The sequence below is a fragment of the Arachis hypogaea genome, chromosome 1 (assembly GCF_003086295.3).
Source record: "Arachis hypogaea cultivar Tifrunner chromosome 1, arahy.Tifrunner.gnm2.J5K5, whole genome shotgun sequence".
NCBI lineage: Eukaryota > Viridiplantae > Streptophyta > Magnoliopsida > Fabales > Fabaceae > Arachis > Arachis hypogaea.
Genome location: NC_092036.1, coordinates 25,461,932 through 25,534,020, shown reverse-complemented (window position 1 = coordinate 25,534,020; position 72,089 = coordinate 25,461,932). Strand labels below are relative to the sequence as shown.

The 72,089-nt window shown below is 34.9% G+C and overlaps 2 protein-coding genes, 1 long non-coding RNA gene and 1 other non-coding gene across 5 annotated transcripts; 1 reads left to right on the top strand and 3 right to left on the bottom strand.

The window, feature by feature from the left end:
• Positions 1 to 18,638: 18,638 nt before the first annotated feature.
• Positions 18,639 to 21,658, top strand: LOC112800960 (uncharacterized). 2 transcript variants are annotated; one of them, XM_025843429.3, is made up of 5 exons: positions 18,639 to 18,822; positions 18,943 to 19,035; positions 19,129 to 19,815; positions 20,286 to 20,645; positions 21,098 to 21,658. In XM_025843429.3, the coding sequence occupies exons 2-5, from the start codon at positions 18,994 to 18,996 to the stop codon at positions 21,170 to 21,172; spliced, it is 1,164 nt and encodes a 387-aa protein (XP_025699214.1). In that variant the 5' UTR covers positions 18,639 to 18,822; positions 18,943 to 18,993; the 3' UTR covers positions 21,173 to 21,658. The 2 variants fall into 2 exon arrangements, with proteins under 2 accessions (XP_025699214.1, XP_025699221.1); XM_025843436.3 differs by having other exon boundaries at positions 18,702 to 18,822; positions 18,952 to 19,035.
• Positions 21,659 to 34,840: 13,182 nt separating this feature from the next.
• LOC112707734 (uncharacterized) lies at positions 34,841 to 36,292 on the bottom strand. Its single transcript, XR_003811606.2, has 2 exons — positions 36,219 to 36,292; positions 34,841 to 34,971 (listed from the first exon to the last, which is right to left on the bottom strand). It is a non-coding gene; the product is annotated as an uncharacterized lncRNA (long non-coding RNA).
• A 1,429-nt stretch (positions 36,293 to 37,721) lies between these two features.
• On the bottom strand, positions 37,722 to 40,977 carry LOC112707664 (uncharacterized). The gene is made up of 3 exons (XM_025759567.1): positions 38,393 to 40,977; positions 38,202 to 38,301; positions 37,722 to 38,108 (listed from the first exon to the last, which is right to left on the bottom strand). The coding sequence occupies exons 1-3, from the start codon at positions 40,975 to 40,977 to the stop codon at positions 37,722 to 37,724; spliced, it is 3,072 nt and encodes a 1,023-aa protein (XP_025615352.1).
• Positions 40,978 to 53,521: 12,544 nt separating this feature from the next.
• LOC112713822 (small nucleolar RNA R71) lies at positions 53,522 to 53,625 on the bottom strand. The gene has a single exon (XR_003158787.1). It is a non-coding gene; the product is annotated as a small nucleolar RNA R71 (small nucleolar RNA).
• Positions 53,626 to 72,089: the final 18,464 nt, after the last annotated feature.

The window sequence follows — 72,089 nt, the reverse complement described above, 5'->3', positions numbered from 1 at the left end:
TTACAATGTAAAGAAATAATGAAAAAGCAGTATATAACATATAAGATTATAAAAAATGATATTAATTAAAACTTACACATTCAACGGAGGTTGTGGCTCCGTCTTCCTTGGGGAAGATTCCTCCGCGGCTTGCTTTTCGGGTTCCCCAGGGCAGCTGGAAGAAACAGAAGAGAGTTCAGAAATAAGAACACATTGAATTCATTTTTGAATGCAACTGAACCACAACTAAACCATGCAATGAACCGAAATTATCAAGATTTGTACAAGCAGTAATGCTTACACATCAACAGGTGCTTCTTGTTCCGATTGCGGTGCCCGTGCTTCTTTGCAGGGCTGCTGTTCCATTTTCAGAGGGCTGCTGCATTACACAGAAAATAATTCAATAATGACCCAAATTATTATCCTATACCATTAAAATTAATAAAAATAATTTTATGTTTAACTTACTCATTATCAGAAGGGATATAGACATAGTCATCTTTCAGTAACTCTTCCTTAAGAGAACTCGAAAGAGATACCGCAATAGGATCTTTAAGGTGTAACACCCTACCATACACAGTCTTATGCTTAAGTCATAATTCAGAGGTGGCAAGGTATTACGACCTCTAAAATAAAAATTTAGTACGTATAGTAGTATGAATAATTGATTATAACTAGGAGCCTTTGTAGAAAAAAGGGGTAAACAAAAACCGCAACTCGAAGGCGTAACACTCCGATCGATAACGTAACGAACAAGGATAACCAACGCGTGATTATATATATATAAAGGAGTGTCAAAAACAGGAATATCAAGACTCAAGATCCGGCTGCGAAGATAACCGGTCCGAGCATAACATTATATACATATGATAAAAATAAGGAAAACCCCAAAGAAACCCAAAGGGACACCAATACATAAAACCTATTCTCCAAAATTCTCCCATAAGAGGAGTCATCACAGTTTGTATTATTTAATGGAGATAAAAGTATCTAAACAAAACATATAAACCAAAACATAGCCCCGAGAACAAAGGATCTTCGCAAGTATAGAAGTCTCCAGCATGCCTCAGCGGGAAACCTCACGTCCTGCATCTGAAAACCACAAAATCCGCATGGGTAAGAACCAGAGGTCCCCAGCATGGTAACAGCTTCCACATATATAATACATAATAATGGAGGAAAGCCGAAGGCAATCCTAGAACTTCCTCCAGGTAATATCCAAGCTTATAAACAAGCTAAACCATACAAGGCAACTGACTAAAGATTCTTCAATCTAACTAATACTTCCCTTGCCAATTCCTTCAGACCTCCCAACCACCAGCAGGAGTATAAAATAGCAAACACAGTTATATCAAGCAAGGAATATACAAATAGGAGCAGTTAAGGCATTTAGACAATTAGCAAGTAATATGCAGTCAAATAGGCAATCTCAAGCAATTCACATAGTATGCATATGATGAATGCCTGTCCCTAGTGGCTGATGATATCATCTGTCGGTTATAGAGCCAACCCGACATGTCCTGGTAGCTAACCATTGGACTGTCCCTCTGTCACGCATCCCCAACTCGAGTTATACTCATTATAAACTTGATCATAATCATGATCTATATCCATCACCCTCACTGGTGAATATTTACGGGGGCGAGCTCATCCGGGTCTTTCACAGTGCCCGGCCACACTTATGACATAGGGTCAACAGAGTATCAAGTCTCAACCTGGAGCACGTGGTGGCTAGCCACTGCTACTACCCAAGGAAACTCGTATCTCAGATAGTGGAAGTGCAAATCACAATTATCAATAATTCAGCATAAACATGCATGAATTCTCATCCATGGATCAACATCCATATCAGCCATTCCGGCTCACGGTTAAATCCATAACCAGCCAATATTCATAGCATACATAGCCATTCCGGCTCACGGTTAAATCCATAACCAGCCAATTCATAAACAATTACGGCCCTTCGGCCAATGGCATAACAAGCACTTCCACCACCATCCTCCACATCTCACATAATCATCAATAATCCTCATTGATTATTCATTTTCCCTTGCTTCACTCGCAAGTTACCACATTCACTAGCCTTTCTTCTCATAGCTAGACATATCATAATGATTTAAGATATAAGTGGTGAGATCGGAGACTTAGAAGTATGAGATTTGACTTTTATAACTCAAAAATCAACTTTGGGATGAAAACAGGTCCACGCGTACGCGCACGCGTGGATGGCCTCAAAAACTCATCGACGCGCAAGCGTCATGCACGCTAACGCGTGGATTAAAAATTTGCCAATCGGCGCGTACGCGTCAACCACGCGTACGCGTGGGTGTTCTCGTGCCCCAGGCACAACACTGGCACAGTTCTGGCATAACTCTCTGGAAAATGGCTGGGCATTGGGTGCAGCACAATCGGCGTGCCCGCGCACATCACGCGTACGCGCGTATGGCATTTTCGGGAAGAACGGCGCGCACGCGCCAAGTGCGCCCACGCGCAAGGGGTCATTCTGCTAAAAAGTTTCTAAGTTAAAAGCTGCAGAATTCACCAATTTAAACCCCAATCTTCCAACGGACATAACTTTCTCATTTTAAATCATTTTTCACCCGTTCTTCGAACGGCACGGACACCCCGGATCCAATTTCATTTCTAAAAAGATTTGGTACAAAACAGAGATCCGTAGTCCAAGTTATGTCCCACCAAGGTATGCCCAAAAACCATATTTTTCATAAAAACCACAAAGTGCCATTTTTAAAACAAGCCATTTCCAACTCTTTTCAAAATCAATCAAAACATGCCATTTTCATCCCTTTTCTTTGAAATCAATCTAAATATATCAAATTCCACATCAAGCCTCCTCAACTCACACATTGACACATTACCACAATTTACAAAATCACTATCTCATCATTTTAACCCACTTCACCCAAGTGGCTCAAACTCAACATATTGACATATCATATACTATCCCTCATGCCAATTCTCAACAACACCAATTCCAATAAATCATTATTGTACACAATCAACATCATACACACCATCAACATGGTTCAACCCACAATTCAACCATAACCAATCATCAAGCATATATCACAACATGCATATTTCTCATACATCATACCACCAAGGCATCAATAATCATCATCACATATATGACCACATCATATATCTCAATCATTCAACAACATCAACCATTCAATGCCTATCTTAGGGCCTCTAGCCTAAGTATTTCCTACCACATTACATATTAGATACGGGAAACCGAAACCATACCTTAGCCGATTTTCCCAAGCTCACCCGGAGCACTTCCAAACCACTTATCCACAAGCTCTCAAGGCCTCAATACCTCCAAGAATAGATTTTTCACCACCAAGCCCTTTCCAAGCTTTTCAAAATCACCAATCAGGCTCCAATATCCACACATACACAACCTAAGCCACAACCATCATACCCATACACAACATCTCAAAACCCAAACATCATAAAACAACAAAATTACACTAAGGTTAAGAACCTTACCACACCCAAGGTCCAAGGAGACAAGATTAACCTTCTCCTTCAAGAGAGTTGGGTCCTATAACATCAAAGAACCCAAAATCTCAACATTTCACCCATGAAACTCGAAAATAAGGGCTGAGATTTCGAACAGCAACACGTGGCTTACCTCAAGATTGGTTGTATGGGTTTTGTAGAGCTCTCCGCAGTGAACGCGTGGCCGCAAACGGGGCGGCAATCGGAGCTCTAGATCAAAAGTTATGATGGTTTGAAGATCAACCAAGGGAGAGAACTTGAGAGAGTGTTCTTCCTCCCTTTCTCTCTAATTTCAGCTTGTGTGTGTAACAAATGAGGAGAGAGAGTGCTGAAAACTAGGGTTTTGGTTAAGTTATGTTGGGCCAAGGGCCCACTTTGGATCCAATTGGCCCGGTTTGGCCCGTTCGGTCCAATCTTGGTCCGAATTCTATAAAATTGGTACCAAAATTCTCGTCTCAATCTCCTCTATCACATTTAGCCATAAAAATCACATTTTAGGCTTTCCAGAATAAATTCTCATTTATGGGTTAATTAGCCGTTAATTAACCGGGTTTTACATTCTACCCACCTAATTGGGAATTTTGCCCACAAAATTCAAATGCAATTACCTGAGAATAAATGCGGGTAATCCGTTCGCATCTCCGACTCAAGTTCCCAAGTGTGTTCCTCAACACCGCCTCGACTCCATGCCACTTTGACTAATGAAACCTCTTTTCCACGCAACCGTTTGATACTAGTATCATCAATTCTGACTGGAGCCACTGGAAGCGTCAAATCTTCCCTCAACTGAACCGACTCAGGTTCCAACACATGGCTAGCATCAGGAGTGTACTTCCGAAGCTGCGACACGTGAAACACGTCGTGCAGGTTCGAAAGATGAGATGGTAGAGCCATCCGATACGCCACCGGTCCAATCCTCTCTAGGATCTGAAATGGACCAATGTATCGAGGATTCAACTTCTTTTCCTTAATCGCCCTACCTACTCCCGTAGTCGGAGTAACCTTAAGGAAAACATGATCTCCTTCCTCAAATTCTAAGGGCTTTCGCCTCTGATCGGCGTAACTCTTTTGACGACTCTGCGCCGTAAGCATCCTATCACGGATTTTCTTGACTTGTTCAGTAGTCTCAGCTATCATTTCCGGCCCCAACAAGCTTTTCTCTCCAGCTTCATACCAACATAGTGGAGATTGACATTTCCTCCCATACAAGGCCTCATACGGAGCCATTCCAATGCTCGCATGATAGCTATTATTGTATGCAAACTCCACTAATGGCATATACCGATCCCAACTCACCGGTTGGTCCAAAACACAAGCTCTCAACATATCTTCTAGTGTTTGGATCGTCCTCTCAAATTGACCATCTGTTTGAGGATGGTAAGCCGTGCTCAAGCTTAATCGGGTTCCAAAAGCTTTCTGAAATGTACCCCAAAACCTTGAAGTGAAACGAGGATCTCTATCAGAGATTATAGTAGCAGGTACACCATAAAGTCTCACAATCTCCTTTATGTATAACCGTGCTAGCTCCTCAAGGGTGTAAGTCATCCGAATGGGCAAAAAGTGAGCTGACTTCGTCAGTCAGTCCACAATCACCCAAATAGCATCAAAACCAGTCCTAGTCCTTGGTAATCCAGACACAAAGTCCATTGCAATACTTTCCCACTTCCATTGTGGAATCTCTAAAGGTTGCAACATCCCGGAAGGTCTTTGATGTTCAATCTTTACCTTTTGACAAGTTAAGCACTTTGAAACATATTCCGCCACATCATTCTTCATACTCGGCCACCAAAACATCGCCTTTAAATCATGGTACATCTTAGTACTTCCCGGGTGAATGGAGAATCCACTTTTGTGTGCCTCCTTTAAAATATCTTGCCTCAAAGTGCCAACATCCGGCACAATGATCCTACCCTTGAATCTCCATAACCCATCTTTTTCTTCCGACACTTTCCACCGTTTTCCTTGCTCAATAGCCGGTAACACCTTCCATAACGCTTCATCATTTTGATGAGCCTTTAGGAGTTCGGACTTAAAATCACTTGAGATCTCTAATCGGCTCAAACACAAGGTTCCGGATACTTCTCGAGCACCAATTTTTAGACTCTCGAATCCCTTGAGCAACTTCTCCTCTTAAAACATCATCCAAGCCGCATATAACGACTTCCGACTTAACGCATCCGCCACTACGTTCGCCTTCCCCGGATGGTAATGCAACTCAAAGTCGTAGTCCTTCAACAATTCCATCCACCTTCTCTGCCTCATATTGAGCTCTTTCTGATCAAAGAGATACTTCAAGCTCTTATGATCAGAGAAAACTTGGAACTTAACCCCATAGAGGTAATGCCTCCACACCTTCAAGGCAAACACAACCGCAGTGAGTTCCAAATCGTGCGTAGGGTAACTAACTTCATGAGGTCTCAACTGTCGTGAGGCATACGCCACCACATTACGATGCTGCATCAGCACGCACCCTAGACCCTTCAATGAGGCATCACAATACACCTCAAATGGCTCATTCGGCTCGGGTAACACTAACACAGGTGCAGTGGTCAACTTTTTCTTCAATGTCTGAAAGCTCTCCTCGCACTCAGGAGTCCAAACAAATGGAGTGTCTTTGCGGGTTAACTTTGTCATTGGCAAAGCTATCTGTGAAAAGCCTTTGATAAACCTTCGGTAATAGCCAGCTAAACCCAGAAAACTCCTTACCTCTGTTACGGTGGTTGGTTGCTTCCAATCCATCACAGCCTCCACCTTAGTTGGATCTACGGCTATTCCCTTCTTACTCACCACGTGACCCAAAAACTTCACCTCACTCTTCCAAAACTCGCACTTAGACAGTTTTGCATAAAGTTTCTTCTCCTTTAGAATCTGCAACACGGTCCTCAAGTGTTCCGCATGCTCTTCTTCAGTCTTGGAATAAATCAGTATGTCATCAATGAAGACAACAACGAATTTATCCAGAAACGGACGGAAAACTCTATTCATGTAATCCATGAATACCGCAGGAGCATTCGCCAACCTAAAAGACATTACAGTGTACTCGTAATGACCATAACGAGTCCTGAAAGCGGTCTTAGGGATATCCTCACCCCTCACCCTTATCTGGTGATAACCGGATCGCCAATCGATCTTGGAGAAAACTCCGGCTCCTTGTAACTGATCCATGAGATCATCAATTCTCGGCAATGGGTACTTATTCTTTATTGTAACCTTGTTCAGTTGCCTGTAATCCACACAGAGCCGCATACTCCCATCCTTCTTCTTCACCAGTAACACTGGAGCACCCACGGAGAGACACTTGGTCGTATAAAATTCTTTCCCAACAGATCCTCTAACTGAGACTTTAGCTCGTTCATCTCTAACGGTGACATCCTATAAGGAGCACTTGAGATTGGTCCCGCCCCGGATACCAACTCAATAGCAAACTCAACCTCTCGGTTAGGTGGAAACTCATCAATATCATCAGGAAACACTTCCGGAAACTCACACACAACCGGAATCTGTTCCAACCTTTGATCGTCACCCGAAACACCCACGGCTAACAACATTATACCCTGACATTCGGTTCCGGAACAATTCACCATCATCGAATTCAAGTAATAATTATTTACCACGACTGGCCCTTCTGTATCTTCCGGCATAAAGTACACCGACTTTGTAGAACAATCAAGCAGGACATGGTTCTTAGATAACCAGTCCAATTCCAAGATAAGATCAAGACCGATCATCGGTAAGCAGACTAAGTTATGAACAAAATCACGCTGCTTGAACCTAAAGGAAACTTTCGGGCATCCTAGCCTAGGTACCATGGCTTCATGGGTAGCATTGTACACTCTTAGATCATATCCTAAAGTTACAATCTTCAATCCTAACTCATGGGCTTTCTCAAATGCAATGAATGAATGTGATGCTCCCGAATCAAATAAAGCATTTAAGGTTTGACCAGCTATTTCACAGTTACCTCTAATGAGTGTCTCAGATCCCTCAGCTCCTACAGCTGAAGTGGTGAACACCCGACCAGTCTGTTGTGCTTTTCCAGCACCTTGTTTCTGCCTCTCAGGACAATTTGCGGCCTTATGCCCCGCCTTTCCACAAGTGTAGCACAAACCCCATCCGGCCTTGCATGGTGCTCCCGGATGGTGACTCCCACATCTAGTACAAGCTTGATCATTCTGAGGCTGCTTCCCAAACTTCCTCCCTTGGGAGTTGTTGTTGTTGTTGGGCCTCCTAAAAGAGCTTCCTCTCTTGAAAAACGAACCTCTAGGTGCAAAGCTCTTCCCTCGGTTCTGTGGGAATGATCCCTTTTGACTCCCTTTCTCAGCAGTTGCCCTTTTCACACACTCCTCAGCAACCCTACACTTGTTTACCAGCTCGGAGAAGGTCCTAATCTCCATTGGTCCCACTGAACTGAAAATATCACTCCGGATTCCTCCTTCATACTTAACACACTTCCATTCCTCATATTCCACCGGAGTCCCTTGGCACATACGAGAGAACCTGAACAGCTCCTCAAACTTGTCAGTATACTCTGATATGGACATGGTACCCTGCTTCAGCTGTAACAATTCAAGTTCCTTAGCCGTCCTAGCAGAAGTCGGAAAGTACTTCTTATAGAACTCTTCTTGGAAGACATTCCAAGTGATATAGTCATCACCCTGCTGCAGAAGACGTCGGATACCTTGCCACCAATGCGACGCTTCACCGATAAGCATATAGGTAGCAAACTCGACACGCTGCCCTTCAGGTACCACTTGTGCTTGCAGTGCTCGCTCTATAGCCTGAAACCATGTATCAACCTCAGTCGGACTAGTAGTTCCCTTGAACTTAGGTGGATTAACCTTCAAAAAGTTTGCCAGTGTCATCGGGCCCTGAACTCCACCTCCATCATTACCATGGTTGTTCATCTGTTGGCCAAGAGCCTCAGCAGTGGCTTGCATCGCAGCAGCCATGTTCTCCAACGCAGTCATAAAGTTCACCGGGTCATTAGGGTTATTCTCCGGTGCACGAGTATTCGTACGACCTCTCGCACTACCTCTACCGCGTCCACGAGGCGCCATCTGGTTCCTATACATACCAAACAATCGATATTAAGTTGATCAGTCTCAATATCGGAAGTCTAGTACTTCAAAGTCCCAAATGCATGCTCATGAACGTTTATGCCAATTATATCAAGCAGATATACTAATAGCACATAACACACACACACACACACACAGAGAATGCACAGAAGCATAATCAGTCCATCCCTCAGGCTCTACATGAACGAACTGCTCTGATACCATAATGTAACACCCTACCATACACAGTCTTATGCTTAAGTCATAATTCAGAGATGGCAAGGTATTACGACCTCTAAAATAAAAATTTAGTACGTATAGTAGTATGAATAATTGATTATAACTAGGAGCCTTTGTAGAAAAAAGGGGTAAACAAAAACCGCAACTCGAAGGCGTAACACTCCGATCGATAACGTAACGAACAAGGATAACCAACGCGTGATTATATATATATAAAGGAGTGTCAAAAACAGGAATATCAAGACTCAAGATCTGGCTGCGAAGATAACCGGTCCGAGGATAACATTATATACATATGATAAAAATAAGGAAAACCCCAAGGAAACCCAAAGGGACACCAATACATAAAACCTATTCTCCAAAATTCTCCCATAAGAGGAGTCATCACAGTTTGTATTATTTAATGGAGATAAAAGTATCTAAACAAAACATATAAACCAAAACATAGCCCCGAGAACAAAGGATCTTCGCAAGTATAGAAGTCTCCAGCATGCCTCAGCGGGAAACCTCACGTCCTGCATCTGAAAACCACAAAATCCGCATGGGTGAGAACCAGAGGTCCCCAGCATGGTAACAGCTTCCACATATATAATACATAATAATGGAGGAAAGCCGAAGGCAATCCTAGAACTTCCTCCAGGTAATATCCAAGCTTATAAACAAGCTAAACCATACAAGGCAACTGACTAAAGATTCTTCAATCTAACTAATACTTCCCTTGCCAATTCCTTCAGACCTCCCAACCACCAGCAGGAGTATAAAATAGCAAACACAGTTATATCAAGCAAGGAATATACAAATAGGAGCAGTTAAGGCATTTAGACAATTAGCAAGTAATATGCAGTCAAATAAGCAATCTCAAGCAATTCACATAGTATGCATATGATGAATGCCTGTCCCTAGTGGCTGATGATATCATCTGTCAATTATAGAGCCAACCCGACATGTCCTGGTAGCTAACCATTGGACTGTCCCTCTGTCACGCATCCCCAACTCGAGTTATACTCATTATAAACTTGATCATAATCATGATCTATATCCATCACCCTCACTGGTGAATATTTACGGGGGCGAGCTCATCCGGGTCTTTCACAGTGCCCGGCCACACTTATGACATAGGGTCAACAGAGTATCAAGTCTCAACCTGGAGCACGTGGTGGCTAGCCACTGCTACTACCCAAGGAAACTCGTATCTCAGATAATGGAAGTGCAAATCACAATTATCAATAATTCAGCATAAACATGCATGAATTCTCATCCATGGATCAACATCCATATCAGCCATTTCGGCTCACGGTTAAATCCATAACCAGCCAATATTCATAGCATACATAGCCATTCCGGCTCACGGTTAAATCCATAACCAGCCAATTCATAAACAATTACGGCCCTTCGGCCAATGGCAAAACAAGCACTTCCACCACCATCCTCCACATCTCACATAATCATCAATGATCCTCATTGATTATTCATTTTCCCTTGCTTCACTCACAAGTTACCACATTCACTAGCCTTTCTTCTCATAGCTAGACATATCATAATGATTTAAGATATAAGTGGTGAGATCGGAGACTTAGAAGTATGAGATTTGACTTTTATAACTCAAAAATCAACTTTGGGATGAAAACAGGTCCACGCGTACGCGCACTCCACGCGCACGCGTGGATGGCCTCAAAAACCCATCGACGCGCAAGCGTCATGCACACTAACGCGTGGATTAAAAATTTGCCAATCGGCGCGTACGCGTCAACCACGCGTACACGTGGGTGTTCTCGTGCCCCAGGCACAACACTGGCACAGTTCTGGCATAACTCTCTGGAAAATGGCTGGGCATTGGGTGCAGCACAATCGGCGCGCCCGCGCACATCACGCGTACGCGCGTATGGCATTTTCGGGAAGAACGGCGCGCACGCACCAAGTGCGCCCACGCGCAAGGGGTCATTCTGCTAAAAATTTTCTAAGTTAAAAGCTGCAGAATTCACCAATTTAAACCCCAATCTTCCAACGGACATAACTTTCTCATTTTAAATCATTTTTCACCCGTTCTTCGAACGGCACGGACACCCCGGATCCAATTTCATTTCTAAAAAGATTTGGTACAAAACAGAGATCTGTAGTCCAAGTTATGTCCCACCAAGGTATGCCCAAAAACCATATTTTTCATAAAAACCACAAAGTGCCATTTTTAAAACAAGCCATTTCCAACTCTTTTCAAAATCAATCAAAACATGCCATTTTCATCCCTTTTCTTTGAAATCAATCTAAATATATCAAATTCCACATCAAGCCTCCTCAACTCACACATTGACACATTACCACAATTTACAAAATCACTATCTCATCATTTTAACCCACTTCACCCAAGTGGCTCAAACTCAACATATTGACATATCATATACTATCCCTCATGCCAATTCTCAACAACACTAATTCCAATAAATCATTATTGTACACAATCAACATCATACACACCATCAACATGGTTCAACCCACAATTCAACCATAACCAATCATCAAGCATATATCAAAACATGCATATTTCTCATACATCATACCACCAAGGCATCAATAATCATCATCACATATATGACCACATCATATATCTCAATCATTCAACAACATCAACCATTCAATGCCTATCTTAGGGCCTCTAGCCTAAGTATTTCCTACCACATTACATATTAGATACGGGAAACCGAAACCATACCTTAGCCGATTTTCCCAAGCTCACCCGGAGCACTTCCAAACCACTTATCCACAAGCTCTCAAGGCCTCAATACCTCCAAGAACAGATTTTTCACCACCAAGCCCTTTCCAAGCTTTTCAAAATCACCAATCAGGCTCCAATATCCACACATACACAACCTAAGCCACAACCATCATACCCATACACAACATCTCAAAACCCAAACATCATAAAATAACAAAATTACACTAGGGTTAAGAACCTTACCACACCCAAGGTCCAAGGAGACAAGATTAACCTTCTCCTTCAAGAGAGTTGGGTCCTATAACATCAAAGAACCCAAAATCTCAACATTTCACCCATGAAACTCGAAAATAAGGGCTGAGATTTCGAACAGCAACACGTGGCTTACCTCAAGATTGGTTGTATGGGTTTTGTAGAGCTCTCCGCGGTGAACGCGTGGCCGTAAACGGGGCGGCAATCGGAGCTCTAGATCAAAAGTTATGATGGTTTGAAGATCAACCAAGGGAGAGAACTTGAGAGAGTGTTCTTCCTCCCTTTCTCTCTAATTTCAGCTTGTGTGTGTAACAAATGAGGAGAGAGAGTGCTGAAAACTAGGGTTTTGGTTAAGTTATGTTGGGCCAAGGGCCCACTTTGGGTCCAATTGGCCCGGTTTGGCCCGTTCGGTCCAATCTTGGTCCGAATTCTATAAAATTGGTACCAAAATTCTCGTCTCAATCTCCTCTATCACATTTAGCCATAAAAATCACATTTTAGGCTTTCCAGAATAAATTCTCATTTATGGGTTAATTAGCCGTTAATTAACCGGGTTTTACATAAGGAATGTAAAGTAGGAAGAAGTTAATGTTGAATAATTAGAATAGGTTTTGAGAAACCAAAATTTGCACATTAAAAAACTCACATTTCCAAAGGCTGAGAACGAGTTTCTTCTTGAACCTCAATTATTTGTAGGTCAGAATCAGGTATAGTTCTACTGACATTTAAACACGATTTCTGTGTGATTAATTAGATAAAATTTATTATCTAAATCTAAAAGAGCAACATAAATATTTTTAATTTACACTAGTGGAGTTTTAAAACTCTTCTTTTAATAGATTTTCTTTCTTCAAAAAACTTTTACCGAAGTTTATGGGTTATTTTTTCTAATAAAAAAAAGATACCAAATTAAAATCAGCAACCAAAATTAAAAGCGGAGGTCTAGAAAGACATAAAATTCATTTCTGGAACCCACTGAACGGAAAGTAAAGCCTGCAATGAACGAATTTACCTGGTATTGTCCGGAGCATTCACAAACGGTGTAGAGCTCGCTTGAGTCTGTAAGATAGATTCACTACCAAGATTTACAGTCGGTAGTCTAAGGAAGATAAATAAATATTACTCAATGAATCCAGAGAAATGAAGAGGTTCTAGCAAATGTTAGCAAACAAAGAAAAAGAACTCAATATAGAAACCAAATCTTACGTCTCAGAGAAATCATTTCGTGCCTCTGTGGAGTCAAACATATCTAGAGCAACGTTTGCTGTCTGAGATCTTTCATTTCTTCTCTTTGATCTCTTTTCTCTTAACATCTCCAACGCATGTCTTCTTTCTGCAGCGCTGTCCTTTTCTTATTCAGTTTTGAAAATTCATAAAATAAGTATCAATGAACCTAAAATGAAAGCATGAATAACCAAAAATATGATTCGAGAAACTTACTCCTTTTCAGATTCAATTTTGCTCTCTAAAACTATGGAAACAAGCTTTCCTGATTTGGTTTGTTTTTTGGCCACCCTCCCCGGTTGTTTTCTTTTTACAATGGGTGTTTTTTCAATTTCTTTTTTTCTGTAACACAGACAAACACATCGAATTTATACCGAAGAAAAATATCAGTAAGAAAAATATTTCTAATGCAAAAGAACTCAACTAAAGACACTAACAATCAAGTGAATGAAAATGAGCAACACTACTGAACCGAATATAATTCATGTGCTGAATAAAATGTGATGCACATTCAATCATCAAGAACAACATTTTCTGCATGCAAAAGGACAAGTGAAGACACTAACAATCAAGTGAACGATAATTACAAAGCCCACTGAACTAACGCAATTCATGTGCTGGATAAAACGTGATACACATTCAAATATTAAGAGAAAACATTTCTGCATGCAATGAACTCAACTAAACAATTGGCAATCAAATGAATCAACTTTACCAACTCCACTGAACAATATTATATTTGTAATTTATTTAAGAAGCATACATAAACAATTTTCAGCAAAGAAAAGCAAAACTAAACCAGTTCAATCATACAATCACATAAATGAACCTCACTCGATACTTACTAGCTTTTAGATTGGCTTGTGCTCTCTGAATCCGTTGGCACAGGCTTCCTTTTTTACTTTTTTTTGTAACCACCTTCTGTGGTTGTTTTCTTTTCTTTGTTACTGTTTTTTCAATTTCTTCTTCTCTGCAATACATAAGAACAAGCGCATAAGAATAATTTTAACCAAATATGAGTAAAACGAAACCTATATGAACATCAAACTTACTAGTTTTTGGATTTACTTCTACTTTCTGAATCTGTGGGACTACTTTTAGTTTCTCTTATTGTTTCTGAATTCATCTCAACAATCTTTTATTTTTTAACCAGCCCCTATTGTCTTGTTCTCCTGGCTAGCGGTGTTTTGTCGGATTTGGATTCAGATTCAGATTTGGAAAATGTCTTCTTCCGAAGAATAATCCAGATCAACAATTTTCTTTTCTTCTTTCTTCTCTTTTCTTTTCTCTTTCCCCTTCAAAAAAGTTTGTTTCTTCTCCACTTTCTTTCTTTTTGTTTTTTCCTCCTTTATTTGCTTTTTATACAGAAGTTCCCAAAATACAAACTTATTTAGTTAGCAGAGTATTTTAAAAGCATTTGAAACGAGCAAATACAGTAACAATCAGGTGAATCAAAATGAGCAAAAACACTGAACTGAACACCATTCATGTGATAAATAATACGTGATAATCATTCAATCAACAAGAAAAATATTTCTACAACTAAGAATTAGGTGAATCAGAATTACAAAACCCACTGAGCTTAACACTCACGTGGTGAATAAAATATGATAAACATTTAATCATAAAAAAACATTTTGCATGCACTAGGATTCAAATGAACACACCAACAATCAATTGAATTAAAATTAGAAATTCCACTGGATAGAAAGAAAATAAGAACACATTTCTGAATAAGTCGATCTACTAAATGAAGCAACTCAATCCAATAAACTTAAAATGCAACTAGGAGAAATTTTAGGGGGAAATTTTTTATTAATTTACTATTATGTCTGTTAGTTGATTCTTGAGTAATCCGGTCAAGCATCATCTTCTTTGTCCAATGGGCCACCCACGGTGGTGGGGGAGCATCAGGTCCATCCAAGCGAGGGACTTGGTTTCATAGAAATAAATAAGCATCAAACAAAAACACAGCCGTCAACGAACTATTTCTTTCCCTTTCTTTTGTTCTCGATTCGCTTCCTCAAGAAGCTAAGCACATGATTTGCCCAATCCTACCGTCGGATGTTGTCCACATAAAAGATAGGCGGCTTATGGATCGGGGAGGCCATGCTTACTGTTGTCGGCAGCAGGAAGCACTTCTGTATGAAGACGACAAAAGTCTTTCAAAAATTTTGCCAGTTTTTCTCCCCTTCAACACTCATATCCAGGACAGACTTTGTCAAAGACACCAATGTAACACATTTGAGGCTATCAAATATTGCCTTGTCTACCTCATTCAATTTGCCATACTCAACCTTTTAAGGAAAATGATTCTCTATAATATTTTAATCGCAAGAAATCAGCCAAAAAGCCTCAGTTTAATTTTCTGTAACCAAATGAACCAAAATCAAAGGAACCAATGAAACGAAAATAAGCAGAAAGTGGAAAGTGTATTACCGTCGTGGTTTATGCCCAATGTAGCTGCTATCTTGCAAGATGTTATGTATATTTTTCCATGGAGAATTTTTAAGTACCCACGGTATTCATTATAGCAATCAATCAATTCTCTCAAGAGGGCGTGAGAGACGTTCATTTCCGGGATGTGTCAGGGCACCAAATCCTATTTCTTCAACTATATCTTTCTTTTCCTGACTTAAATTCTTGAACACTGTTGCTATTGCCTTTGTTTGGCATATGCAATCGTGAGTTTTTTGCAAGGTTTCGAAACAGAATGTCACGATATATTTATAATATAAAATAGATTTTATTTGAATGAAAGCAGATAAATGTATTTAATGTGCTTACGTTGTAGCACGGCTTCTTCTTCTTTGTCACCATTGTCTTCTTCATTTTTGCTGTAAGGACAAAAAAATTTGATCAATACTTCGTTCAATACACCGACAAGCACAAGCATGCATATCTTAATCAAGTGAATAAAAATGTTCCCAGCCCACTAAACTGAACTCACTTGATGCACTGAATAAAACATGATAAATTATGAAATAGCTAGAAAAGCATTTCTGCATGCAAAAGAAGCTACCTGAACAAACTAACAACTATGTGAATCAAAATTATCAACTCCACTGAAAAGTAATAAACATTCAATCATCAAGAAAATCATTCATGCATGCAAAAGGACCAAACTGAACACAATAACAATCAAGTGAATGAAAATGGCCAACCCCACCGAACCGAATGGCATTCATGCATTGAATAAAACATGATAAATTATGAAACACCTAGAAAAATATTTCTGCATGCAAAAGAAGCTACTTGAACACACTAACAACCAGCTGAATAAAAAATTATCAACTCCATTGAAAAGTGATAAACATTCAATCATCAAAAAAATTATTCATGCATGCAAAAGGATCAAACTGAACACACTAACAATCAAGTGAATGAAAATGGCCCACCTTACTGAACCAAACGCCATTCATATGTTGAATAAAATGTAATAGACATTGAATCAGCAACAAAATCATTTTTGCATACAAAAGGACCCAATTGAACACACTAACATTCAAGTGAATAAAAATGACCAACTCCACTGAACTGAACACCATTCATATTGTGAGTAAAACGTGATAAGCATTCAATCAGCAATAAAAGTATTTTTGAATGGAAAATGACTCAACTGAACACACTAACAATCAAGTGAATGAAAATAACCAACTCCATTGAACCGAACGCCATCCATATGCTGAATAAAACGTAATAGACATTCAATGATCATGAAAAATAGTTCTACATGCAAAACGACTCAACTGGATACACTAACAATCAAGTGAATGAAAATGAGTAACTCCATTGAACCGAGCAACATGCATGTACTGAATGAAACATTATAAACATTCATTCATCAAAGAAGTCAAGTGAACATACTAACAATCAACTGAATCAAAAATAGCAACTCCACTTAACTAAATGAAAATAAGAACACATTTCATTCAAGCCCTAGTTACGCTGTAAAAATGGAATCAGAATGCGTTGATCTACTAAACGAAGCAACTCTATCCAGTAAACCTAAAATGCAACTAGGAGAAACACGAGATTGTAATATTTAAAATGAACAGTAGTTTTTCTCATACCTTCCTCAGTCTCTGTAACTGTGGTGGTTCGTTTTTGCTTTTTCCTTGCGAAATCTTTTCGCATTCTTCTCCAGTAGTAATTTTCGCAGAGAACGTGAGTGAAGTTCGAGTGTTTTAAAGTTCGTGTGTTTTGGGCACGTGTATTTCACGTTTCATTTAATGGTATTTAATTTTTTTGGTATTGAACCAATTTAAATAGACTTGAATACAAAATTACATGATGTGTAGCATGACTGTATCAAATGTAAAAATTAATTCCTTAACACTATTCTATAATTTATTTAAAAATTGAGCTCTTTTATAGATCTTAAAAAGATAGCATTAGTCATTTTTTCCGTCCTATATATATATATATAATATATATATATATATATATATATATATATATATATATATATATATATATATATATATATATATATATATTTTTGTAGGATCCGAAAAATATTTCAACTAAGAGAATTTTTTTGGAGAACAAAATTAATTGTCTAATATATTATGTTTGATTTATTAGAATTTAAATTTAATTGTTTAATAAATTTTTTAATTTTAGGTTTGTCATTTTTTGATTTACATTATCTTCTTTGAGCATAATTCATACAACATTTTCAAAAGATTAATATTATATCAATACGACTTAGATAACCAATAAAATTGAATGTTTATTCTATCAATGATTATAAATATTAATTTAAGAGATTCACTCAAATAAAGACGTTTAAAATATTTTTTTAAATATTTTTTAGTAATTAAAATTTAGAACATATAATCAACTAAATCATGTTATTTTTGTCAAAATTAAGCCAGACAAATTAATTTGTTCGAAAATATGGTGAATCAAATTTTGAACTGATCAAAATTTAATTTTTTTTTATAGAAAATGACTATAATACTCTTATTATAAAAAATGACTCAAATATTTTATTTAAGATATTTATAATATTATAATATTAGATTGTATTTAGGACGTTTATAATATTATATATAAAATATTTTTTGCTAACCATTATATTTATGTAATTTATCCAAAAAAATTATGTGAAACAATATGTATATAGACAAATACAGCATAAATATTTACTTATGAAGTGTTTTTGTTTTTGTTTTTCTTTCTTCTTGTTACACTTATATATCCTCACTCCATCAATATATTAATCGATTTTTTTAGGAAAATAAAAATATAGAATTTAAAAAGTAAATATTAAGGATGGAATAATAAACATACTCAACTTTTCAGAAAATGTTATATATAATCAACATATATTACATAACTATACATTCAAATATTTCATATATATAACTTCCTCTTGTTGATTGAGTTGTGTCAATGTATTTATCAAGGATTTCTGTTGTTTTATACTAGCATATGTATTTATGTGGCAAATGAAAGAGAAGATTTAGCTAGAAGCCAAAGAACCCACTATTTGACCAAATACTCTCTACACTAGTGAAGACAGAGGAGCGCCCACCATTCAAACAATAAGAAAAATGAAAGAGAAGTAACAATCCTAGAAAATGGGATATGACGCATTCACACGTGGGTTTTATAGCCAAACGGGTATGAAGCGTGTTTGTCATACATGACTCATAACTCCTACGGTCACACACACACTCTTTCTCTCTATAAAAAAAGGTTTGCAAATTTGTTGCAACTTGTTCCCATTCCTTGAAAGAAACAAGAAACAACACCACCTTAACCACTCTCTTCATTATCATCTTCGCCTTCTTCTATATATTACTGTTACTTTTCGATCTAGTTAAGGTAACAACATCATCTTACACTTATTTCTTCACACTGGTACTCCACTTCAGTCTCCATCTTGGGATCTATTGAAACCGCAGCTATATATATATATATATTCTGAATTTATTTCCTCCTTAGCTTTTTCAGTGTGACTCCAATTAATTTCTAAGGAAGCAAAGATTATTAAAGATGATGCAAATCTCCTCCACCAACAAGTACTTGCCTGAATTTGTAAGCATCTTTTATTTTGGGTCAATGTTTTCATTTGTTGCATAAATCTGATGAAAATTTCTGACCCTTTAATTTGATTTGAGCTCTTCATAGGGAATGGATGAGTCGGTTTTCTTCCATAACCAATACCCAATGATGGATTCATCAACAATCACATCATCTCCATCACCATGGCCGCAGATTCTTGATGATATTGACTTCAACCAAATCCAAGAGTCCTTCTCTTCAGCTTCATCCCCAAAGAGCTACACCTCAAACAAGCGCTTCAACTCTTCTTCCGCTGCCGGAACCACCATGCCACAAAGCTCTTTCTCACCAATTGAAAGACCAACTAAGCAACAAAAAAATGCTTATAGCCATGGGATTAGTACTAATACCACTACTACTACCAGCAATGAATTCATGGTTCCCAAAGCTTCTTCCTCTTCTTCTTCCCAAATCATCTCGTTCGAGCAGCACTCGAACGCTTCTTCTTCGGTTGCTTCCTATAACCACCATCATCAGCAACTCTACAATAATAACCCTTCTTCAGATCAGGGTAACCATGTTTTGAGGCCCAAGACTGAGAGTGTGTGCAGTGAGAATTTGGATTTTGCCACTGTGGTTTCTCATGCTGATTACCTGAGTGGTTATGATAAGGCCAATAAAGGTTCCGCGGCGGCGGCCACCACCAGAAACCCAACTCAGGCCCAAGATCACGTCATTGCCGAAAGAAAACGAAGGGAGAAGCTCAGCCAGAGGTTCATTGCACTTTCCGCCATTGTTCCTGGACTCAAGAAGGTACTATTTTTATCTTTGCCTTAAATTGCACAAGTATCGCCTTTATTTGTTTGGAAGTACTAGTTTTACATACGAATACGAATATAGAACCATTGATAATTAATAGCATGATACATGAGAGTTGTTTCTACTACTAAAACGTTTAGAAACCATTTTTAATAATGTTCGTAGTTTTTAATTTCAAATAAAAATAAAATTTCAGCAAGGAATAAACTAGATTTCATCTTCTATAATTGAAATTTGGTGCATAAAATATATGTTATTAGGTCACCTCAAAATCTTTGTGAAATGACCAACTGATGAAGATTCGCAACAATAAGTCAAGAACCAAAGTCATGATCAATAATCTAGAATGAATTTCATAACAACTCACTTAGCTTTACTTAAACCGTGTAATTAACCATAAAATTACATGTATATAACATAATATATTTGAACATTTTTTTAATTATTCAATGGGTTTCATGCAGATGGACAAGGCTTCTGTATTGGGAGATGCTATCAAATATCTGAAGCAACTGCAAGAAAAAGTGAAGATTCTAGAAGAGCAAGTTGCTGAAAAAACCGTCGAATCCGCAATTTTTGTGAAGAGATCCATCCTCTTCGCAGAAGACAATGGATCTTCTTCGGAGGAGAACCCGGATCAGAAAATCCCGGAGATAGAAGCAAGAATTTCAGGCAAAGACGTTCTCATTAGAATCCACTGTGACAAACACAGTGGAATAGTGCCAAAAATAATCAACGAGATTGAGAAGCATGATCTCAGTGTTCAAAGTAGTAGCTTCTTGCCCTTTGGCAACAACTCACTTGACATCACCATTGTTGCTCAGGTAAATATAAATTTCAACTTCAGCTTAATTAATTTATTGTAGATGAATAATAATGTTCATTCATTAAATCAACTTCAAATTACAATTAGTTAGTTAATCACAAATAAGTAGAAATAATACCACAACTTTTGACTCAAAATATATAATTGTTCAATTTGGATATTTTTTTTACAACTTTAGATATTTTGAGGGTAAAAATTAAAATAGTAAGTAATATTTATTATTTTAATTTTTTTTATAGAAGTTCATAAAAATATTTCAAAAAATAAAAGAGACTCATATTTTTTATTCATAATTACATATTTAGAAATTTTAATGGAAAATAAAAAAATTGTAAAACAAAATCAGGCCTTAAATTAAAGAGCTTGAATTTTAATTATCATGATTTAATCTCTTGGATATATTTTCCCCTCCATTATAAATTTTCACCCATTAATTATTTTTTGTTACAGATGAAGAAGGAATGTACATTGACAGCAAAAGATATAATAAAAGGCTTAAATCAGACTTTGAAGCAGCTGAGTTGATATTGATGACTACACCAAAAATAATGAATAATAATAATAAGCTAAATAATTAATTTCACAGTAACAATTTTTTTCATCGCAGTGCTTTCTTTTTCTTCTGTGATATGTTGACTATTCTGGTGTACCTTAATTATTTCTCCATACACAGTTTACTTGGATCAGTGCTGAGTTCAACAGAGATAAAAGGCCAATGTGGTTTTTTTTTTGCGTAGTTGATATGTATAGAGGAATACTATATGGTAGGCTACGTTAATATACGCCCCACCACAATGGCATTTTCAATGTTCATATCTTAGCAACTTTATCTTTTTTTTTTTTTATGAGGGAATTTTTTAGAGGATTTGACTATTGTGATAGACCTCTTTATTCCCTCTTCCACGTTGTGAATTATAATTATAGAGCAGGCTGTGTTTTTGTATTGGTCCCATTTGTGTCGGTTTGTGCCTCTGTCACTTTTGTATAAAATTACTTTCAATATTGATTGGATATTGGGTACTCTAGAACCATTTAAAAAGATAAATTCCGTTCCAAAAAGATATCATGATTAAATTTTTGTTGACTATGTTTTAAAAAAAAAACGTTAAATTTTTATTGATGGCTCAGCCGTCGTAAAATTAACTCATCGAAAGAAAAAATTTTTCCAGCAAATTACCAAAGCTTCATAGTTTAGCTACGGTTTATGGTCGTTGGTAACTTATCATTTATGATGAGCCGTCAATAAAGCTGAGTGCGATGGACTAATTTATAGTATTGTTAATTTGTTATATATATATATATATATATATATATATATATAGGGGTGGATCTCCAGTACTTCAGGAGAACAATGAAACAATACATTGTTTGTTTATCCCAATCACTCTTTGTAACCATGAAAACGAGTGAGATTAAAGGGTCCGAGCAAAACTTAGCATTATAACATTGAGTCCCTTTTCCACTATCAGAAATTCCCATGGATCCTTTCCATGCCATTTTCTGATGAGCAGGATCCTCTTTTAGAGGCAAGCTCAGAGCATACTTTTATGGCACTGGATTGAGGAAGAAGGAAATAACACTAGCTAAGCTTTCAGAGAGAGAACGAGAATTTTAGAACAATTTGTAAGATAGAGGAAAAGTGGATATATTACAATGTTCATTCAAGTCTGCCTACAACTGGGGATGAGCACCTCATTTTATAGAGGTCTCTAGATAGAACTGATATCTCACGAAATCTAAACAAGCCTATCTTACAATGCCAACTAGAGGATAAGGATAAGCCTTATCTTCTAACTTTTCTGAGACATGTGACAAAAGTCACTTTATTCTAGCACACTTAATAATTATACATAGTGGGGCCACTGCTTTAATAAAGGGACGGTTTGAAATAGTCTTCTGGAAGGGTCCCATCTCCATCTGAAAAGGATGAATCAGAAGCTAGATTGGCAGTCCCTAAATTCATATCCGGGTCCTGTAGGTAGAGAAACGGGTCTTCAGTGTTTCCTTCATTTGGATCTTGGGCATCTTGCAGGTATGGGTCATATGGGTCTGATTTTGGGCCTTCAACATCATCAGCTATTCCTGCATCAACTCTGGTTGGGCTTGGTGGTAAAGCATACACCCTTCCATCTAGATCTTCAGAATTCAGATCTTCTTCAGAATTTCTGTTTGGAACATGTGTAGACGTGCTGGGTTGGTCTCTTGGTGCATAAAAAGAGTACTGTCCAAATCGATTGATTATTCCTGAAGTTATGAATCTGGACTGAAACTCCTGGAGGGTTATTGGTGGGACCTCTGATTGAAACGGGAGTCCCTCAATTACATCTTTTTCTCCAAATAGTCCAGGCTGCCAAAGTTTGCAAAGGTATTTAGTCAAGGCATTTAGGACTGTCTTTTCATCTGTAGGCCATATGGTAGAATACCCAACAATATCAACTTTGTTCATGGTATGTGCATTCACAGTATGTGCTTTACATTCTGTGAAATAATCTCTCTGAAGGGTGATAAAACAACAGAATTTCCGCTTTGCATCCCTAAAAAAGGCAAAAACTGCCCTTTATAGGTCAGGCCAGTGGGTTTGATATGTAATCCATGAGTTCTGAAGAATGCATCAAATCCAAACAAAACATCTTTGTCTGGAAGGTAGCTTCCCAATACTCTGAGCCAGGTGATCTGGCCTGCAAATATCTCCAATCCAATGGGCTGTTTAGAGATAAGATTGATGGTGAAGACTTCACTGTTGGCTGCTGTGAATGTCTTTGAAATAGGTGCCCACATTTCCTTTGGCAAAACATGTGGCCTTAAGACAGTGGCGCAAGATCCAGTATCTAACAATGCAACAGCCTTTGTGGGTTTGTCATAGATGGATGTCTTGATTTTTAGATCAAAATGGGGACGAGGAGTGCCATCAATCTGCTTCATTCCTAAGGATCCAAGATATCCAAGTTCTTCTTCTGGAAAATTTGATCCTTTAGGAATCTTTGTAGTAATGGAGGCTATGGGTGGTGCCAAGGAGGATATAGAAAAGATTGACCTTTTTGGTGGAAAGTCTTCTTCTGAATAAGAGTCTTGGAAAACATATTCAGTTTCCCCGTCTTTAACTTCTTGTTCTTCAAGTACTGATTCAAGGTCTTCTCCATCTTCAATGGAAGCTGCATCCATTAAGGATTGAAGCATCTTTATCTCCTTTGTCTTGTGGGGACATGACTTAGCAAAATGTCCTTACTTTCCACAGATGAAACATCTGTTTGACTTAGTCTGAGGTTTTCTTCTCTTGAAATAATGGTACTTTTGTTTCCTCCTTCCCCTTCTAAAAGCCCTTTGGTGGAATGCCTTGGTAGGCGATTGCCAATGGTTCTTTTTCTTGGTCTTACATTCACATGTGCTTGGCTCCTTGCATTTGATCTTCAAATAGGATTTGCTACATGCTCCTTTGAGTTTGCTCGAATTCTTGCTGAGCTGTTTGAACATTTGCTGCTGTTTGCACAATTTGTCAAGAGCGGGTAGAGCTAATTGGTATATTTCTCCAATGGTAGTGGTAGCCACTTCTTTGCGAAGAGCCATCATCATTCGGTGTAGCTCTGGTTGGAGTTCATCTGGCAAGGATGCGATAAAGACTTGTTTGACTGGCATGTTCTCATCAGGGAAGTTGATTAGCCCTTTGGCAATGTGTTCTCCTGGTTGAAAAAACCCATCTTCAAAAACCATTCCAAGAAATTTAATTCTTTTCTTGGCAATAGAGCTCTTTTTTGCTGATAGCATGATTCCCCGATCTTTGATGATTTGAGTGAATTGGGCCAGAAGTGCCTTGTGGGTTTCATTGTCTTTTGAGAACAGTAATATATCATCAATATAAATAAGTGTAGAGTGTAATATGGGCTCAAAGATTTTTGTCATGGCTTTTTGGAAAAGAGACGGGGCTACTTTGAGTCCAAATGGCATTATTGTCCATTGATATTGGGCTTCGGGGATACAGAATGCTGTCTTGTATCTATCCTCAGGGTGGAGCCCAATTTGCCAAAAACCTGCTTTTAGATCGAACTTGCTGAATATTTTTGCTCCACTTAACCTCTGTGTAGTAACTGAGATTTTTGGTAAGGGAAACTTGTCATCTTGTAAGAAGACATTAAGTGGCTTATAATCAATAACAAGTCTCTTCTTCCCCCTGTTCTGCTCAGCCCTTTTTTCAACATAGAATGCTTGACATGCCCAATTGGATTTGGTTGGTTCAATGAGTCCTTGAACAAGGAGAGCTGCACATTCAGCTCTTGCCAGTTTCAGATCTTCAGGGTTCATTCCTAAATGCGTGGCTTTTGTTGGATTGATGTCTTCATTCTTCTTGAAAGGGAGACGGACATAGAATTCTGAATTTTTCCACAAAGGTGCAGGGTGGTTGAATTGGTCATGACTGTCGCAACAAGCACTGATGAGTAATTGTTGAATATAATTCTTTGACAATAAGATTAAGTATGATGTATAGAGTGTTCATAGATCGGATTCATCTGTATATATATCTGCAGTATTAATTTAAATCAGATTTAAAAATTGTGCATATGAATCTGATTTACAAGATTATTGGATCGGATTAGATCAGATCAAATTTGCACAGTAATAAAATCGGATTGCGGATTTTATCTAGATATCCGTATATCTACAAATTTATAAAAATAAATAAATAAATAAATATTTTTTTATGTTTTATTTTAACTAATAATTATTATATATATATGTAGTATTATTTTATTTTTATTATTTAAGAAAAGTATGTTTAATATTATTTTAAAAATAAATATATTTAAAGGAATAGAAAAAGAAATTTTATTAATTTTTTTAAATAAAAATAAATTTTTAAAAAATATTTTTATATTTTATAGATATATTCAATATTCGATCCGCAAATATGCGGATGTGATCGAATTCAAATTAAAAAATTACGAATATTAAATTTGATTTGATTCGATAATTTAAATATGGATTGAATCGAAATTTTAGTTATATCTTATCTGATCTAATTCGCGTTCGCTCCTAAGTTAATGTACGATCTTTCATTACTTTATAAAATACTCTTGTTTGCATATCAATCTATCTCACAACTAATACAATCTATATTAACTAGGGACGTCATGATCAAGTTATGTTGATGATAAAGATAGATAATGTTTTGCTCAACAGGTATCAAACATTATTTTTTATTTGTTTATACCAAAAATACTAGTATGAAACAATATCATTGAATGTCAATAAATGTAAACTTTGATCTACTTGGAAGAAACTGCATACGTGTATATATTTTTAATTAACTACAAGATCAGCAAAAGATCTCATTATGGTTTGATAATGAAGTGTTTCTTTTATTAAATTGAAAGAGAACAATAATAATAATAATGTGATGACATGGGCCCCACGATTCGCTTGCAATGTCAACAATCAACAATGATAATCCGCCTGTTTTACAAATAAACTTATTATATATATATATAAGTTTTTTAAAAATTTTAGTATTTACTTTATTTTTAAATTTTTTTATTTTTTTAAAGCTTATTTCAATAATTAAACCCGTTGTTGGAGTTAACAGAAATGAAGACATATCAATTATGTAAAGTGCTTCTCAACATAAATTTGACCTATTACCCTATGTCAATTTTACAGATAATTGAAAACATATTAAATAAAATGTTTGTGGATAAAATTAAAAATAAATGTTATGGTTGGAGATGAAAAGAAACAAAAACTCCAGCAACTATTTTTGTGAATAAAATTTTTATTATGATGAATACTTTTTTCTGTTAAAACTAATGAATACAACAATTTTTTAATTAAAAATAAATATTAAATGATAAAAAATAGCTAAGTGTCATATATTCTTATGAATAATTATATAAAAATATTTTTAAAGGAATGTGACCTATTTCTATATAGTAAAAGTATAGTACGTTTAATCATTTAATTTACTATGTAAGTATGTTTTGACTTTTGAGAGTATCCTTAATATGGTTTTTATTTAAAAAAAAAATTACCAGTTATAAATTTCAGTTTGTATAATTACTAAATGAGAATTCTTAACATGTTTTGAGAGTATTCTTCTGGATGAATTTTAATTTTATTATTTATTTTAATTTTTTCTACATTTTGGTAAATTTTAATTATATTTCTAAACTTATATATAATGTAGTTTAGGAATCATGTATCGTGATACACGTCAACTTAGAATTAACACTTAAGTATCTACGTTATTAAAGACACTTTTAAAATCTATCCAAGTTATATAACCATAAATGCCCTTGTTAGAAAACTAATTTAAATATTTACTCGTATATATATATAATTATGGTTTTCCTATTTACTTTTTTTAACACCTCCAATTAAATGATTAAGAAGCAAATGCACGTGGTCATATAGGCAAGATATATCACTTCCAAGTTCCAAGACAGTTGTCACGATTGCAATTATCACTAAATTTAAGCTTAATTTTCTTCATTAAATTTAATTTAATCACTTTTATATACACTTATATGATCAGATAAATGCACGTGGTGAATTCTACCAAAAATGCACGTGGCTATAAGAAAAATACTGCAAGACAGTTGTCACGATCAAAAGGTATAGCTTTATCAAAAAGTGGAAGTGATTTTATTTTCACTAATTATTTTTTATTTAATGAATAAATTAAAATGGTATAATACATTGATGAGTTAAAATAGATGTATTTTACAAATGTGATACATAACATAAATCGGTACTCACGGTTTCATAACAAAAAATAATTATTTATGATTTTATAAATTATAATTTTTTAATTAATAAATTAAAATTATTATGACTCACGTTTTCTTATTTCTTTTATCCTATTTGAAATTGTGATTCATAATTTTTGTTTATTTTTTTTATTTTTGTCTTATTTAAAATTGTTATTCACAATTTTTTTTTATTTCATATCACTGTATTACATAAAAATATTATAATATTAACAAAAAATACCAATAATAATCCAATGTAAAAAAATTAATCTCTTATTTTGTGTATTATATTTTCTATTCTTTTGCAAAATCTTTTTCTTAATTCATTTTTAAAATATCATTCATTTTCTAATTTTATTTTTAAATTTTTAATTAAATTTATCTTTTAAAAATTTTAAATTAGTCACATTAATTTTTCTGTCATTTTTATTATTATCAATATCAAAATTTGTTGATATAATAACTTTAGTAACACCAATAAATTTATGCATTAAAATTTTTTAATTTAAAATTAATTTGATCTAATTTTATAAACTTATCATATTAACAACTAATTAAGACTATCAAATATATATTATAGTATCATTTAATGTATAATATTAACAAACTTTAATGTCATGAATAGCAAAAATGACAAAATGACTAATATAATTAATTTAAAATTTTTAAAAAATAAATTTAAATAATTTTTTTAAAAAAATTAATTTAAAAAATAAATCATTTTTCATTAGTAAAAGTAATCATTTACTCAATTATATGAATTATTACAAAAAAAAAAGACGGAATCTGGATAAGCAAATAGATAGGAGACAAATTATATTAAATAATAAGTATACAGGCCAGAGGTGAGCCCTACTAAAAGAGTTGGTAACAACATTAAATTTTGGTAGATTTTCAAATTTTTCTTTATTCATTTAGTTTGATGAAAATCCAATATGAACATTTAGGATCCAATCCCCGAATAGCTGCGGCAACGTCCCTTTCATTATAAACAAGTGAACTAAATATAGAGTAATCAATACTCAAGCAAATCCTTCTCAAATTGAATTTCTAGAATCATCAAGTTAAAACAATATTTTTATCAGAAGCCCTAAATTAATTAGTTGAGATAGATCGAATAAGATCGTAATAATAATATTTTTAAATTATGTTCATTCAATTTTAATATTTTTCTCGTTTAAAATTAAATATCTTTTAAGATTTTAGTAGGCCTATAAAAAATAATTAAAATTACGCACTATATGTAAGAAACAATTATATTATTTTGATATAAATTTAAAACTCTTTCATAGTAATTTATGAAATGACCATAAGTTAACAGGGACGGCTTTTAGAATTGATCGGACCTAAATCAATTAAAAAAACTAGTTCAACGGATAAAGAATGTCTCACTTATAAACATCATAGAGACTATATGATAACTATAGGACATAATACAATCCCTTATACATTAGATCAACCAAAAAATGAGGCTGATTGTTTTACATATAAAAAAAATATTGGTGTTACATATGAAATGGATGTATATAAAATATTTATACTGCTATGATATTCATGCAAAATGCAGGCTATGATTTGATTTTATCTTGTTTTTTTAATTTTAATCCTACAAAATATAGGTTACAATTAGCGTTTTAATATTTATAAAACATACGACCAAAACGTAAGTTGTATTTTACTTTTTTTTTTCGAATTTCATTTTGTAATATTAATTTTTTTATTATAAAATTTGTAAAACCCAAGTTACGTTTTGTAAAGTGTGGGTTACATTTTGATTAAATAAAATATTTTAATTTGAGAATCTTACTTATAAATATCATTGTCATTCATTTCTCTTCCGTATTTGTAATTTTTTTGTGACAATTAGTAGTGTCAAAAAAATTTGGGTGAGGTGAGGTTGAGATTATGAAAGGTATTGTAAATTTGCGAGTATATTATAATAGTGAGATCATACCAAACACACACGAGGAAATGATTTTTATTTGTGAATATCTGTTTTCTTTCGTTATTCCATGCACCATGAGTTTTGTAGAGTTATAAAATGGTCTTTGTGAAAACATATAAAGTCATATTTCAAAGAGGGTGAGTAACATTTTATATAGGAATCCTGTACAAGTATTTGGTGGGATACAGTTTCAAATAATGTCCATCATTGATAACGCATATATGTAGAAGATGTTCTATATTCATCAACAAACCCAATTTTACGTGCTGATGATAGAGTTGTACTTTGAGTTTGAACAATATTTAGGGCCGGACGTGGTTGGCGAGGAGGTGAATATTGATGAACTCGGAGATATAGATTGAGAAGAAGATAACAACGATAGTGAAGAGGAATTTGAAACCAACTACAAAGTCGATGATGAAAACGATGACAAAAACAAGGCAGGCGACTCGGCGGTGCAAAATAAAGCAGATGCAGTTGTCAACCAACACCCTTTTGGTATTTCGTCTTTTATGCGAACTCTGGATCTCATATCCATGCATGCTTCGGAATTTCCTGAGTATACGAATTTGGATAAGTTATGTTTATTAATTGAAGTTACCATTATCGTTTCTTTGTTTAGCCTTGACCGACTAACGGTGGTTCGCATTTCATAGGTGAAGGCAATGCTGCAGTAGAAGATGGTGAGTTTAGTATTGGAATGGAATTTGGTTCTAAAAAGTCGGTGATCTCTACAATCAAAAGATACACTATTTCTAGATGAGTTGATTACACTGTGTATGAGTCAGAGCCGCAGACATTCTACGCAAAATGCAAGGGATGTGGTACATGATGCGATTTGCTTATCCGAGCTAGCTTGATTCGGAAGAAAGGTTATTGGAAGATCAGGAGATACAATAGCAAACACACGTGCACCATGGGGATGATTTCACAAGATCATGCCAAGTTGGACTCAGACATAATTGCAGATGCTATCAGAAAGTTGGTTGAAGTAGACCCATTGATAAAAGTAAAATCTATTATTGCAGAAGTTCAATCCAGGTTCAACTACATTGTAAGTTACTGCAAGGCTTGGTTCGCAAAGCAAAATTTTGTTGCAAACTTTTTTGGGGTTGGAAGTGCGATAAGTTCTAGGGTTAAGGTTGGAGGCGCCACCAAGCTGCTTTGGGGGCTAGGGATGGAGGCGCGACCAAGCTGCTCTGGGGTTAGGGTTACATTGGAGGCGCGATGAAGAAGCAGGGTTAGGGTTGAAGGCAGGATATGATGAAGAGTGATGAAAAACGTGTAAGTGTTAGTGTTAATAGTGAAGTGTTTTTGCTCAATATATTAGACATACTCTATTGGCATACTTTACAATGGTCACCGTATGATTGCTCTATTAGTACGCTTCATAAAAAATATGGTTAAATCTCTAACCAATTGTCACCCTCATAAAATCATGGCCATTGACCCTTTTGGTCATGCTTTTGAAGCGTGACAAGAAAACGTATGGCCTAATCTCTAATCAATCACCACCCTCATCAAAGCATGGCCACTGACCACTTTTGACTACACTTTTGAAGCGTAGCATGAAAAAAGTGTGGCGACAAATATTTTTTCTTGTAGTGAAAATTCAACTAACGTGATATAATTCTTTCCACCATTTTTTTAGACATTTTGAATAAACTTAAGTAGTACAAGAGAAAATTATTAAAAACTAACTTGACTTAAACAAGCTTCTTAGAGTTAAAGAGACATTTTTTCTTCTAACATTTTAGTCTCCTTTCCATTTTCTTGATGACCGATGCCCAAGTCTCCACATTCTTGAGATTTACCCTTAAAAGATTACCCGAATAGCAGATGGGAAGCTCAACCTTATTACATCCCCAGAATGCAACATGGTTGGTCGGTGGCCCCCTTCTCACAATTCATATCAATGATCACTGATTTTTGAATCTGATCTTCAATCCCATCATAAGTTCAAACTCCTTCAATAATCTCCTATAGTTCATCACTAATATCAGATCACATGACTTTATTGCATCCTACCTCCAAAGTCTTTGTATCTTTTTGTTCAAGACTTCTCTAACTAAGACAAAGAAAAAAAGGTGGCAATGAGTCTCCTTACCTCAGGCCACGATCCAACCTAAAAGGTTTTATAGGCACCCCATTTACCAGAATCGACATCGAGGCTATCGAAGAACACACCCCAATCCACGATATCTACTTCTTCTCCAAATCCATTTTCTAAAGAACAAAGTTCTCAAAGCTCCATCTTATCCTATTGTAGGCCTTTTAAAAGTCAAATTTAATAAGCCATGTTCGATACTTCCTCTTTTTCACCCAAAAAGATAGTTTCACACGCTATTAAAGTTCCATAAAAAATAATTTTTTTTTCCTCTCACAAATGTTGACTAAACATTCTCCACTAGCTTTCACATAAGAACCCGCAATCTATTTGCTAGTAACTTCAATTTCACCTTATATAAGTAACCCAACATGCTTATAGGTTTGTAATTCTTCAAATCCTCTATCCTTCCTAATGCTCTTGAAATTGAGGTCATTTGGTCTTGCCGCTCTAGGACCACAATCCAACTTGTACTTTTAATCTCTTCATAATCGGGGGTCTTTTTTAACTAAGTTTCTTTCGAACTAGCTATTGAATTTACAAGAGTAACATCAAAACCAATTTTAAGCTGCTATTCTTTTGAGTATAGCTCCCTGAAGAACCTCCTAATTTTCCTTTTCACCTTCTTAGGCCCTTTAAACTTTCTATCACTGATCTGAAGCTCCTCAATAACCCTTTTACTTTTTTGGACTTCACAATAACATGGAAGAATTTTGTTTTTGTCGATGCTATCCACAAACTTTGAACACAGCAACTTCTTACAACTCTCTCCTAACATACCAACCTTCCTCCATTGACCTAAGGATCATTCTTCTTGCTAACGAGCATTCATCTACTTTTTCATCTTTTGTTAACTTGTCAATTTTCTCAATCTTTATCTCTAACATTTCAATTTTATGCTCATTCACCCCAAATTTGCCTTTGTTCTAAATCGTTAGTGGCTTCCTTAGGCTCTTCAATATTTTCATAAAAATTTATCTCCTCAAATATTGGTCATTCATATGTACCACTTTCACAAAGTTATCATGAGTTAACCACGTGCATCTGATGTCCTAAAATGTTTAGGACCTTTATCAATATCATCAGTGTGCATTACCAGCAGGCAGTGGTTCAAAAATTTTCTAAGCAGACCCTTTAAGTTGAGGCTACCATAAGCTTTCAAACACTTCGGATCCACAAAATTCTGTCAATATAAACACCGAATTTTTCACCAACCCACATGAATTTCTGTCCTTTTAATCCTAGTTCAATCAACTCCATATGGTTCACCTAGTCTCTAAAACTCACATTGCTCTAAGAAAGCGACTTGATGCTTTTCCTATTATCCCACTACAAGAATATGGCCGATTAGCTACTACAAAAAGAGTTGTAAAATTGTCGCTAATCTGACGCAAAATATAATTTGTGACGGATTAGCTACCGCCTAGCAACTAATGATTTTCTCGCTAATTATAAGTCGCAGATCAGTGACGCAAACACAATAGTCGCTAATTCATCGGAAAGTTTTTTAGCTACTGAATAAATAGTCGCAAATCAATCACTAAAGTAAAAGCTAATTCTGTAGAAGAAATGGACTAAACGGTAGTCGCTAATTAGTGATAAACTCTACTACAGCAGACTCATCGCTAAATGCAAGCTAATTGCGTAAACAAAATGGAATGGTTGGTTGACGCTAATTAGCGAGGAATTTTTTCGAACCTAACTCGTCGCAAGTTATCCGCTAATATGGTCGCAAATCTGTCACATTGTGTAGCAAATCTATAGCTAATCTTTAAAAATTCTTAATCAAATTTGTAGGAATTTTGTCGCTAAACCTAAGCTATTCGAAATGATAAAGTAGAGTTATGAAATAGTTGCTAATTTGCTAAGAAATAATATGTAGTCAATTAATTGCAATATTATCGCAAAATGTCATCGCAAATTCCTTTTAAAATAGTAACAAATCGATAGATATCTCACAATTATTTCAGTCGCAATAGAGTCTTTAATTTGTCACCATCATCAACAGCGAGTATGTCGCTAATTTTACTAGAATATCAGTTAGAATTATGATTTTTTCGTTATACTAAAATAAACATCATATTATTTTTTTATTTTATTGATTGAAATGAAAGATTATAATGCATAAATATAAAATTAGTTCATAAAAATTATACGTTTAAAAAAAATCAAACCCAACATATTTATTACAATAAAACGCTATCGCAACATCTCCAACATAGATACTTCACAAATTAAATACCAAATAAAAGTAAGCCAACTTCTATAAAACTGAAAATGAAACAAATTGCCTAATCAATTATCTATCAAACAAATAAACTACGATAATAAGCTAAGCCTAACAAAATAGATTAACATAAGCCACCTAACCAAATATTATTCCCAACAAAATCACTCTAATGGTTCTTCTCTTGGGGGAATCCTGGAATCTTAGAAAGGAGAGACAGTAAATTACTCTGTATAGCTTCATTTACAACACTAGGCAACACTGCATTTATAGCACTAGGCAATGCTTCTTTAATAGCCTCAGTGATGTCTGTTTGTGAGACTGACTTGACTGTAGAAACACCTGTATTTTCAGGTAATGGCACATCTCTATGATCATGAATACCAATATCTAGACTGCGGCCTAACCCATGAACTCATCCTTTCTTGTTGGTTCCTGCAACTTTTGTCCACACATCAGGATCAACTTCAGGTTGATCTATTAAATCTTCTCCATATTTTTGTGATATTGCCTCTCCATATGAGTCCTACAGCAGAAAAATAAGGACATATTATTAAGAAAACTAAAACTAAATTATGCTACAAAATTAAAGACACTTACAATAATTTTCTTGGATACTTCAGAAACATATTCTCCACTTTTTTTCTTATGAACATCATCATATACTTCAAGGAAAGATACACGACGCTTCAACTTAGCTTCCTGTAACAAACTTTATTAGAATATACTATCATAAATCATTTGTTATAGACAATATTTTCTTTATACCTTTCTTCTCTTGTGTTCGCCAAAACTGATAGACCCTGCAGTGTGTAGTTTATGAATAGGCATAGCAGCCCTATTTTTTTGACCGGCCACAGACTTGTTTTGCCACTTTAAATCTAACCAATGATCAACTAAGTCATTCCAAACATCAACTTTCATTGCTTTAGGTCCATGACCCTTAATATCAGCAATACTAGTAGAGTTTGCTTCCTTAAAAGCTCTATCCCTTGCTCTTTTCAAAATATCAGGATAGCGGTCATGCATTGTCTTATTCCAAACAGTTCTTGCCAGAGCCTTATCATAATTCGATGCAAATTCATGTTTTTCCTAAATTTAAAGAGCGAAAGAATTAGCAAATACTCAATCCAATTATTTGTAAAAAATCGCAGTGAAACAACATTATAATTACTAACCAGAAAACCTTTAAACAATTCGTCCTTCATGTTTGGACAATAATCCTGCCATCTTGGCGCTGGAGAAGGCATCCTACTTAATAAATCTTTCGTGATGTCACGAGTTACCGTATGATCTGTAAATCTCTTCCTACATTAAAAAAATACAAAACTATCAAAAACAGTTTAACACACAATAACATAGATCATTAAAGCAACAAAAAATTCTAGGCTTAGCTATACTACTCATAACTTTAAAATAATTCATGAAAATAAAATAGATCAAAAGAATATAAAGCTCCTAATAATGCAAGACTAAAGCAGCAACCATTATTATCTTCATGCAAGCAATCCCAACAAACAGTTTTTCAAATAAAAATCAAGTTTATTAAATGCACTATAAAAGTATCATCATAAAACCAAAGACAAATTACACACGACTCACTCCTTTTGAGGTTTGATGAAATATAAACCTGATCCCATTTCTCTAAAATCATGCATTGATTAAATGAAATTCAGGTAATAATAATGTTGTACTCTTATATTTTCTAAAATATAATGGTAAACTGTAAACACTCCTAATGCACCATTTAAAAAGAGATAAATGTCACTTGGACAAATAGAGAGAAGTTATCATAAATTCACCAAATCTCGGGAGGTTAGTGTCTTTTTCACTAAAGACAAATATATTTTATCTCAAATTGTAAAAGCCACAAAAAATGAAGAGGCAGATCAAAAAAAAAAAACAAGTAATAATCAGAACAAATATTTAGTTTACTCAAGAGGCATGTATTAACTACTGGTCACATACCATTTTCATGGAGCTGCTGTTATCCATATTTATGTTTGCTGTCTTGACAAATTTCAGATGAAAGGAATACAAAAAATATGCACATATTTATATTTATTTTTCTTAATTGAGCAGAAGTGATAATACTGGATCAGAGAATATAAAAGAAAAGAGATGCTTTATTTCTTTGAACCTATTTACTAATAGATTTCTCCATAGTGATCTAAAATGGCCATATGTTTTGGACTTTAGTGAAATGGATTTCCTATGTCGTGAACTTAAGCTTAGATTAATATCAATGTTTTGCAAAGAAGAAAAATATCTACATATTTATACTTATTTTTTATTTATTTCATAAAAATAAATATAATAATAATTAATAAATAATATAACATAAATGAGACATATATAAGACTCTAACAACAAACACACTTTTGTGATAATTTGTGATTGCATGAAAAAAACTAGGTACAAATTAGGTCAATTTTAATAAATCTAGTAATAAACTAGTAAATTAAAGATCCTGCACCTAGTGATACTCTTCTTTTTCATTTTAAGTAGAAAGTATGCTGATATAGGAAGGTCAACATAATAGTATAACTACTTACGGTTTATCGCCTTTCTCTACAGCTATTACTAGCTTTCCGTTACTCCTAGTTTCAGCATGCACACTTGATTGTCCAACATTAGGTAGCTCATTATCTTCTGCATCTAAAGCATATGCGTCAGATGAATTCACACCTACAATGAATAAGAGAATTTTCAATTAGATGTGTAGTTATTTGTGAATACGTAAACATTTATCTGAAGTAAATCATCATACCATCTAACTGAGGTGATGATTGTGATAAAACTTGTGGGGATTGGTTTGATGCTGATCCCACATTCAAATGTGTAAGATGAGGTTCATCATTATTATCGTTCTGTTGACCTAAACAAAAAAAGCCAAAAAAATAGATAAAATAAAACCACTTCCTCGCTGAGGATTAATTAAATCACAATAAAGATATACAACTCGAACGTATAGTACAACTACATACCTAACACATGTATCGGTGGTTGAGAAGATAATTATTTATTTTTTTACTACCTTATTATAAAAAAGATTAATAAGCTAAGCCAAAGGTTGGTATAATTTACTTATATTTTACTTCCTTATTATATAAAAGATAAATAAGCTATTTTACTACCTTATTATATATCAAAATTGGAATTCTATAGCTACTATCGCATATAAAGAATACATTACTAAGTATTGTCTATGTAAGAAATTATAGAGAGAAGAAATCCAATTATATTAAACACCACAACAGGATCCATGTCATATGCTGCCATGATCCTATAAAACAAGTAACTTTAAGGAAAATTTTCTGGTCTTACTTATCTGTCATTTGCACACTTCAACAAAGAATTCATTACTAAATTTCCAATTTTACTGCCTTTTACTAAAATCTGAGCACAGGACTAATCAAGAAATGTAGTTTGAGATTGATAGAATGGATCAATTAGATTTTGAAAATTAAACAAGAGCATTTCAACAAATGGACATGAACCAATTCAAAATGAAGCAGTAGAGTAGTAGACATATACAATTAAATAACCCTAGTTTCTAGAGAAAAAGGTAAAAAAATCAAAGAAACAAAATTTGTTTTACTTATAGCTTACCGTGATTTTGTAGGGTGGCTGAGGCATTTCATCGAACATATGAGATACATAAAGACACAAAACTTGTAAATCTACATCACATAGTCATCATTCTCGTCTTCGGAACAAGCACTTTCACTATCTTCACCGTCAAAATCTTCGTTATCGTTGATGAACTCATCATTCAGCAAAGTGTCCATTGGACAATTTATATCTTCTACATTTACCTCTTCCATTGGAGCATTTGCATCAAACAATGAAATAACTTCATCCTCCGAAATGACATTTTGTGCTCTTAATTCAGAAACACTATCTTGATAAAAGTCATTACTGTCATCTTGCCCATTGGGTTCTTCATCTGGATCATGCAAAGTTTCATTCATATATAGCTTGGCTCTAACTTTACAAGCCGCCCACCATTCCCCGTTGGACTTATTCCCACTATGTGGGTATTTTGTGTAATATACCTATTGTGCTTGTTCAGCCAAAACAAACAGCTCATTTGATTGTAGTCTTGATTTATACTTTATGTCAACTAACTCATATCTCTCATCAACTTTGACACCGTTAATTGGGTCAAACCAGCAGCATCGAAAGATAAATACAGAATTTCCATCACCCAAGTATGACAGTTCCAATATCTCCTCAAGAATGCCGTAGTAGTCTAAGTCATTTTCTCCATAAATATTTCCTTTAACACATACCCCACTATTCATAGTAGCTCTATTTTTGTCGTGATCCTTAGTATGAAATCTATATCCATTAACTTTTAAGCCGTTGTACGAAGTGACAGATTTAGAACGACCATAAGCTATCTGTTGAATTATTCTACTTCTAATATGAACTGTATCTACCTACAAATGAATATGATAACAATTGAAAGTTATACATTCTTGCAATACAAATAAGTTTAATATTATAAATATTTAATTTCAAAAATCACTCACTTGATTCTTTATCCATCTACTGAAGTCCTTATCACGGACAATTAGTATTTCATCCTCGGAGATATTTGGATCTAACTCTTTCAGTGAATCCTCAAATTGTCTAATAAATAAAGCAATGAATATAACATTCAATTTATTTCTTTAAAACTAGTGTATATATAATATGAATATAAAAACTAGTTCTAACTTACTGGAGATAAGGTTCTATTTCTTCGCAGTTGACAAGAATGTATGTGTGGACGATATGAAGTTCTTCATCAGTTAAGTATTTTTTTGAACCTCGCCCAATGAAAAGACATGGGTATCTAAAAATAGACAAGTGATTCTCGTCCAAATTTGAGCCACCATCATCATTCCTGGGAACTTGAGTCCGCCTTGTTTGTACTGTTGATTCAAAATACATAGAAGTAAAGTTGGAAATTTCTTCCAAAATATATGCTTTGCAAATAGATCCTTCAACTCTTGCCTTATTTCGAACTTTTCGTTTTAAGAATAGCATACACCTTTCAAATGGATACATCCATCGATACTGCACAGGTCCTCCAACCTTAGCTTCATAGGGGATGTGGATAACTAAATGCTCCATCACATCAAAAAAAGCTAGAGGAAAAATTTTTTCTAGCTTACAAACCGTTTCAATAATGGAAATCTCTGTCTGCTCTACAGCATCAGGGCGTATTTCAGTAGCACAAATTTCTTTAAAGAACAAGCTGAGTTCTGTTAGCACTCCCCATATGGATTTTGGCAACACGTCTCGAAATGCCAACGGTATTAGTCTTTCCATGAAAACATGACTGTCGTGACTCTTCATTCCATATATCTTCCCATCCGCTAGATTAACACATCGTGAAATATTTGATGCATAACCATCAGAAAATTTTAATTGCTTTATCCACTCACATACTATCCTCCTTTGTTGAGAATCTAAGACATATGTGGATTTTGGTTTTTTGTACTTTCCATTCTCGAATACCAACTCCAAGTTAGGGCACTTGCATATTAGCTTCAAATCTTCTCTTGCATTCGCGTTGTCTTTTGTCTTGCCATTTACGTCCATAACAGTGTTAAAGATGTTGTCAAAAATATTTTTTTCAATATGCATAATGTCTAAATTGTGTCTTATCAAATTAGTTGACCAATAAGGCAACTCCCAAAATATACTTTTTCTCACCCAATTATGAATGGTACCAAAGTCACCCTTTTTTCCTCTCGAATTAGCCCCAAAGTTAGCTTCCTCGAGTTTGTCCAACTCATTTAAGATGTCAACTCCACTCATTCGTTTCGGTGGAAAAGAGTTTTCCACGATTGACTTTTTAAAAGAGTATCGATCACGACGAAATGCATGACCAGCAGGCAAGTACTGTCGATGACAATCAAACCAGTAGAGTTTAGCACCGTGTTGTAGTCGAAACGATTTAGTGTTCTTCATGCAAATCGGACAAGAAAGTCGACCGTGAGTGCTCCAACCAGATAACATTCCATAAGCCAGAAAATCGCTTATAGTCCACAATAATGCTGCCTTCATGTTAAAATTTTTCTTTTGCCATGCATCATAAGTAGTAACACCATTGTCCCACAAAACCTTTAACTCGTCAATCAGCGGTCTAAGATAAACATCTAATCTTTTTCCGGGAGACTTCGGTCCAGGGATCAAAAGACTAAGGAATATGTACTCTCTTCTCATGCACATACTTGGAGGAAGATTGTAAGGTGTGACAAACACAGGCCAACATGAGTATGGAGTCTTCGAGCCAGAAAATGGATTAAAACCATCAGTGCAAAGTCCAAGCCTAACATTTCTAGATTCTTGGGCAAATACTTCATGGGTGGCATCAAATTGTTTCCAAGCATCAGCATCAGCCGGATGTGTGATAACCGATTCATCGTGGCGTACTCCATCCACATGCCACTTCATATATTGTGCATTATTTTTAGACATAAACAAACGTTGAAACCTTGGAGTAATAGAAAAATATCTCAATATTGAGTATGGCACACACCTACTACTATTAATTGTATCCCCTGCCTTTGGCTTAAATCGTGGGTGTCCACACATTGTGCAAGCTGCATAACTAGTCTTGTCACTTGTTTCTTTATAATATAGCATGCAATGATTAGGACAAGCATCAATTTTCTCATATCCTAATCCTAATTCTTGAATCATTGTCTTTGACCGGTAAAAATCTTCTGGCAACTTCTCTGATTCTGGGAGCATGCTCTTGATTATGGCAACCATTCGATTATAACAGCTCTCACTCATGTTGAATTCTGATTTTAAGTTCACTAGCTGGGTTACAGCTGACAATATTGTATGCTTGGTGCAGCCATCCCACAAAGGTTCGTCAGCACTCCTCAGCAACTTATAAAACTTCGACGCTAATGGATTTGGATCCTCTTCTAAACCTTCCATTACATTTAAGTTATCACTTGCAGCATCAATAACCATGTCTACATATGGGTTTGTATTCTCTTCCTCATGTTCTTGGGTAACATTTGTTGCATCATGTTCAACCCATCTTTCCTCACCATGAGCAGTCCAGTTTGTATAACCCTCCAAAAACCCACGATCACACAAATGCTTTTCGACCCAAAATATTTCATCCCTAATCCTGTTCTTACATTTTGTGCATGGACAAAGAATGCGACCTAAACTATCAATGACTGTCGGGTTTCTTTCTACAAAATCTACGAATTCTACAACACCTTTCTTAAATTCCTCGCTTAGATGACCAGTGCAATCTTGCCTTCGTGACATCCAACTCCTATTAGGCGCCATGATTATCTGGACTAAGGTTTCATTTTAGTTGTAATACCAATGTTTAACGTGTATATAAATGACATAGTCTCGTGTATTTTTTCCTAAATTTCATTCATATATTTTTATTCACAATCACATTAAATAACCCCTTCTACAAGTTATAAAGTAACAAACTTAATACATTCAATTTGAAAATAAAGATATAAATCATAAAAATATAATATACAAAGCATGAAGGAAACTATAATAAACAGTTTGAAGCATTAGAAACACCAAAAACAATTGGGTATCATTAATCTCATGTCAAGAACTTCAAATCATGAGGTTAAAAAATATGGAGATATACCGGTTTCAATAAACTAAATATCAATTATATCTTTTAATACAATAAGAACCCAACAGATTGATAGAACTACCATAACAGCAAGAAAAGAGGAACTTAAGATTCATGACAATATGAAGCAAGACAACAAAACACTCAAGTGATCATTTCATTTCAAAACACCAACAAATTCAAGATTCTAGCAACAAATTTCAGCAGCACATTTAACCTTAAACAAAAATTCAACCTTTAACAACAAAATCAAATTGCATTCAAGTTCAATCTGTGACAAATTCTTTCAACAATGAACAAATTTAAGTAATCATTTTGGAACAGCAACCATTCAAAGTTCTAATTACAAATTTCAGTAACATATTCGACTTTCAACAACAAAATCAAAGTGCATTCAAGTTCAAGCAGTAACAAATTATTTCATCCATGAACACATTTGAGTGATCATTTCAGAACAGCAACAAATTCAAAGGTTTCAAAAACAAATATCAGCAACAAATTCAATTTTCAACAACATCATAAAAGTACATTGATGAATTACATCAACACAACTAAAACAAAAAGAAAAGAAAAATTAATTGGAACTGACCAAATCGGGGTGCGCCGCAGGAAACTGACGGCGAGGCTCAAAGTAAGACGACGAATGAAGACCCGCCCACCAGGACCTGTTATCTCTGCTGCCGGCAACGACTTGCACAGGGACGTCTTGCTTCTGAGTACGAGGGGATGACGAGGCAAAGAGCCCCGGACCTGCTACTTCTTCCGCGGCTGGGTGTGAGATGGTGACAATGAAGAAAGCTGACCAACTGGCGGCGGCGACTGTGCTTGAGGGAGAGAGTTGTGTGAGGGAGATGAGAGTGCTTGAGGGAGAGGAGGCGTGAGCAACGTAAGCGAGCTTGAGGGAGAGAGACGTTGGGGTTCTTTCAGATGGATGGGGTAGGAATAAAAAATTAATTTTTATATTTTTTTAAATCATAAATTTAAAATAAAGAATAACAATTTTATAAATAATAAATTATTAATAAATAAAAAATAAAAATAAAAATAAGAATTTTATGAGTTATTTAATTTTTTGGGCAAAACACCTCAATAAACTAAATATACATCAATGTTATCTGAATGTCTCAAATCAAAAAATACAATGTCAAAGTTCCAAAGCATATTTCTATATAAATCGAATCCAATATATTCCAATAAAGTGGATTCGAATTAAGTGCATGGTTAAAATGCTAATAAATCGAATGGATTGACTTCGACTTACATGTTTGATTCGTCTCCCGTAATTCGAATATAATAAATGCATGAAATTTTGGCTATAAAGTTTATGTTTTGAAAAATAATTTATTAAATTAGTTTTTAGAAGATAATTTTTAAATAAATTTTTAGTATTCATTTTTGATAAATTAAACTAAAAATAATTTTCAATAAGCACAACTAATAATATTTATATTTAATAATAGTATTTTAGTTTTAAAAATATTATAATAAATATAAATATATAAAAATTAAATAAATTTATATATTTATTAATATATAAAGTTATATTAAATTTTTTAATTTTAATAAGAACAAATTAATAACTTCTAGAAATATTTCTATAAGAAAGAGAAATAAAAAGATATTATACCCACTTTATTATAGACTTATTCACTCAACATACTCTTTTAGTACTTTTTTTAAATATTCTCAATAATCTTATTATTATTATTATTATTATTATTATTATTATTATTATTATTATTATTATTATTATATGATCAATTTTTTATTTGTCCAAAAAAGTCAACAATTCATACATAATAATCTTATTATTGAGAGTACTAAAATATGTTATTTTATATGTTATAAAAATTTATAGTCAAAGTCCACGCAAATCGAATCTATTATATTCGAATTATGGGAGAGAATGCAAACATGTAAACCAAGCTAATCCATCCGATTAATTAGTATTTTAACCATACACCTCATTCGAATTCATTGGATTCGATTTAATACGTGTTTTATTAAATCGAATTTAATCAAATGTGCTTTGAGACTTTGATGTTGCATTTTCTGGTCTGGAACATTCAGGTAATATTGATGTGCATTTGGTTTATTGAGGTGTTTTACCCTAATTTTTTTAATGTATAAGATAATAAAATTTGAATTAATTTAAGTATAATACTAAAATTATTACAATATTATTATAAGTAACAATCAAGATAAAAAATTATAAATATTTTTAAATTTGTTTATTTTTTCAATCTTATTTAATTTGAAGCGGATATAAAAAATTAAATTTAAAGAATTTTTTCTCGTAAAATTTTAATTGCTAGAAATTTTTTTCTTTTAATTTTATATTTAATATCTTAAATAATCTTTAGTTTTATTATTATTTCAAATTTTTTAATTTTTATTTTTATTATTTTTTTTATATATACATATCTATCGTTATTTTTTTTTCATTAAGTATAAAAAAGATGGAAAAGAGTACTACATGCACTCATTAGAATAAAGAAAAAGACAACAAGAATGGAAGTTACGTATAAAATAAAAAAGGTAACGGTAAAAACAAGGAAGAAAAATTAACTGATAATTATATTTTTGACCAATTTTTAAGATACTAATTATATTAATCAGGGACAATAATAGTTATACATGTATAAACAAGGATAAGAGAAAATAATAGTGTATAATATAATGAGATAATTTAATAAAAATAAAAATTAATAATTTTTAAAAATAATAAAATTAAAAAATGATTTCGATAAGATTTTTGATCTATTAGAATTATAGATGGAAATAAAAAATAATTTTGATGTAAATTTTTTAATTTTCTTCTAATAAAACAAAATTAAATAAATAAATTTAATAATATTTATAAATAACTAATCTTTATATAATATTAATAAGTGTTTATATTCATTTTGTTACATATAATAACAACAAAATATTTTTTTAATATTGTTATTTATTTAAATTTATTTATTTTATACAATTTACATGTTAAATAACTGATGGTATTTTTTTATAATTTATTTTTAATTATTAAAACTAAATTTATAATTTTAAAAATAAAAATATAAAATTGATTTTTTAAACTCAATAGAAAAGCGGCTGAATAGGCACGTGAGCCACTAATTAAAGTAACGAGGGAATAAGGACTAACGTATCTCCTCACAAAATAGTAGCAACATGAAATAAGTGAGGAAAGTTTACCAGTTGCTAAACGGTCGCTAATTCCTCACCAAATAAGCTTTTGATTAGTGACTCAATTGCGACTAATTACTTCTAATATTTTCTCGGTTAGCTTTGGATTTATTATTACGACTCTGCAACAGATTTCCAACGAGATTAGCGAGTAATTTACTACAAATTAGATAGGATATAGCTTTTATTTTGCGACAATATTGCAGTTGCCAAGCCGCTTGCTAAATTAAATTTGCGACAACTTAGCGACAAATATATTTCACCCGCTAATCAGCGACTTGAAATCAGCGAATGAAGTGTGTTAGTTGTTAAACGGTCGCAAATTTCTTGCTACTTAGTTCCTAGGCACTCAATATCTGTATTTCCACTTTAGCGACTAATTAGCAAGGAACACTTCTCTAGCTGAATGATTTATTCATTGCGACGAGTTAGCGACGACTGTTTTCTGTCGCTACCCTAATTTTGAATTTTTACAATATTATGCGACAAATTTGCTAGAAACTAGTTGCTCGCTAAAAATAAAAACTTTGGTGACAAATTAGCTAGGAATTTGTCCATCACAAAATGCATTTCAAGTCTTTGTGACTGATTAACTAGTAACATTGTTCCTCACTAATTAGCCTTTTCGCACAAACTTTATTTAGCGACCAACTAGCGTGTGAACTGTTTCTCGCTAATTGTATATCAAACACTTGCGACGGAATAGCGACAATAATATCCCTCGCTAATTTACTTTTATTTGATTGAACCCCTAAGTGACTGATTTGCTAGAACATTGTCACTCGCTAATTAATTTGTGACAAATTAGCGAGAAAATTTTTCCCGCTCTTTTCTTAGCTACAAAAGTCAATTTGCGAGTAACAAACTTACTCATAAATCTCTCACTAATCAGTCGCTTTTTTCAAGTTTGAGTATTTTGTGACCGCTCATTAATTTTGTCGTTAGTGCGTCACTAATTTCTCGCAAGTTAGTGACGGATTAGTGACAAAAAATAATTCTCGCAAAAATTCATCGCTAATTTGTCAAATTCTTGTATGTCCATCTCCAACTTTTCATTAAAATTGCCACCAAACAGTAGTGACACATCACAAACCCTTCTTAAATCCTATAATTCTCCCCAAAACAGCTCTTCCTCTTCTTTTGATGTGGCCCATCGACTACACCAATTACACAAACCAACTTTATCTCCTTCATCCTACCTATAGCTGTGAGCCAACTTCATCTTTCTTTACGAATTCTCGCTAACTCTGAAAAGCTACAACACCACCTAAAATAATATCCCCTTTCATAGTTAATCCATTTTCCTCTGCCCAATCAACATCACTCCCTCTCTAAACAAACCATCTTTTTTTATTTTTGCCAAACTAACAAAATCAATACTCTATATTTGCATAAAGTCTCACCATCTCTAATTTTTCTTTTTCTCTCTCTTACACCCTTAAAATTATAGAATGCAAATGTTTCATTTCAGAAAAATAAAAACACCTTATCTCAAAAATAAAAAAATGATAAATGTTAATTTACTTTGAATAAAATAAGAAGTGTAGTACTTCTTAAATTCTCTTTAAAGCCTAAATTCTAACTCTTAAATCATAAATACTATATTATATATATTATGAATCTTAAAACCGAAATTTTAAACTTAAGCGAATAAATCTTAAATTTTAGTAATTGATATAAAATATAATAAATAAAAAATTAAGATTTATTTAATTGATAAGCAGTCCAATACTCCTTAGTAAAGAATATATAACGATGAACCACAAATATATATATATTATTTTTCAAACTTCACCACTGGGATTCTCTTCAGCAACTACTCTATTTTTTTCAATCGTCTTTTAACATTATTAAATAAAATAAAAAATTAAAAATAATTAATTGTATCATTTTAAAATAACACTGTTTCAAAATTTAAACCGTGTATCCGATAGTTTTTTTAGTCGAGACGTAGATACACATATATAATTTTCCAAAATTTTATATTCTTGATTGACAAAGTAATGATTAACTCAGACAGTTAAGTTTTAGTTAGATTCAATTAAAGTCAGTTAGAGCTCGCTGTTATGAGTGACAGGCTGGACTTCAGTTAGTTGGACAGTTAGTCAGTTAGCTTGCATCAGTTCGCTAGTTAGTTACTCTATATTGTTCTTGTATAAATAAGACTACACAGTGTATCGAAAGTAACTTGATGAAGCAGTAATCAATCATACAAGATTTCACTCAACTTTACTCTTCTTTCTTCTTTCTTTCTTATTCTTTTTTTCTCTGCTCAGGCCTGGTACCTTTCATGGTATTGATTGAAAGAGGAAAATATTGTGTTGGTAAAGAATTTTTCAATGAAATTTCGTTGCAAGTATAGTTCTGAACTGACAAACAATCCTCCCAATTAAAATTTGGTTGTCACAAGTACAAACCCCAATGAAAATTAATCGAAGTATTTAAGCCTCGGGTCGTCTCACAAGGAATTGCAACGAAGTGGTCAATTATTGGCTATGAAGGAATAAGGGGGTTTGGTTTATAAAAGGAACAAGGAAGTAAAGAGGCAAGACAAGTAAATCAAAGAACTAAAGAAAGCAAGTAATAAAGAGAGACATTCATGGCAAGGATTGAGAATATAGGCTTTCTATCCTAGTCAGTAATAATAATAATTAACAAGAATTTATATTATTTCGTCATCTCCAACAATGGAAGAAGGTATAATGTTATCTTCACATAGCGAGAACATCAAACAAGACTAGCTAATCTCAATCCAAAAGTCCTAATCAACTCACTAATTGAATTAGCAAGAGATTAGAGTCAATAGAAATCATATTAACTAACAACTCTAGATCGTCAACATGAGCTGGGTCTTAATGACTCAAGATTACCTAATTACTCTTTCCAAGGCAAGAATGCTCACAAATCTACTCTAACATCCAACCAAGTATTTTGCCAAATACTTGGAAGGCATGAAGGAAAGCATGATAAATTACAAGGAAAGATAAATCTACCAACTACCAATTGCAAGAAAAGTAAAATCAACAACTCAATTCAACAATAAAGAAACATCAAACATCAATTGCATTAAAAGAGATCTAAATCCAACATGAGCATTTATAAACATAAAAGGAGGCATAAAAGGGAAATTAACACTACAAACTATGAGAATGAAGGAGTAGAAGCAAGAAATTATAAAGGAAACAAGATGAAAACAATAATTGAACCCTAGATCTAAGATGCAAAATAGCCTAAGAACCCTAATTCTAGAGAGAAGAGGGAGCTTCTCTCTCTAGAAAACTAACTTACATGATGGTATCTTACAACTAAGTGCTCTCCCTTTGCCCAAGTTTGAATTCTGCATGAAATACCCTCAGAAACAAGTTGGATTTGGCCCTGGGCAGCTCAGAAATCGCCCCCAGCATTTTCACTTCAATGAGGTCACGTGCGAGCAGTGACGCGTACGCATGCGTCACGCGTACGCGTCGCTTGGCATTTTACTATCCACGCGTACGCATCATGTCACGTGTACGCGTCGCCATGTGACTTCATATCCACGCGTGCGCGTCGATGAATGCACTCCAAATTCTTGTTTTTCCATGAATTCTCCACTTTGCATGATTTTCTCTTCATTCCTTTAATCCATTCCTAGCCTTTTCATCCTGAATTCAATAACAAACACATCAAGGCATCTAGTGGAATCAAAGGTGAATTAAAATTACCAATTTAAAGGCCTAAAAAGCATGTTTTCACACTTAAGCACAATTTAGGGAGAATTACAAAACCATGCTATTTCATTGAATAAATGTGAGAAAAGGTGATAAAATCCTCCAAAATAAGTACATGATAAACCACAAAATTGGGGTTTATCAAACCTCCCCACACTTAAACTAAGCATGTCCTCATGCTAAGCTCAAGAAAGAAACAAAGGGTATCAACATTTATTCAATGCAAACTGTCTAAATGCACCCTATTTATATGCAATCTATCTAAATAAATGCAAGTACTTGGTCAAAATAAATCAACTTCCAAGAATACAAATATAAGTGCAAGGGTTAAAGCAATAGCAGTCAAACAAACCCACAATTGAATTGAGTTATTAGAATGATTTTACAAACTTGCAAGAAAAGATGATCATGGGTAGAAACATGTAATTGAGTGATCGAACCCTCACCGGATGTGTATCCGCTCTAGCCACTCAAGTGTATGGGGTTGATTAACTCAATTCTCCCCTAATCATGCTTTCCAAGATTTGTTTTTCATCTAACAATCAACACTTATTTCATGCATGCATACAAATATCATGAGGACTTTTCCAGAGGTTGTAATGGGGCTAGGGTCAAGGTAAGGATGCATATGATTAAGTGGACTAGAATTTGAATCTTTGATTAACTTAAACCTCCCACCTAAGCTATATAACAACCTATAAAATTCTAATGCAAACCTAACTCTCCATAATTCTCACCTTTTCACATACTCATGCATTCTCTTTTTGTCCACCACACATATGCATTGATTTTCATTGAACTTTACTTTGGGGCATTTTGTCCCCTTCTTATTGCTTTTTTTTTCTTTCTTTTTCTATATATTTTTTTTTCTTTTGATATATATATATATATATATATATATATATATATATATATATTCTTTTTGCAATAAAGTATATACAAAAGCATCAATGCATGTGGTTTTACATTTAATTAACACATGAATATGTACCCAATTCTCAATATTTTCAATAAAAATACAAAAATACCCTTTTATCCCAACCAATATTCCCAAACTTTCCAAACTTGAATGATAAGCACTCGCACTAGCCTAAGCTAATCAAATATCCAAACAAAGGACATTTATTATTTTTCACTTAGGGCTTGTAATGTGCTAAAATTAAGAACAAATGGATTAAGCATAGGCTCAAAGTTGGCTAACAATGGAAGATAAAAGGTAGGCTATTTGGGTGAGTGAGCTAATCAAAATGATGGCCTTAATCATATAAGTGCATGTATACACAAAATAATGGACATATATAATCAAACAAATCAAGGATTACAATCATAGAAAGAGAATAATGCACACAAGAATGAAAATAAGTGGTTATATGATGCAACCACACAATTAGGCTCAAATCTAATATGCTTGTATTCTTAGCTCAAAAACATTATCCACAATATGTGTAATTCAAGCAAGTTCTAGAAAAAAAATTTTCAATCAATTGGGGTGTCCTATAGATAAAATCCTTGGAAAATTTCACTATTTTGACAAAGCTTATTGATGAGCGGATAATTTATACGCTTTTTGGCATTGTTTTTAGGTAGTTTTTAGTATGATCTAGTTACTTTTAGGGATGTTTTCATTAGTTTTTATGATAAATTCACATTTCTGGACTTTACTACGAGTTTGTGTGTTTTTCTGTGATTTCAGATATTTTCTAGCTGAAATTTAGGGACCTGAGCAAAACTCTGATAAAAGGCTGACAAAGGACTGCTGATGCTGTTGGAATCTGACCTCCCTGCACTCAAAATATATTTTCTGGAGCAATAGAACTCCAAATGGCGCGCTTTTAACGGCGTTGGAAAGTAGACATCTAGAGCTTTCCAACATTATATAATAGTTTATACTTTATTCGAGATTTGATGACGTAAACTAGCGCTCAACGCCAGTTCCATGCTGCATTCTGGAGTCAAACGCCAGAAACACGTCACGAACCAGAGTTGAACGCCCAAAACATGTTACAACTTGGCGTTCAACTCCAAAAGAAGCCTCAGCTCGTGTAACAATCAAGCTCAGCCCAAACATACACCAAGCGGGTCCCGGAAGTGGATTTATGCATCAATTACTTACTTCTGTAAACCCTAGTAGCTAGTTTAGTATAAATAGAATTTTTTACTAGTGTATTAGAATCTTTGGTCTCGGTTTTATTCATTTATTTATCTTAGGAGACTATTGATCATGTTTGGGGGCTGGTCATTCAGCCATGCCTGAATCTTCATCACTTATGTATTTTCAACAGTGGAGTTTCTACACACCATAGATTAAGGGTATGGAGCTCTGCTGTACCTCAAGTTTCAATGCAATTACTACTATTTTCTATTCAATTCCGCTTGTTCTTATTCTAAGATATTCGTTGCACTTCAACATGATGAATGTGATGATCCGTGACACTCATCATCATTCTCACCTATGAACGCGTGACTGACAACCACTTCCGTTCTACCTTAGACCGGGCGCATATCTCTTGGATTCCTTAATCAGAATCTTCGTGGTATAAGCTAGAATTGATGGCGGCATTCATGGGAATCCGGAAAGTCTAACCTTATCTGTGGTATTCCGAGTAGGATTCTGGGATTGAATGACTGTGACAAGCTTCAAACTCGCGATTGTTGGGCGTGATGACAAACGCAAAAGAATCAAGGGATTCTATTCCAACATGATCGAGAACCGACAGATGATTAGCCGTGCTGTGACAGAGCATTTGGACCATTTTCACTGAGAGGATGGGATGTAGCCATTGACAATGGTGATGCCCTACATACAGCTTGCCATAGAAAGGAGTGACAAAAATTGGATAAAAGCAGTAGGAAAGCAGAGATTCAGAAGGAACATAGCACCTCCATACACTTGTCTGAAATTCCCACCATTGAATTACATGAGTAACTCTATCCTATTTTATTTCTTTGCGTATACTATAATTTCTTAATACAGTTGAATCCGCCTGACTGGGATTTACAAGATGACCATAGCTTGCTTCATACCAACAATCTCTGTGGGATCGACCCTTACTCACGTAAGGTATTACTTGGATGACCCAGTACGCTTGCTGGTTAGTTGTGCGGAATTGTGACAAAGTGTGATTGATGTTTGAGAGCACCAAGTCTTTGGAGCTATTGTTGATGATCACAATTTCGCCCACCAAGTTTTTGGCGCGTTGCCAGGGATTGTTCGAGTATGGTCAACTAACGGTTCATCTTGTTACTCAGATTAGGTAATTTTCTTTTATTTTCCTTTCAAAAAAAGTTTTCAAAATTCTTTCAAAAATTTTTTCTTTATTTTCGTTTTTCTAAAGAATATTTTTCGAAAAAGTAATAAAAATACAAAAAAAATCATAAAATCATAAAAACCAAAAATATTTTGTGTTTCTTGTTTGAGTCTTGTGTCATGTTTTAAGTTTGGTGTCAATTGCATGCTTTAAAAAATTTTTTCTTGCATTTTTCAAAAATTCATGCATTCATAGTGTTCTTCATGATCTTCAAGTTGTTCTTGGTAAGTCTTCTTGTTTGATCTTGATATTTTCTTGTTTTGTGTTTGTTGTTGTTTTTCATGTACATTTTTACATTCATAGTGTCCATGCATTAAAGAATTCTAAGTTTGGTGTCTTGCATGTTTTCTTTGCATAAAATTTTTTTCAAAAATATGTTCTTGATGTTCATCATGATCTTTAAAGTGTTCTTGGTGTTCATCTTGACATTCATAGTGTTCTTGCATGTATCATTGGTTTTGATCCAAAATTTTCATGTTTTGGGTCATAATTGTGTTTTTCTCTTTCATCATCAAAAATTCAAAAATCAAAAACAATATCTTTTCCTTTTTTCTCTTATAATTTTTGGAAATTTGAGTTGACTTAGTCAAAAAAAATTAAAATTAGTTGTTTCTCATAAGTCAAGTCAAATTTTCAATTTTAAAAATCTTATCTTTTCAACACTTTTTTTTTCAAAAATCAAATCTTTTTCATTTTTATCTTATTAATTTCAAAAATTTTAAAACAATTTTTCGAAAATCCTTTTCTTAATATTATTTCATGATTTTCGAAAATTACACTAACAATTAATATGATTGATTCAAAAATTTGAAGTTTGTTACTTTCTTGTTAAGAAAGGTTCAATCTTTAAATTCTAGAATCATATCTTTTAAGTTTCTTGTTAGTCAAGTAATCAATTTTAATTTTAAAAGTTAACTCTTTTTCAAAATATCTTTTTCTTAAAAATCTTATCTTTTTATCTTATCTTTTTATCATATCTTTTTCAAAATCATATCTTTTTCAAAAATTTTGATTTTAAAATATCTTATCTTCTTATCTTCTTATCTTTTCAAATTTGATTTTAATATCTTTTTCAACTAACTAATTAACATTTTGTTTGTTTCTTATCTTTTTCAAAACCACCTAACTACTTTTCCCTCTCTAATTTTCGAAAATATCTCATCCCTTTTTCAAAATTCTTTTTAAATTAACTAATTGTTTTAAATTTTAATTTTAATTCTATCTCATCTTTAATTTTCGAAAATCATTAACTCCTTTTCAAAATTAATTTTCGAATTCTCTCTCTCATCTTCTTCTATTTATTTATTTATTTACTAAGAATTCTCTTCACCTCTTCTCATCTCAAATCACTGCCCCTATCCATACCCTTGTGTTTGGATTATTCATTCTTCTTAATCCTTATCCCCTTTCTTCTTCTACTAATAATAAGGATCCTCTTTACTGTGACATAGAGAATTCCTTTTCCTTTTCTTTTTCTCTTCTCTTTCATATGAGCAGGAACAAGAAAAGGCACTCTTGTTGAAGCTGATCCTGAACCTGAAAGGACTCTGAAGAGGAAACTAAGAAAAGCTAAATTACAACAATCCAGAGGCAACCTTTCGAAAATTTTCGAACAAGAGAAGGAGATGGCAGCCGAACCCAACAACAATAATGCAAGGAGGATGCTTGGTGATTTTACTAAACCCACATCCAAGTTTGATGGAAGAAGCATCTCAATTCCTGCCATTGGAGCAAACAATTTTGAGCTGAAACCTCAATTAGTTGCTTTAATGCAACAGAACTGCAAGTTTTATGGACTTCCATCTGAAGATCCTTACCAGTTTTTAACTGAGTTCTTGCAGATTTGTGAGACTGTTAAGACGAATGGAGTAGATCCTGAAGTCTACAGGCTCATGCTTTTCCCTTTTGCTGTAAGAGACAGAGCTAGAACATGGTTGGACTCACAACCTAAAGATAGCCTGGACTCCTGGGATAAGCTGGTCACAGCCTTCTTGGATAAATTCTTTCCTCCTCAAAAGCTGAGCAAGCTTAGAGTGGATGTTCAGACCTTCAAGCAAAAAGATGGTGAATCCCTCTATGAAGCTTGGGAAAGATACAAGCAGATGACCAAAAAGTGTCCTTCTGACATGTTTTCAGAGTAGACCATATTAGATATATTCTATTATGGTCTATCTGACTTTTCCAAGATTTCATTGGACCACTCTGCAGGTGGATCCATTCACCTAAAGAAAACGCCTGCAGAAGCTCAGGAACTTATTGACATGGTTGCAAATAACCAATTTATGTACACTTCTGAGAGGAATTCCGTGAATAATGGGATGCCTCAGAGGAAGGGAGTTCTTGAAATTGATGCTCTGAATGCCATATTGGCTAAGAACAAAGTGTTGACTCAGCAAGTCAACATGATTTCTCAAAATCTGAATGGATGGCAAAATGCATCCAACAGCACTAAAGAGGCATCTTCTGAAGAAGAAGCTTATGATCCTGAAAACCCTGCAATGGCAGAGGTAAATTATATGGGTGAACCTTATGGAAACACCTATAATTCATCATGGAGAAATCATCCAAATTTCTCATGGAAGGATCAACAAAAGCCTCAACAAGGCTTTAATAATGGTGGAAGAAATAGGCTCAGCAATATCAAGCCTTATCCATCATCTTCTCAGCAACAGACAGATAATTATGAACAGAATACCTCTAACTTAGCAAATTTAGTCTCTGATCTGTCTAAAGCCACTTTAAGTTTTATGAATGAAACAAGGTCCTCCATCAGAAATCTGGAGGCACAAGTGGGCCAGCTGAGTAAGAAAGTAACTGAAACTCCTCCTAGTACTCTCCCAAGCAATACTGAAGAAAATCCAAAGAGAGAGTGCAAGGCCATTGACATAGTCAATATGGCCGAATGCAAGGAGGAGGAGAAGGATGTGAATCCCAATGAGGAAGACCTCATGGGACGTCTCTCAAGCAAGAAGAAGTTCCCTATTGAGGACCTAAAGGAATCTGAGGCTCATATAGAGACCATAGAGATCCCACTAAATCTCCTTCTGCCATTCATGAGCTTTGAAGACTATTCTTCCTCAGAAGAGGATGAAGATATGACTGGAGAGCAAGTTGCTCAATATCTAGGAGCCATCATGAAGCTGAATGCCAAGTTGTTTGGTAATGAGACTTGGGAAGGTGAACCTCCCTTGCTCATTAGTGAACTAGATACATGGATTCAGAAAACTTTACCTCAAAAGAGACAAGATCCAGGAAAATTCTTAATACCATGTACCATAGGCACTATGACCTTTAATAAGGCTCTGTGTGACCTGGGGTCAGGCATAAATCTTATGCCACTCTCTGTAATGGAAAAACTAGGGATCATTGAGGTACAACCTGCCATATTCTCATTACAAATGGCAGACAAGTCAGTAAGACAAGCTTATGGATTGGTAGAGGACGTGCTAGTGAAGGTTGAAGGCCTTTACATCCCTGCTGATTTCATAATCTTAGACACTAGGAAGGAGGAGGATGAATGCATCATCCTTGGGAGACCTTTCCTGGCCACAGCAGGAGCTGTGATAGATGTTAACAGAGGAGAATTAGTCCTTCAATTGAATGGGGACTACCTTGTGTTTAAGACACAAGGGTGCTCTTCTATAAACATGGAAAAGAGGCACAGTAAGCTTCTCTCAGTACAGAGTCAAACAGAGCCCCCACAATCAAACTTTAAGTTTGGTGTTGGGAGGCCACAACCAAACTCTAAGTTTGGTGTTGAACCCCCATATCCAAACTCTAAGTTTAGTGTTGGGAGTCCACAAACATTGACCTGATCACCTTTGTGGCTCCAAGAGAGCCCACTGTCAAGCTAGTGACATTAAAAGAGCGCTTGTTGGGAGGCAACCCAATTTTTATTTATCTAAATTTTATTTTTTATTTTACTGTTATTTTGTGTTTTATTAGGTTCATGATCATGTGGAGTCAAGAAAAAATACAAAAATTAAAAATTAGAATCAGAAATAGCAGAAGAAAAATCACACCCTGGAGGAAGGACTTACTGGCGTTTAAACGCCAGTGAGGAGCATCTGGCTGGCGTTCAACGCCAGAACAGAGCATGGATCTGGCGTTGAATGCCAGAAACAAGCAACATCCTGGCGTTTAAATGCCAGGAATATGCCCTGAGGAAAGCTGGCACTGAACGCCAGTAACAAGCATGAAACTAGCGTTCAACGCCAGAAACATGCTGCAACTGGGCGTTGAACGCCCAGAATGAGCATCACTTCGGCGTGTAAATGCCAGAATTGTATGCTAAGGCATTTTACATGCCTAATTGGTGCAGGGATGTAAATCCTTGACACCTCAGGATCTGTGGACCTCACAGGATCATCTCAAGATCTGTGGACCCCACAGGATCCCCACCTACCATATTCTCACCTTACCTCCTAATAATCCTATAACACACTTTCCCAAAACCCTTCACTAATGACCTCCATCTCTCTTCCCAATCACCCTTTCACCACTCACATCCATCCACTATTCCCCATAAACCCCACCTACCTTCAACATTCAAATTTCTTTCCCACCCAAACCCACCCTAAATAGCCGAACCTACTCCCTCTCCCCTCACTATATAAACCCCTCCATTCTTCTTCATTTTCACACAACACAACCCTCTCTTCTCCTTCTTGGCCGAATACACCTTTCCCCCTCTCCTCCATATTTTCTTCTTCTTCTTCTTCTTCTTCTTCTTCTCTTCTTTCTTCTCTTTCTCGAGGGCGAGCAATATTTTAAGTTTGGTGTGGTAAAAGCATAAGCTTTTTGTTTTTTCATTACCATTGATGGCACCTAAGGCCGGAGAAACCTGTAGAAAAGGGAAAGGGAAGACAAAAGCTTCCACCTCCGAGTCATGGGAGATGGAAAAATTCATCTCCAAAGCCCATCAAGACAACTTCTATGATGTTGTGGCCAAGAAGAAGGTGATCCTCGAGGTCCCTTTCAAGCTCAAGAAAAATGAGTATCCGGAGATCCGACATGAGATCCATAGGAGAGGTTGGGAAGTTCTAACCAACCCCATCCAACAAGTCGGAATCTTAATGGTTCAAGGGTTCTATGCCAATGCATGGATCACTAGGCGCCATGATCAAAGTAAGAACCCGAACCCAAAGAATTATCTTACAATGGTTCGGGGGAAACACTTAGATTTTAGTCCGAAAAATGTGATGTTGGCATTCAACTTGCCCATAATGCAAAGAGATAAACACCCCTACACTAGAAGGGTCAACTTTGATCAAAGGTTGGACCAAGTCCTCATGGACATATGTGTGGAAGGAGCTCAATGGAAAAGAGACTCAAGAGGCAAGCCAGTTCAACTGAGAAGACTGGACCTTAAGCCTATTGCTAGAGGATGGTTGGAGTTCATCTAACGCTCCATCATCCCCACTAGCAACCGATCTGAAGTTACTGTGGATCGGGCCATCATGATTCATGGCATCATGAATGGAGAGGAAGTAGAAGTTCATGAATTCATCCCCCTTAAAGTCTACAAAATAGCTGAAAAGCCCTCCACCATGGCAAGGCTAGCTTTTCCTCATCTTATTTGTCATCTATGTTACTCAGCTGGAGTTATCATAGAAGGAGACATCCTCATTGACGAGGATAAGCCCATCACCAAGAAGAGGATGGAGCAAACAAAAGAGACCATCCACGGATCTCAAGAGATGCATGAGAAAGCTCATCATCAAGAAATCCCTGAGATGCCTCAAGGGATGCACTTTCCTCCCAACAACTATTGGGAACAACTCAACACTTCCCTAGAAGATTTGAGTTACAATGTGGATCAATTAAGGGTGGAATATCAAGAGCACTCTATCATTCTCCATGAAATTAGAGAAGATCAAAGAGCAATGAGGGAGGAGCAACAAAGGCAAGAAAGGGACATAGAAGAGCTTAAGGACATTATTGGTCCTTCAAGAAGAAAACGCCACTAAGGTGGACTCATTCCTTGTTCTTATTATTATTTTTTTCTGTTGTTCGGTTTTTATGTTATATGTTCATCTATGTTTTGTGTCTCTACTTCATGATCATTAGTAGTTAGTAACTATGTCTTAAAGTTATGAATAATTCCATGAGTCCTTCACCTCTCTTAAATGAAAAATGTTTCTAATTCAAAAGAACAAGAAGTACATGAATTTCGAAATTATCCTTGAAATTAGTTTAATTATATTGATGTGGTGACAATACTTTTTGTTTTCTGAATGAATGCTTGAACAGTGCATAATTTTGATCGTGTTGTTTATGAATGTTAAATTGTTGGCTCTTGAAAGAATTATGAACTAAGAAAAATGTTATTGATGATCTGAAAAATCAAAAAATTGATTCTTGAAGCAAGAAAAAGTAGTGAAAAACAAAAGCTTGCGAAAAAAATGGCGAAAAAAATAGAAAGAAAAAGAAAAAGCAAGTAGAAAAAGCCAATAGCCCTTAAAACCAAAAGGCAAGGGTAAAAAGGATCCAAGGCTTTGAGCATCAATGGATAGGAGGGCCCAAGGAAATAAATCCAGGCCTAAGCGGCTAAATCAAGCTGTCCCTAACCATATACTTGTGGCATGCAGGTCCAAGTGAAAAGCTTGAGACTGAGTGGTTAAAGTCGTGATCCAAAGCAAAAAGAGTGTGCTTAAGAGCTCTGGACACCTCTAACTGGGGACTATAGCAAAGCTGAGTCACAATCTGAAAAGGTTCACCCAGTCATGTGTCTGTGGCATTTATGTATCCGGTGATAATACTGGAAAACAAAGTGCTTAGGGCCACGGCCAAGACTCATAAAAGTATCTGTGTTCAAGAATCAACAAACTTAACTAGGAGAATCAATAACACTATCCGAAATTCTAAGTTCCTAGAGAAGCCAATCATTCTAAACTTCAAAGGAAAAAGTGAAATGCCAAAACTGTTCAGAAGCAAAAAGCTACAAGTCCCGCTCATCTAATTAGAATTAATATTCATTGATATTTTGGAATTTATATTATATTCTCTTCTTTTTATCCTAATTGATTTTCAGTTGCTTGGGGACAAGCAACAATTTAAGTTTGGTGTTGTGATGAGCGGATAATTTATACGCTTTTTGGCATTGTTTTTAGGTAGTTTTTAGTATGATTTAGTTACTTTTAGGGATGTTTTCATTAGTTTTTATGCTAAATTCACATTTCTGGACTTTACTATGAGCTTGTGTGTTTTTCTGTGATTTCAGATATTTTCTGGCTGAAATTTAGGGACCTGAGCAAAACTCTGATAAAAGGCTGACAAAAGACTGCTGATGCTGTTGGAATCTGACCTCCCTGCACTCAAAATGGATTTTCTGGAGCAACAGAACTCCAAATGGCGCGCTCTCAACGGCGTTGAAAATTAGACATCCAGAGCTTTCCAAAAATATATAATATTTCATACTTTATTTGATATTTGACGATGTAAACTGGCGCTCAATGCCAGTTCCATGCTGCATTCTGGAGTCAAACGCCAGATACACATCACGAACCAGAGTTGAACGCCCAAAACACGTTACAACTTGGCATTCAACTCCAAAAGAAGCCTCAGCTCGTGTAACAATCAAGCTCAGCCCAAACATACACCAAGTGGGCCCCGGAAGTGGATTTATGCATCAATTACTTACTTTTGTAAATCCTAGTAGCTAGTTTAGTATAAATAGAACTTTTTACTAGTGTATTAGAATCTTTGGTCTCGGTTTTATTCATTTATTCATCTTAGGAGACTATTGATCACGTTTGGAGGCTGGCCATTCGGATATGCCTGAACCTTCATCACTTATGTATTTTCAACGGTGGAGTTTCTACACACCATAGATTAAAGGTGTGGAGCTCTGCTGTACCTCAAGTTTCAATGCAATTACTACTATTTTCTATTCAATTCTGCTTGTTCTTATTCTAAGATATTCGTTGCACTTCAACATGATGAATGTGATGATCCGTGACACTCATCATCATTCTCACCTATGAACGCGTGACTGACAACCACTTCCGTTCTACCTTAGACCGGGCGCATATCCTTGGATTCCTTAATCAGAATCTTTGTGGTATAAGCTAGAATTGATGGCGGCATTCATGGGAATCCAGAAAGTCTAACCTTGTCTGTGGTATTCCGAGTAGGATTTCGGGATTGAATGACTGTGACGAGCTTCAAACTCGCGATTGCTGGGCGTGATGACAAACGCAAAAGAATCAAGAGATTCCATTCCAACATGATCGAGAACCGACAGATGATTGGCCGTGCTGTGACAGAGCATTTGGACCATTTTCACTGAGAGGATGGGATGTAGCCATTGACAACGGTGATGCTCTACATACAGCTTGCCATAGAAAGGAGTGACAAAAATTGGATAAAAGCAGTTGGAAAGCAGAGATTCAGAAGGAACATAGCACCTCCATACACTTGTCTGAAATTCCCACCATTGAATTACATGAGTAACTCTATCCTATTTTATTCCTTCGTGTATACTATAATTTCTTAATACAGTTGAATCCGCCTGACTGGGATTTACAAGATGACCATAGCTTGCTTCATACCAACAATCTCTGTGGGATCAACCCTTACTCACGTAAGGTATTACTTGGACGACCTAGTACAGCTGCTGATTAGTTGTGCGGAATTGTGACAAAGTGTGATTCATGTTTTAGAGCACCAAGTCTTTGGAGCCATTGTTGATGATCACAATTTCGCCCACCACTTATTATACATACATATGCAAAACAAGAAAATGCAACTAAAAATCCTAAAAGAACTAAAAATGAAATGCAAAAGTGTTGGGATTAGAAATTTGTCACCCAAAAACGCCGACTGGTCGGATGACCTCCCCACACTTAAAAGTTTGCACCATCCTCGGTGCATTCAAAGATGAGCAAGGGGGTACGGCGACTTTCTGAATTGCTACTTTCAGCTGGTAGATCAACTGGTTGCTGCGTGTTCTTTCTTCCGCTTCCATTTTTTGCTTATGGTAACTCCTCCATGAAAAATAGAAATGAGGATAGTAAGAAAAGTAAATACAAAAGCAAGGAAGCGTAAATTGTTGGATTGAGGTGAATCACTAGAATTGATTTGAGTGAATTAGTGTGACATTAATGAAACAAGTGTGTGAGATCTAAGTTTGCGCGCGGTTTAGAAAACACACACTAGCATAAGGAGCTATGTCACAATTACACAAAAGAAAGCATACACTTCACTTATTCTAGTATGCTTGAAATACTTCAAAAGACTTGTAGGTCAAGATACAAATAAATAGTGAAGAAGCATAAAAGCATTCAAGCAATTAATCAAGCAATTGTGAAATTAGATAATGCATGTGCATTGATTGATGTGCAAGGAAACTTAATGAACAAAATGGTATATGAAACTTACACACAATCAATGACATAAATTGAAATTATTGCAACACCTAAGTGACATAGAAGTGGAACACATGAGTGCTGTGGAACTTAGGAAAAGAGATATAAGAGTTAAAATCAATCACATAGCAAACATGGTCCACAAAACTTAGAAAGCTCAAAAATATGTAATTAGGTAAGCTTTCAATCCAATTTCGCAATTCCAAAATCTCAATGCATGAAATAGGTGGTGTCAATAAGGGTAAATCATAAACAAGCATCACCTCACAAAAAATGCATTGATAATGTACAATTGCCTAACAATGGATGATGAATGCATGGTGGCGAAAACATGCAATTCAAAAGGGTTAAGATGCTTGAAGGCAATGTCATACACTTGGTATTCAAAATTATTAAGCATTAAGAACTCAAAACAAAGTGACAAAATTTAACCTCAATAAAAGCAATCCAACAATGAATATCAAAAACAATTATGCTAAATAACATTCAATTAATAATAAGCGGTGATAAGCAGTAAACAAGATTAATAATCCAACACCTATAATGAAAAATAGAAAATTAAACAAAAATTAAACTAACTAAATAACTAATTAAAAGAAATGGTGATAAATGGTATTTGGTAGTATTGGATGATGGGTGAGAGAAGGGAAGAAGAGAAGAGAAGAGAGAAGAAGGAAAGAAATGGAAAGAAGAGAAGATAGAAATATGGTGAAACAAGGCAATCCACGCGTACGCGTGGAATGACGCGTAAGCTTGGATAGGTGAAATGGGATCGACGCTATTCAGAGAGGCGACGCGTACGTGTGGGTTGGTTTTGTGCTAAAGGCACAAATCCAGCACACATCTCGCACAACTCTCGGGTAAATGTATGGGTGTTGAAAAATTTGGATCCACGCGTACGCGTGGATAGGCAAAATGCTAGGGGCACGCGTACACGTGGCATGGTGCTCTATTTTTCAAAATTTTTCCATATTTTTGCACCAAACCAAGCATTCCAAACCTCCAAATAGCTACCAAAACATCATAAAACTTTATTTAACCTACTAGACTCCCAATTAAAATCAACTAACCAAACAAAACATGAAATTAGACTTATTTTACCGATATGTACAAAAGAGAAAAATGAAAAGATGTTACCATAGTGAGGTATCTCCCACCTAGCACTTTTGTTTATTGTCCTTAAGTTGGACTTATGGGGAACTCTCTATCAAGGTGGCTTGTGCTTAAATCCATCCTTGAACATCCACCAATGCTTGGACTTCCAATGTGCTCCATCATTCAAAGTTAATAACTCCAAGCTTTGAGGGAGTTCTTCACAAGCCATGGGCTCCCAACATTGATTCTCTTTGTGTGATCTGGGATCCCACACTTTGTTTTCACACCCGTCTTCAATTTGATCACTTTGATTCCCTCCGGGTGGTAAACAAACCGAATTCTCATGAAGGCACCAAACGATCCTCCTAGACCCATCCAATTGAGAATCACACCAACCTTTGCATCCACTCCTTGAAGCTTCAACCATAATGAGCCTAGATTTACATCGCCAGCCACTAAACATCCTTCTCCTACACTTAATTCTACAAAGCACCCTAAGTTGGCCATCCGTTTCAAGAATATCATATTCAAGTGGGATAATAAAGCTAAGAGTAATGAGTTTTACCCACTCAAATAAAGGATTAGATGACAACATAGGTATAGGGGTTCCCAACGGTCTTGACAAGGCACGTTCCACTCCCGTCCATCCTCATCTAGAGACTTCCACCACTTGGCAAGGTTCTTCTAGCTCTACCTCTTGCCAAATTTCCTCAAGTCCAAGTTCTTCCTCACCAAATTCTTCTAGCTCTTCACCATCACTCAAGTCATAAATAGGAGGTTTAGTGAAATCTACCTCATCATCAGTTCCAAGCATGGTGGGGAAGGATTCATCAAGCTCAAAAGGATCATATGTTGATGCAGAATTATCATAGATAGGGGAACTTGGTGCTTGCCCCACTTCTTCCAATTCTTCAATCTCATCGTGCCTTGGAGGTTGTACACTTTCCTCCTCAACATCGATATCAAGCTTCATGGAAGAGGACTCTTCAACTTGTGACTCCTCTTTGAATTTAACATTTCCTAAATTTTCAACCACTACCTTTGGTTCAATTAGTGCCACCTTCTTCTCTTGTTGCACTTCTTGCTTTAACTCTTCTTCCTCACCTTGAAACTCCAAATTCACTCCCTCACTAAGCTCTTTGGTTGCTTCTCCACATTCAACAATAGGAGTGCTTTGATCGCGCAAGCTTAGGTAGGATGAGTACTGATAAATCACTATTTTATGGTTTATCTTGTACTTAATTGAGTGGATTTTATCAATCTTTCATACACTTATTCATACTAATTGCATGAGTTTACGTTTTCCTTCCTGATTTTGTGCTATGATTGAAAACATGCTTCTTTGGCCTTAGATTTGCTAATTATTAATCCTCTCATATTACCATTCGATGCCATGATATGTGTGTTAAGTATTTTCAGAGATTACAGGGCAGGAATGACTCAGAGGATGGAAAGGAAGCATGCAAAAGTGGAAGGAATACAAGAAACTAAAGGAATTGCCAAAGCTGTCAGCCAGACCTCTTCGCATTCAAATGATCATAACTTGAGCTACAGAGGTTCAAATGATGCGGTTCTAGTTGCTTTGAAAAGCTAACATCCGGGGCTTCGATTTGATATGTAATTTGCTATAGTGGCCGTACAGCTAGGCGACGCGAACACGTGCTCCATGCAGACACGTCGCATATGCGAAAATCAGCGTGGCAGAATTTGTTTCCAGCGATTTCTGGGCTGTTTCTGATCCAGTTTTCGGCCCAGAAAACACAGATTAGAGGCTATAAAGTGAGGTAATGCATCCATTCATTCAACACAAGATAGACGACTCATAATTCACTTTTCATAATTTAGATGTAGTTTTTAGAGAGAGAGGTTCTCCTCTCTCTTCTCTCTTAGGATTAGGATTCCTCTTAAAGGATTTAGGAATATTTTTATCTTCTTCATCACATATTCAATGTTCTTTTTATTTATTTTCTCTTTTATTTGTTTATGAACTTTTCATGTTAGGATTTTCTTAATTAATATAATTTGAGGTATTTCAGACTCATGATTGCTTTCTTCTATTTATTATATAAATAATTTAGATTTTTCCCTTTTGGCTTTGGTTGATTAATTGGTAACTTTTGAGTTGTCAAACTCATCGTGATTGATAATTGTTACCTTTGCTGATTAATTTAGATTCCTATAACTCTAGTCTTTCCTTAAGGAGTTGACTAGGACTTTAGGTGTTAAATTGATTTGTCCACTTAACTTACCTTCATAGTTAGAGGTTGACTTAGTGGTAGCAAAAATATAATTCTCATCACCAGTGATAAAGATAACTAGGATAGGACTTCCAGTTTTCATACCTCGCCAAGAGTTTTATTAGTTATTAATTTATTAATTCCTGCAATCTTTTCCTCCTGTTCAAAACCCTTTCAAAACCCAAAATACTATTTTCCATAACCAATAATAAATCATACTTCCCTGCAATTCCTTGAGAAGACGACCCGAGGTTTGAATACTTTTGTTTATAAATTTTATTGTGTTTGTTACTTGTGACAACCAAAACTTTTGTAAGAAAGGGATTCTTGTCGGTCTAGAAGCTATACTTACAACAAAAATTTATTTGTGAAAATTCTAGATCGCGCGAGAGTTTCGTTCTTCAAAATGGCGCCGTTACCGGCTTCCATCACAATAGCAACCTTGGCTTCTATCTCCTTGATATCTTCATCTTGCTTCATACATCTAGCTAGAAGTTCTTATTGCTCTCGCATTAGGTGTTGGTTAGATTGGTCCCTTGAAGGTGGTGGTGGAAGAGAGGGTTCATCATTCGAAGGAAGCGCATTGTAGTTGAAAGGTGGTTCATATTGGTGAAAGTCTTGAGGTGGTGTATATAGAATTTGTGATTCTTTTGAGTATTGGTGTTGGAATGGTGGTGGCTCTAGATATGGTTCATATGGTGGTTGGTATGGTGGATATGGGTTAGGATCATATGGAGGTGAATGGTGGTATGAGGCTTGTGAGTATGGTGGAGGGCTATATTGAGGAAGGGGTTCATATGCATATGATGATTGTGGTTGACAACCACAATGAGGGTCATCACACACATTAGATTGGTATGCATCTTGGGGTGGTTCTTGCTCATAGTATATTGGTGGTGGTTGTTGCCATGAAGGTTGATCAAAAGCTTGGGGCTCCTCCCACCTTTGATTGTTCCATCCTTGATGCATATTCTCATTGTAATTTTCATCTCCTACAACATAGTTGTAACCACACTCATAGCCAAAAGGATGAGAATTCATAGTGACAAGAGAAAATAAAAACAAATACTAATAAGAAATAAAGAGAGTAAAATCCTACAACAAGCAAAAACTAACAAACAAACCAAAAATCAAGCTATTCACAATATATACAATAGCCAATAACATAGCACCATTGCAATTCCCCGGCAACGGCGCCATTTGTTTGTCCTAAAGTCTTGTAATAGTAATGTTCATTTTGATTCGAATAAGTCAGTATGTGAAGCCTGTTGTGTAGGAAAATCTCATCAATTACCTTTTTCCATTTCTGAATCTACGTACACAGCACCACTTCAACTAGTGTATTCTGACATTTAGGGCCCTGCCCCTACACCTGACACTAATGGAAACTTCTACTTTATTTTGTTCATTGATGCATTCTCTAAATTTTCCTGGTTGTACCTCATCAAAGCAAGGTCTCAATTCAAATCAGTTTTTATTTCTTTTCAATGCATGGTTGAATTGCAATTAGATACTAAGCTAAAAATGTTACAAACTAATAATGCTGCTGAATATACCAGTTTAACTAAAGAATTACAGGCACAGAAAATTATACACAGGTTCTCATGTCCTTACATACACTAGCAGAATGGCAATGTTGAAAGAAAGAACAGACATGTAGTAAAAAAAAGACTGTCAATGCTTGTTGGAGCTGGCATGTCTACAAAATACTGGGGAGAAGCCTTCTCATCAGCAGCAAATCTAATCAACAAACACCCTACACCAACTCTGGACAATTCCTCACCTATGGAGAAGCTCTTTGGAAAGAGGATGAATTATGACACTTTAAAAGTGTTTGGCTGCCTTTGTTTCCCCCATCTAAGGCCTTACAACAAGCACAAGCTAGACTTTCGCTCTGCTCCCTTTGTGTTCATAGGATACAGCTCAGCACACAAGGGCTATAAATTCCTTACATATAGCCTTTGATGCAAACATATTCCCTTTCAAAGAGGAAAAATTCTTGATCAGCAAGTTAGAGAAGGAGAATTCAGACACCAACAATCATACTCCACCAAGACTACCTCTTCTACAAAGTTTTATGCCTCAAGGACAACACCCTTCAACACAATTGCAGCATCAAACTCTACCTCATCCAACCACATCAGACACCAGCCCAACAATAACCTCAATTATAACACCTAACACCTCAACCCTGCAACCTATCCTACAACCTAACTCTCCCATACAACACTCTATTCCCTCAAACTCACCAAATTAGCCAATATTACCTATGAATCACACATCACAACCTAAAATTCCTATACACCAGCCTATACGACAACATATAGCACCATCCAGCATTGCAATTCCAATTTCTATCTCTGACATAGAGGTTGTCTTACCTTCACTACCAGATGATGCTGCTCAAACAAAAACCAGCAATATGCACCCCATGATCACAAGGAGTAAGCACGGGATCTTTAATCCAAAAGTTCTACAAGCCATTATTGAGTCAAGAAGTGTCAGAGAAGCATTAGCTCATCCTGAATGGAAGAAAGCTATGGGTAGTGAATATAAAGCATTAATAAGGAATCAAACATGGAAACTGGTACCACTGCCATAAGGGAGAGAAGCCATTGGAAGTAAATGGGTGTTTAGAGCCAAGTACAATGCTGATGGCTTATTACAGAAGCACAAGGCCAGGTTAGTTGGACAAGAATTCTCCCAAAGACCTGGTTTTGACTTTGATGAAACATACAACCCAATAGTGAAGCCAACTTCGATAAGAGTGATTCTAACAGTAGCACTGTCAAATAAGTGGAGTATTAAGCAGCTAGATGTTAATAATTCATTCCTTTATGGTGACTTAAGTGAAGATGTCTACATGAGGCAACCTCAAAGATATGTCATTAGAGATAGCAGCCTAGTTTGCAAACTCACCAAGGGATTATATAGGCTAAAATAAGCACCCAGGGCCTCGTACTACAAACTTTGCACAGCACTTAATCATCTGGGCTTCACTGCTACAAAGTCAGACGTTTCAGTGTTTTCTAGGTTTACAAAAGGGACTAGCCTATTTGTTCTAGTCTATGTTAATGAAATTATCATCACAGAAAGTTCAAATTAAGAAATTAACCAGGTGATTCAACAGCTATACAGCAAATTTGCACTCAAAACTTAGGTGATCTGCACTACTTCCTAGAAATACAAGTCTAGAAAACTTGTAATGGTGGACTGTTGCTCACTCAAGAAAAGTATGTTAAGGACTTACTCATCAAGGCTAGAATGGTTTGATGCAAGCCTTGCCATACTCCCCTACCCTTGTTAGTCAGAATCTCAAAATTTAAAGGAGCTAGCTTCGAAAATCCCAAATTATACAAGTCTGTGGTTGGAAGCCTGCAATATCAAACTATTACGAGGCTAGAATTGGCCTATGCTGTAGGTAAAGTTTCACAATTCCTTCATAATCCTCTAATTGAGCATTGGAAGATGGTGAAAAAATTTTGAGGTACATTAGTGGAACTTATAACTATGGATTGCATTTGCACAAGAATAACTACATGCAATTCACTGCATATAGTGACTCAGACTGGGGTGGTGACCCAAATGACAGGAAGTCTACAAGGAATTTTTGTATGTTCTTGGGCAAAAATCTTATCTCTTGGAGTGCAAATAAGCAAACTGTTGTAGCAGGAGCTGAATATAGAGCCTTAGCTGATTTAGTAGCTGAACTAATATGGCTCAAAAACCTGATGCTTGGATTAAGAATTGATATTCCAGTTCCTCCCCTTGATGTACTGTGATAATCTCAGTGCAGTCTTACTGGCAGCAAATCCCATCTTACACTCGAAGTCAAAGCACTTTGAAACTGATCTCCACATTGTTAGAGACTATGTAACAAAGAAAGTGGTGGCTATCAGTCACATTCCCGGTTCAATACAGACAGCAGCAGATGTGTTCGCCAAAGCACTCTCCAATGCTGCATTCCTGCAATTTCGATCAATGCTGAATGTAGAAGAGAACGGGCCGAGCAGTGAAGAAGGAAGACTAAAGTCAGAAGAGCCAGCATACGAGAATCATGAAGAAAAGAATTTAAACTGTAATGGAAGACTAATCAATCATACAAAATTTTACTTAACTCTACTCTTTTCTTTCTTTCTTCTTCTCTGCTCAGGGTTATACCTTCATAGATCTTCACTTTTAAACATAAAGGAATTAAAAACGTCTGAAATTTACATTGTTTAAAATATAGTCACAAATTCTAATAGCTTTTATAAAAGAACTAGTGGATTAATATAAACATTAATGGATTCATTAGATTTAAATGTATAATAATAATAACGACGACGATTAAATAAGAAAGTAAGTATTTTTTTAGCATCTTAAATTAAAATTTTAGGAACAAAAATATGTTTTTATGAATAAATATATAAATACGATTATTATTTTTGGGTCCAAAATGTCGTACTTAATTTATGCCAATAACTCCGAATAAGATGAAAGTACGAATAAACATGAATATATTCATGTCCACATTATAAATTGCCATAATCAATACACCATAATTATCCAATTCGAAAAAAGACATGTAAAACATGGACGGCATCTGAATTATTGGCGTCTTATAATTAATTAAGTTTCGTGTTTTTTCCTTTAATTTCCCTATACGTGTCAAGGACTCATTCACCAAAATAATTTTGTTCAAAACATCATTTACCGCCTATCATGACTTTGATGAGACTCTTGACTCAACTATATTATTAAACATGGTCGGTGATCTTACATTATTTCTCCAAATTTCCAGGAATAGCAACAATTTCCATGTAAACACAATGATTACTATTCCTCCTTTAATTCTCCCTTTTCTCACTGACTTTCTCGCTAATGACTTTTGCACATCAACTTTGAAGATGAAACAGAAAGACCCTAGAATGTGAAAATTCCACTAGTAATAACAATAATAATGTGCCACATCCCCGTGTAGATGCAACGAAATTTCCCATATGTATTATTTGTACTATAGTGCTACCTAAATCTCTATGTAAATAATGGACAAATAAAATGTGAACAAATTAAACTACTCTATACAATACTGTACTATACTATATAAAATGGATAGGATAGCTGATAGCGGTATTTGAACTATGTAATTGAATTTAATAAATTTATTGTAGTTGTGCATTTGTCCCAATTCAAGTTGGTTATAGATGTGGATAGCAACAACACAATCCTATGTTAAGCTTCTATGTTTCCCACCTTCTTCAACAAGCAGAAAAATATTTGTATATTTTAATTTTGTTATAGATTTAATAATTTAATTTTAATATATTATCAGTATAAAATAATTATATATATATATTTAATTAAATAATATTATATTAATAAAAATAATTATTTTTTATTATTTAAAATAATAAATATAATTAGATGATTGTGTAAAATATTTTATATTTAAACTCTATATTTAATACGCATTTTAATACTAACCGTATCTACTACGCAGTTTGATTTTTGTATATGATTTTTAATAATTCTAAATAAAAATAATTCATTATAATCATTTTTAAAATATAGTTTAAATATACTTTAAAGTGACATGCAAATATTTGTCAACTTATCTATTCATTAGTCCTTCTTAGGGATTTTATCGGTCTTGCGTTTTTGTCCTTTTGCGCTGACATTTATCCAATTACTCGAAACTTTTTGAAACTAATTAATTTGGTGGGGATGGATATCTTTCCAAATCTAAATAAATATGTAGAACAACACCTACTAAAGCAATGCAGTATACCTGGATTGATTGCAAATTGCATTATACAATCATGCTTGACTTTTTTTAGTGACTCTTCTGTTTCAGGTTTTCTTTTTTAAGTTTAGTTTCTGTCTTGTATTTTTATTTTTATAATTAAATAGCATAAATTATGTATGTACCCCAACTAATATAAAATGTGGTTATCTTCCTTCTCATTAATCATCAATATATATACGAATGATGATGTCACGGTGTATGAATCTATATATTTTGTTTAGGAGTTAGTACATACGGTTGTGTTATATATTTTTTCTAAAAAATTGAAATAAATATTGTCATGAAAGGACTACTTATATCAGAAGTTTAAGGTTTGAATTGGTAAAAATTTCTTACTGAGGTGCTTTTGCATCTCAGTTTATTTGTATTTTAACAACTAAAAAAATTATATGCCTGTGCTTTTATTTCTAAAAAGTTAAGAATATTTTTAAAAATATTTATGAAAACATTATTTAAAGCTAGTTTGTGTTTTCTCTAAAGTTAAAAAATTAATATAATATATTAGTAAACATCTACATTTATTCTTATTCTTTATTATATTTATATCTATTAAAATTTATTTTAAATGTTAACAGTAGTTTTATCAAACACAACTTTTTGACTTGTGTTTTTGGTGAAAGTAACCCTATTTTAATTTATCAAACATATCAAATCCGGGAGAGATGGTTAAGGGACATAGACTCTCATTCATCTGTATTTTATTTGAATCTTAATGGTTTTAAAAGTGATTCAAAAATTTTATTTCAGAGTTAACTCCGTCAAAAATTCGTAATAAATGTGTTAAAGTATACAATAAATGTCGCATGTAGTAAGTTTTGATTATGTAACGGTGATGAATAATAAATCGAATAAAAGTTAAAAAGTTAAAATTAAAATAATTATAAAAAAATAAAATTATAAAAGATTGTAATATAATAGTCATTTTTTTCCCTTCCTATTTTCATTGTTTTCTATGTATTTTTCTTATCACAATATACCCCATTAAAAAGATGATTTTAGGTGCACAATTTTGTTTTTTCCTTTGATACAACAGAGAAATTTTATTTTCAAAGGATAACAATAAAAGTTAATTTACATTATTTGAAATGTCATGTATACTATTTAAATACGAGCACATGATTGGTTGAAGACACAAATATTCATGTATAATTAGTAGTTTGAATTTTAGTTTCTTGAGTTTAGAGTTGATATTAACAAATATAGATGATGACAAATATTAGTTGGATTAATCGCCTAAATATGATTTAATGTGTATATAAATGTTATAAGCTGAAAACTAAACTATAATCATAGAGCAATGTTAGGGGACAGCAATATTTATGATTGGTAGTCATCAACTAGCCATCAATGATAATTTGATGGTGTGAGATTGGTATCAGATTTCATCCAATGACTCACCTTTTTCTGCTGGTTACATGCTGGCCAAAATGTAATAAAATTACTCGCCCCTAAACTTTTCCATAATCAAATAAGGCTAAGTCTAAAAAAATAAATATAACTGGTGTTAATACAGGTAGAATTTATTAAGTAGATTGTTAAAATTGCTAGTAAAGATTGATCGGTTGAGATTTTGAACTCGCTAAGTTAAAAAATTTGTAATTGTTAAATCCATGACTTTGGTAAGACGAGATGGATTGGTCCCGCGAGTCAAACACTTTTTTTTTAAAAGAACAAGAGTATTTTAGGTAATTTATCAGGTAAAAAATTAGGATTCTTGAATTTGAAATTTTTACATTTCTCTTTTTTATGGAATTGTCGTTTAGCACCCATTTCCTTATTTTCCGTCTTAGCCAATCTTTCCTTATCCTCTCCCTCAAGCTCTCAACCTCTCAAGTTTCAACCAGCCGCCACCACTCTTTCAATCCTCTCTTTTATCCTTTCTTTCAATCTCAAGTTTGATGATGACACTCCCTTCAGTTGTTAAGTATGACAATTAAATTTGAAGCTAATATAAGATTTAAGAATTGTGGTTGCTAAATATGCTACTAGGTTCTTAGGAGATATTATGAATCTTTATTACTAATCTACTACGAAAGGCGAAATGACCATGTAAAACTCATCAAAGATGAAATTTTAAATAAAAAGATGACAAGAAAGAGTTAGA

Excerpts from the sequence above, each read along its gene's own strand:
- LOC112800960 (XM_025843429.3), top strand. The coding sequence starts at position 18,994 with ATGATGCAAATCTCCTCCACCAACAAGTACTTGCCTGAATTT. Across the intron at positions 19,036-19,128 it reads ACAAGTACTTGCCTGAATTT|GGAATGGATGAGTCGGTTTT; the intron begins GTAAGCATCTTT and ends AGCTCTTCATAG. Across the intron at positions 19,816-20,285 it reads TTGTTCCTGGACTCAAGAAG|ATGGACAAGGCTTCTGTATT; the intron begins GTACTATTTTTA and ends GGTTTCATGCAG.
- LOC112707664 (XM_025759567.1), bottom strand. The coding sequence starts at position 40,977 with ATGGCGCCTAATAGGAGTTGGATGTCACGAAGGCAAGATTGCACTGGT. Across the intron at positions 38,302-38,392 it reads GAAATAGAACCTTATCTCCA|ACAATTTGAGGATTCACTGA; the intron begins GTAAGTTAGAAC and ends TTTATTTATTAG. Across the intron at positions 38,109-38,201 it reads GTAGATGGATAAAGAATCAA|GTAGATACAGTTCATATTAG; the intron begins GTGAGTGATTTT and ends ATTCATTTGTAG.